Source organism: Conger conger, chromosome 3, assembly GCF_963514075.1.
Source record: "Conger conger chromosome 3, fConCon1.1, whole genome shotgun sequence".
Taxonomy (NCBI): Eukaryota; Metazoa; Chordata; class Actinopteri; order Anguilliformes; family Congridae; genus Conger; species Conger conger.
The window spans coordinates 21481616-21553704 of NC_083762.1; the positions used below are offsets into that span (position 1 = coordinate 21481616).

A 72089-nucleotide genomic window follows, 5' to 3' on the forward strand; every position below is an offset into this window, starting at 1 on the left:
AGGATGCCTCCCGGGCGCTTCCCTTTGGAGGTTTTCCGGGCTCGTCCAACTGGGCGGAGACCCCGAGGGAGACCCAGAGCCCGCTGGAGAGATTATATATCTCTCCTGGCCAGGGAACGCCTCGGGATCCCCCAGGAGGAGCTAGAATGCGTTGCTGGGGAGAGGGACGCCTGGAATACCCGGCTTTGCCTACAGCCACCGCGACCCGACTCCGGATAAGCGGGTGATGATGGATGGATGGATGGATGGAATAGCATGTTTAAGTTAAAAGCTGTAAAAGTTGTACAGAACATAATTTAGGCTCAAAGAAAATAATATTAAGACATTTGAGACTTATAATTTGAGACAATATAATAAACATAAAGGAAAACTCATAGCTTTGGAGTTCATCTTTGTACATACTTTTAATTAATCTGCCCTTGTTGCACATTGAATGGTGGCCACATATGTATATATGTAAATATTCACAAAGCCTTCAGTCAAATACTGTAAGACAAATTTACCCTTTTACCAGCATTGTACAGCATTATTATAAAAACAAACAACAAATAGAAGACATGGCATGTCTGTCTCTGGCAGTACTTAGGCCTTGACACAGTGATTGAATTTCACAAAAATAATGACTTTGAAAAGTCTTCCCTTTTGAAATATATATGACAGTGCTGTCACAGTGCATATTAGAACACCCTGATAAAGTAGTTAATATTATGTTTCAGACCAGTAACTACCTATCTTTCTATTTATAGCCCTCTTGTAAAAAAAAATCCCATATTTAATTTCAGGTGACATAATAGTAATAATAATAATAATAATAATAATACTACTACTAATAATAATAATAATAATAATAATAATAATAATATAATTTTAATAATCATCATCATCATCATCATCATCATCATCATCATCATCACCATCATAATCATAATAATTATAATAATCAGTGTCATCATCATAATAACATTACTCATAATACATTATTATTATTATTATTATTATTATTATTATTATTATTATTTCCCTTTGGCCAGCACTACATACTGATTTAGCACTTGCCGGGGGGATGAAGCACACACAACATTAAGGTCAAGGCAATAAAAAGGCAACAAATACATCAACATATTTGGTGTCAAGAGACTTGGTGCATCACAGTGCATTGAAATGGCTATAGAAAGCAGGCAACACTTAACTTAATTTGTGTTTGTGTCAGTGAAAGGGTAATTATATTAAGTGAACAAACATTTTATTTTGTTGTATTGCAAAACTGACATTTTGAGATGTCTGAGATAATTCCATGTGGTGAAATGAGTAATACACCATTCAGAAAGACATGTGGTGATTGGTGACTGACATTGACATACCTTCCCACTACATTACTGAATGTCCTATTGAAGCTGGAGGATTGTAACACTACATACACTGAAGTCAGTCAGCAGTTATAAACAAACATGTCCTCAGGTTGACACAGAACAATGGGCCTCATGCAAGAACATTTTCTTATTATCTTGACTTTCTCTTACTTTTTTTGTATGATGGACTCATATGAGATTGAACAAGTGTTCCTATCTTCAAAAACCACAGAATCCCCACTGCTCTTAAATAAGTGTGTGTTCACGAGAATTATGAAATAATATAATTCACTCAGGACATTTGTGTAAGAACAAATCTGTTTGTACAAGTACCAACAGATTTGCATGAGTCCCTGAGTGTGGGAGTTTATGATTACATTTATGAATAGATTATGATCATTTATGATATGGTTATTCCCAGATGACTCCCACATAGACCTCTTCCTAAAAAAACAAACCAGCTGCTGAATCTGTGACGCTATCCCTGTAAAATACAGTATGGGGCCTACAGAGAGGAGAAAGCGTCTGTAGCCATATGTAGTGGCTTTGATGAATGAGCAGTGCAGTGGTCAGTTGTAGGTGATTAGGTGGCTATCGCAAATGTGTGAATCTTTCTTTTGACCTAGTTTCAATCTGGCTGTTCATTAATAGGTATTATAATTAACTGCTGTAATTGTGTTTTTCATGAAAGTGTTTTTCATTAAATGACCACTGTTAGTTAACCAGTGTTAGCTACTAAGTCTTTCTATGAACAAGGAAGGAAATTGTTTGCCATCTTACAATATGCCTCTTTATTGTTTGTTTTCTCTGGTTTCTGTGGAAAGTATCTGTAGGCCTCTTTATATTCTCAAATTATATTTGCAACCAAGTCTTTAAAATCTTTAATGCAAATTGGAACTGGCAAGATTTTTGAAAGAGATTTGAACTGCAATCAAGCCACACCACAGGACCCCAAAATAAAATGTAAGTACCTCTCCATACAAAAGAATTCTCAGCGCAGGAAGTCCACAGAGCCCTCTTCACAGTGATAACTTCATAGTGTTAAAGTGGATTTTGGGTTTTCACAAAAGAAAAAAGCAAGATTAGAAACACCTGTTGTAACCATTGCACTCCTTAGGGAATCACCACCCAAAATAAACTACAGATTTGAAAAAAGGCCATATTTGTATACAACCTTGCCGATACATGACATGGACATAGCTACTAAAATAATAATTGTAAAAAATGAACAGAAGAGCCTATTTTAACACATGAAATATGTTTTTATCTGTTGGTACCACATGAAACCTATGAAACAAACTTTAAAATGGCAAAAGCTAAAGGACACATAACATTACTTGTAAACATGTCATGCTGTTTTTTTTTCTTATTATTTTTCAGTAAAGCCTTTGTTAAAAGCAAAGTACCATAGGCAACACTGATCTGAAATGTGCTTCAGCATACCCACCATATAAAAGTCTGTTATAGTTTCTGAAGGTTAACAGAGTGCTTTGCAATGTGAAATTACTTGCACTCATGTTGATTACGAACACTGCAATATCATTATCTGTATTAAAAAAAGTTGATGCATGGAGTCTTAACAAATAATGGCACCTCATTCAAGATGAAAAATCACAAATACAGGTCCTTAGGTTGTCATTTATAGCATTGGTGTGAATGGGGGGTGGGGAGGGTGTTGCTTTTTCATTTATTTATTTGTTTTTGTTTCTTTCATTCCTGCCTTCCCACCCTGCTTTACACTTTTGACTGACGGACATCCTTCCACTCCATCTTAGTGTTCTGCAGGGCCTGGGTCTTCTTCTCATCGACCTGTACGTAGTCTACTCGGTGCTCATCAGCAAGCAGAGCCTTCTGGAAAAAGGAAAAAGAAAATCTGCTGAACAGTTGCAGAAGGGCTGTAGCTCAGTTTATAACCACAATTACTTTGTGTTTAAGTCAGCAAAGGGGAGCCCACAGCTTGGGGGTGGGAGGGCTGGTGGGGAGTAAGGGTGATAAATGCCCCAAAAAGTTTCTCAGGTAAATGAAAAGGAATATTTAAAACAGGTAACTGAAAAATGTTACATTCTGCATCACAACAGATGTTAGTTCCGGACAAGGGTCCAGCATGTAGTGTTAGTGCTTCAGTGCTGAAAAATGATTTGTATTGCTGCCAGTCCATCTGTCCCCTGCGGAGCAGATGCAGGTAGTCACTCCCACGCAAAGCTGTCAGCAGCGCACAGCCTGTACCGCTGAACCTTTTGTTTAATACATATGATAACAGGTAATGACCACTCCCTGACTAACCTGACGTTCCTTATTCTCAGTCTGAAAATGAATTTTACATTTACATGCAAGAAAATTCATGGTTAAAGTTCATTCGGATTTTATCACACTAGTTTCCCAGAACAATAATTGCTAGCAAACAAATCGCATAATGTCATGACACGAAGCTCAAGACATGCTTATTCAACTGAGAAATCAGTTTACAATTGATGTGTAATTGCAGTTATTGTTGAAAACAAGCAGAGCCATGCATATACACTCAGTGATCAATTTATTAGATAGACCTGTACACCAGCTTATTCATGGGGAATTGGGAAGAAATGTGATCTAAGTGACTTTGACCACCTTGGAATTATTGTTGGAGGTTTGAGTATCTCAGTAACGGCAGGAACTGCTGATCACCTGGGATATTTATGCACAAAAATCTCTACAACAGTGGTGTGCAGAAAAGGATTTCAAGTCAAAACTTGAAGTGGATACGCTACAGCAGCAGAAGAATAAATACCCAATAAAGGGCTATCTGAGTGTATTTTGTAACTGGAAACAAATATGGTAAATAAATGTATATGTTAACAAGCACATCTGTAATTACTTTAAAGCAAGTTATGGTTAGTGCATTTCTTGCCCACATATTACTTGTTAATTGTATTGTATATTTGATTATATATTTGATGTATTTGTGCCTTGGTTGCCATAACCTGAGCAGATCTACACATGAAATATCTCCAAAATAATAATTAATGATAATGAATTAATAATGATAATTTCCATTACATGAATTCACATAATTTATCACCTTCCTTTTCATGTTTTTACAAGCAATACAAAAAAGGAAGCTGGTTTAAAAAATATAAGCACAAATGTCCATGTGAGTTACTGGGCATTGGGTCCATGCTTAAGTACCGAATGCAAGAATACTGCACATGTTTCTGAACTACTACATAATGTGTAAAACATATGATGGTTGCAGATGAGTTTTTATGGTTTAAAGGCAAGTTTGAGTTCTTCTAATGGATTCATACTGAAACCTCACAAGGATAAGGTTGAATACTATTGTGAGAGATGCACTGTAGAATGGTAAGATATTTTAAAAGTGCTTCCCAGGTAAGATGGCTTCAGAGCAGCCTCCCAGGGTATTGCATACAGGCTATGTGTGTGTAACACTCATGCATACTAGAGAGGCGACCGTGTAAGCACTCCTGCAGGATAAAGTCAGACAGGCAAGCTGCCTCGGCCCTCAAGGCGCAGTTGCCTGGATACAGCCGTGATGCTCACGAGAACAGGCTGATCCACAAATGTAAATGGAGTTGCAGATGGATATCTTCAGAGGAATATCACATACTGTACTCTGTGCTCTGACCTAACATGTAACATGGGGCCAAAGGTGAGATTCTGGAAGAGGGAGATATCCAGGGAGATGAAGGTAGTCCAGACAGAAGTTAATTCAGAGTACTTACAGATACGCAGTACTCTACTCTCTGCATTATATTTGCCCTATGTTAGGACTCCAGTGAGTATGAGTACTGGAGCTCATCTATGCCAATTAGAGGCAATGGAAGATTAATTCAGAAAAAATACTTATTGGGTGATAATTATGTGAAATTATGTTATTATTATTAATAATCATCATCATCATCATCATCATCATCATCATCATCATCATAATACACATGATTATTATTATTATTATTATTATTATTGTTTATTCTTCTTCTTCTTATTATTATTAGGCTGTTCTACTTTCATAAGTTTTGGATACTTGAAGTGCAGCAATATCCTAGGTAATGGCCCACAATATTGCATCTCACAGTGCTTATCACAAAAATAAATCTATGTGGTCTAATAGTCTGTTCCCCTCCAGGGGATGGGGGAATATTCTCTCCTGAAATAAATGCAGTACAGCTTGCAGGCTCCAGTAGAGCTATCAGGGAAAGTACATACACTCTCAAGTTTCTGTACGCATAAGAACATTTTTACCTCGGTTTCAAGTTTTATAAATCTCAATTTGTGCACTGATATTCATGAAAGATAAAATTCACCAATAAATACATATTAAATTGGCTTAAACCCTATCATTCTTACTTCTGTTGAACTTTTCCAAAACATGTCACGCCAACTATTTATTAAACACTTTTACGTTACATTATATTTTGCAGGCACTTTTGTCGAAAGAAACAACCGGACCACACCAGAAAAGGTACAACATTTGCAGGAAAACTTGCAGGTCTACTGTTTACTGCTCACCTTCTGTACTGGTGAAGGTGAGGCTGAATTGAAGTCCAGTGACAGGTAGTCCAGATTTGATTTCCTGGGAGTGCAGAGAGCTGTGCTGCCGTTAGCAGGTACCAAATTCCTGGATTCCTGTGATTAAGAGAAACGACAGACCGTATTAGCTTCTCCCATAGGCAAACCTAAGTAAAGCTCTGATGTGTCAGTCTGTGAATGGCTGGGTGAATCTGATTTCCCCAAGGCTGAACTTGCCCAGGCTCTGCATAGATCTATGAGGGACATGCTGTGCTCATTTCAGAGGAAGGTGACTGCCAGTATACTTAATCTTTCATAAGGGCCCTCAGGAAATCATTCCCAATCGGCTGTGCTTTTTATCTCGAGTTTTACTTTGGTGTCGTATTCAGTAATAGACTTTCCCTTCCTCTCCGTCCCCTGCTCTTCTTTGAAAATGACTTGGTTTGCAGAGTGGTGAAGGAAAAAAAAACATTGAGTAAATTTGGCAGGAGACAGGGTCCTACACACGTTTCTTAGAATCCAATTAAGATGTCAAATGAGAAGCAGCCCAGAGATGCAGAAAATAAGAATGAGAAATTAAATGTAGATTCAGGGCCACTGAAATCTGGAGCCTCTGAGGGAATTGGGCAGTGCCCTGGTTATGTAAAGCAGGGTTCTGCCGCGCATCGTCTTCACTCTGTACAGACATCTGTGCAGATGAGCAGCAATCATATTTGTCACATGTGCTCCACAGACTGGGATAACAGCTTCTGTCTCCCTTTCTGAAGTCAAACTTCTGTACATAACATTTTCTCCCCAGTTTTGACAGATGTGCTTCTTCAGTTGCTACACACTCTTTGCACTACAGCTGAAGCTTTTGCACTCACCTGCAAACCAGTTACCTTTTAAAATGCCACTTTAACATGTCTCATATCTGAGTTCTAGTATCATTGCTGTACTGTATGTTTGAAATATTGAAGCTGCCTTCCTAAAGAAGCTTCCCTGGAAATTCCCTGGTGCCAGCTCGACTTTCCAGGTGAGATTGGTAAATGTACACTTGTCTAATTTATTAATAGTAGCTATGAAAAAAAAAGGATGCTCATTGTCACTAGTGTACAGTAAACAGAATGCCTTCCTTCAGAAATTTGTCAGTGTTAACACGTTTGGTACTATTAAGACACAATAGCAGTGTTCATTGTCATGCCCATCATCGCATGTTGAGCGTCAGGCTGTTTTTGCTATTAAATGATTCTGACAGCATGACAGCTGTGTCTTTTGCTGATGTAATAGCTTTCCTTTCTTTTGTTTCCTTCTTTCTTTTTTTTTCTTCCTTTCAATGGAAACAGGCTATTTTGTGAATGACTTCTATGGCTAATTTTAGAGTCATTGAACTTCAGTTACCCCCAAAAGACAGCTGTCTTCTTGATCCCCCAAGGTCCCTGCTATGCCAGGTCTTCTATCCATTGGGAACCAATGAGCTGATTTTCTGTGACAGAAAAAACACTTAGAACTCTATTAACATGCCGGTTTAGCATTTTAAATGGTCTGTGATAAGAAAAGGTTGTTATAACATGTGATTACCATTCCCAAGATAGAATTTCAGGAATATCACATTTTAATGAAAATGCTAATTACTGTATGTATGATAGCTGTATGGACTCTTGAGAGAACAGGAATGTAATGTGCCGGTACATGTGGGAAAACATGGCAAAACTTAAATGTAAGGAGCAATAGTATTGCAGTTACAGAGTGAAATGCTTTGTAAGTACCCCTGTCTGAATAAAAATAGGTAGGTTATTTAATGCTAGTTGGAATCCAAACCCCAAACAGTCAGAATAGGCAATTCAAAGTTCAATTGTACTGTACTTGTGTAATGTTGTGTACTGTATTGAACCTATGTCTGTACAAGGCATGCTAATTATATACTTGCATCATCTTGTACAACATTAGAGTGTATAACATTAAAAGAAAGATTATAGTAGGTGTGATTAAGCATCATAATGTATACTCTGAGTTTTTGTCATCTGAACATACGTAGCTTTATGTCAGCTTCTGTCAACCATACCAATAAAACAGAAATGAGTCAGGAGGTTGATGAATTTGGCCGGACAGGGACACCCAACCCTGCTCATTTTCTTAGCCCATCGCTCACACAGATAGAGCAACCTGAACTGGATGGATTGGCTCTGCTACCCCTTCACTGAAGATCCGAAATGGACAGAGGACAACTCTGCATGTCTCTGGCTCACCCAGGCTCTGTCAGCGTCCGTGTCAGGGACAGATGGGCTGGACATTCATTGATGGTGGATAAGGCCCGTAAATCTAATGGTGGCGGTCTCGCTGCAAACCAGGAAAGAGACGGCAAGATTATGACACAGCTTGTGGTACAGTGAGTGAGCAGAATCTGTCCAGATCTTTCATTGCATTGGTGATCTATATCCAATTAGAGCATAGGAGAGAATAATGTTTTAATACTGCTGTGACATTATTTAACAGACACACACCATTTACATGTACCGTAATGTGCATTCAAAAGTGTTTAGGGGAGATGGGGGGCTGTTGTGACACGGGGTCGATTGTTATGCGATGTTTTCTGAGCACAAAATTGACAAAAAAACTGGTCTATTGAAAACATAAGTGAAAGAGGACATGTATGTGGGTATGCAGTGTGATTTACAACTGGCTACCTTGTGTCTGATCCGGGAAAAAACATTGGATAACAATGGACCCCGTGTCACAACAGACCCGGATCTCCCCTATATATTGCACAAGTACCCATGTTGATTGCAATAGAGCTATGAAGCATTTGCTATAAGTATTGCACACATATATCTGCTGTGGTGAAGCACAGTGGAAGGCCGCTGGCAGAGCGAAGGTATGCTTAAACGGGGAAATGCTCCATTGCTCCTCATTGCCAAGAGGGTTTTCATTTTCCCCACGGGGGTTCCTGCACTCTTTCATTTACCGCTGCACAGAATTAGCCTGAAGGACATGGCTCCCTGCATGGGATCTATAGCTCTGTGTCTCCGATACCCAGCTTCCCTGACACACAGTCTTGATGAGGAAATATTTGCAGGATCTTGCATTGGACACAGAAGTGTTTCCCAGCTCTTGTGCTATTTGTAGAGCTAAATGCTAGTTTTCCTTCCAGCTGAACTATATGCTTGGCTGAGCAGCTAATTGGATGTATTTTGTGATTTGATATAATGTTATCAAACTCTGCCTGAAAACATGATTGTTCCAACAGAGGAGTTTAATGAAACAATTCTGTAAGTTACTTTTGCAAAGTCTTACATATGAACAAGAACTGTACTGCATATCAATCTCATAGGAACTATACAACAATGAATAAAAACATAATGACACCTGGCTTAGAGTGGCAGCTACTACTGACTACTGTTTCTTTCTTGTGATAAATGACATTGGTTAAGTGAACTTGCCATGGTATGGAATAGTTCTTAATGCTGAGCTTATAAAAGCTATCATTAAGAGTAATACTCTGGCCAATCAAGCCAAAGACAAGTCATTGCAAAACTAATTAAAACAGGTTCTCTGACTATGCGGGTGGATGCTCTGTGAAGTTAACTGTTGAGATAAAATGTCAGGTAAACCCAACCAATTATGAACTGAATGGAAAATAGAACTTGCACATACTGTATAGTGTGCTCCAAAACCCATGGGCTCAAACACTATAATTGAGGGCTGTGCCATTCCTTATGACCGTTGTGGAAATGTTAGATACAAACATTGCTGAAAAAAACTGCTTAAGCTACAGTAGGTGGTAGCAGGTTAACCTGTTCAGACCAGCTCCCAGCTTGAAATTGTTTGACCAGCTCAACCAAGCAGGTAGCTAGCTGGTTGACCAGCTCATACCCAGCTAGACCAGCTTAAGGTCATAGCTGGAATTTACAGAATAGAAAATAAAATAGAGCAACAGGATTTATAACTGCATCTGCTGATAATGTTCTTGACAGGTTGTCACTGTTTTTAATGTTCTGGAACCTGAAGGTCTTTGTACTGCTTGTTTACCAGGTCAGTTTTTGGCAAGTTATTAAAAAAAAGCATCAGAAACCCCAACTTTTTTCAGCACTTAAGATTGAGATTCACCTGCAGTACTTGTAGACACAGCCGGCCAGCCAGCATACAAACAGGTCTGGTGCTGCTGTTCTGTGTATTTGCTTTAGCACTACCTCTGTCCCTGTGTATATGAGACCTTTCTGTGCAAATGCTAAGACATGAAAAAAATTAAATAATTGAAATATCATATTTGAAATGTTGAAATGTCATGTTTGCTTTGTAGAAGGAAAAGAAAAAACAGAACTATTTCTGGCTGAATGGGCTTAGCATCTGTGCGTGCCCTTACCTCTTCTCCTTGGCTTCAGATCACGGTTCACAGGAGGCGGTTCCAGATCACTAGGCAACCCTTGCAAGGGGGCAGCAGGGGGAGGGGTCTCGGGGTTTCCGTTGGAGATGAGGAACTGAGCGGATGTTGGACTCATGGGGACGTAGCCGTCTGTCTCAGTGTCTGAACCGGGCACTGGAGGGGAAGCTGCAGAGTTCATGGGGATGTAGGAGTCTTCATTACAGTCCACCGGACTTGGACTACATGCCGGGGTCAGTCGAGGCTAGAAGCAGGCAACAGTGACAACATATATGAATGGTAAATGGTTGGCATTTATATAGCGCCTTTATCCAAAGCGCTGTACAATTGATGCTTCTCATTTACCCATTCATAGACACACTCACACACCAACGATTGGCTGCCATGCAATACAGGTCATCAGGAGCTCGTCAGGAGCATTTTAGGGGTTAAGTGTCTTGCTCAGGGACACTTGAAACACCCAGGGCGGGATCGAACCGGCAGCCCTCCAACTGCCAGATGACTGCTCTTACCGCCTGAGCTCCACATGACATCTTGTGACAATTTCTTTGTTCATACAGTACTGTTTTTGAATGTCAATTAATGGCTCATCCATGAAGCAGACATGAAAAATAAGTCCTCAGTAATAGAGCTTGGAGCCTTTCTAGATCTTACCGTGAGAAAGTTGGAGTGCCACGAAGAAGGGTGCACCAATCTACTTATTGTAAAGCTTGGATTGGCTGAGGAGAAATGCATTTACTGTACGTCTCTAAGACATTTTAAGACAATCGTAGATTCTTTGTAATTTTGTAGTAATTGTGCTTTTGGCCATTTCTTTATATTTTCCACAAATCTTTTTTTGCAACAAGTTGAATAAATTAAATGTATTTGGATGAGCACAGAGATATGCATGGTTCCTTACCAAATTAAGACTGAGCCTTTTGTTCCAACTTCTTACAGAGCTGCTGTCAAACTCTCCTGAAAGTAAACAAGATTTGTATGTATTCCCTTTTCATCATGGAATGCCTAATTATATATTATATCTTAGCAGTCATTACTGCAACCTCCACAATGTATTTTGGTGAATGCAGACAAGCGCACAAAATTGAAACTTATTCAGACCTATATGACAAAACATGATGTGAACTAAAGAATACCCACTCAAAAATGTCAAAAATGAAAACATTTTGTGGTTGTGCTGTAAAAAAAAAAAAAGGGGTCAAAAAAGGTCAAATTATTTCTCCTGCTTGTGATTCTATTAGTAAGCCCATACAATATTAGCCATGATATCACTACATCACTTGTTGTCATCATTATTTATCTTTTTAGCATGACATCATTGCACAGTGAACTTCCAGTTATCCTAAAGCTCCTCCAGGGGAGAATAAGTTATATTCTTATCTATCTCTTGTCCAAAAAGATATCAGATACTACAGCATATTATGAAATCACATACTCTCTCAGATACTGTCCTTTCATACAAATATTTTTGTCACTATTTATGTCACACTGTACCTCTCCGAACGTGATCCAGTCCTGCCAAGGAGATTCTCCGGGGAATCGAGGCAGGCTGAAGTGCAAAGAGCCCCTCGCCACTCCGGAGGGTCATGTGATGAGGCCCATTATCCACACATCTCTCAGAGAAGCGAATGGGTTTAGGCGGGCGGGGTGGGGGTGTTTGACCATCCATGATGCCTTCTGGAGACAAGGATGTGACTGCTTTGTCGAACTGGAAAAAGTCTGGGGCTTGGTGACGTGTCTGGGTGGGGGAAGTGGAGGAGCAGGACGAGGAGAATTCAGACAGTCTCTCCAAAGGTGTGGAGGAAGAAGGGGTACTGAGGGGGGGCTCTGACAGCCCCACTGCCAGGAAAGGGGACATCGTCTGATTGGCGCAGAGCGGCGACAGGAAAACATCCTCGAAGGTGTTGTCGGACGAACTCTGCTCCAGAGACCTCTCCGAGTTTGAGCAGCTGAACACCGACGAAACAAAACAAAAAAATTCATTTCTTATTATATTATCACCGAAGTCTGACCTGTATCACTGCGAAAGCACAGAAAACCCCAGCTTACTTTAAAATCCATTTTCAGGCTCTTATATGAATTAAATCTAAAAGACCTGGGGCCTGTATCATGTACCAGGACTACTGATTTACGTAGGTAGATAAGTGCTCTGAGTAAAACCTTGCTAAAATCTATTATATCTGGAACATGGAATGAAGTAAAAAGAGCTGTACTTGTTATACACTTATACAACTAATTCAGTAAATCCTCCTTTGAGAGACAGGGCACTGATTGGATGAAATTCTGTCATCTGCTAGGAGGAAATGGGACAGTAAAAGCAAGGATATGGTTGCAAAGATGTGCCCCATGACCTATGACCCATGGCAGGTTTCCGTAGTGACTTGCCTGGTGATGCTGACCCTCCCCGTCTCACACTGCGATAGGATGAGGTAGTCAGGGGGCAGACTGGACTCTGACTCACTGCGGCTGCGATTGCCCTCAGTGGCGTTGGCATCTGTGCTGAGGTCATGGCTTGTAATGCGGGAAGTATGGGTAGAGCTGGCAGGTGAGGGCTGCTGGGAAAAGCTCTCTGAGTCTATCAGAGAGAGAGAGAGAGAGAGATAGGATGAGAGAGAGAGAGAGTTAACCACAAAGAAATATCTGAATTATTATTATTATTATTATTATTATTATTATTATTATTATTATTGTATAGCCTACAATTTGAGGTGATTACCACACTGTTTCTGTATGTCCACTTTGACAATATCTATAAATGTATTTCATGGCAATAACACATTTTGTATTTGCACACGCATGCACATATTATCATTATTGTAACCTTTCATCATACAAAATCCATGCAGACCAGGGTAGCTTTACATCAAGCATCTATTTTGTGTTCCAGCATCCAGCAGAGGGCGTAGAAATGATGGCTATAAATACATTCATTACGTGTCAGTGAAATATAAGGGCTGGATGTTGCTACAGTTTGGGTTTATGCACTGATTACTGATTTAGATTAAAAGAAAAACATTCAAGCCCTTCTTTTATCGCTGCTGATAACAGTGGAAGGCTCTACATTTCTTGTTCTCCTTTCAAGAACTTCTGTTGTGACTGCCTGTTCTGAGTGACAGACAGCATTTTGACACACGCAGAAGTAAACATCATCAGACTCTTTGGGAACAATACACTGAAACCCAGGGAGTGCTATTCCCCCAGCAGTGATCCACCCAGCCTCTGCGCTGATTAAAACTTGAGATCAGAAGCTGGAGGAAATCAAAACACTACCTTCCCTTTCAAGTACTTCACAGTGCATAACACTGAACAACACAGCTCACTTCTCTCTTTGGTCAAAATGTGTGGTGAGACAGACAGGAGGAGATGATGAAACAATGGTCCAATGCAGGAACATGGCTTCAAACAGTTAATGAAGTCAATTTGAATCAATGTTGGGAAATACAATTAACAACGAACAAACTGTCAAGTTTTCAATTTCACCTGACAACATGATATACAGAATGTACCAGATTAATCAGAAACACCGGTGAAGCCCAATTTATCCCAAACATTTTTGTGCCCTGTAAGGTATAAAAAGTAATTTCTGCTGTAATTTATAAATTGTGAAACTAAAGTGTATAAAAATAACCATAGATAAAAGCTGAGAATGTAACCTTTAACTACTTGTGAATTGTTTGATTACAAAAGTAAAATGGGGGGTAGTAATAATAATAATAATAATAATAATAATAATAATAATAATTTGGTTTGAGGACCCCAGGTTTGAGGACATAGGTGTTCTACAGTGTTCTACTGCGTTCTACAGACACAGACGATGACAGTAGAAACCCATTAGGAGAATAAACATGCTATGGACAGGTTTGATGTCTCTGACCAGTGACAGCTCATCCCTCGGTCAGCTGGGACCTGAACCGTGGTGTTATTTCACGTTTGCCGCTCGGGGTGTTTCTTATGGTGTTAGCCGTGTGCCGCACCGGGGTGGAAACTCAGATGTGATAGAGCGTAAGATCCCACGAGACGAGGTGGGGGCAGTGCAGACAGGAGGAGGGTAGTCCAAACTCATCCCTTCTACGGCGGCAGTCTGCTCCTCCTTCTGCCAATTTGGCTTTTGGGACTGGCCACCTTCACACAGCACGGTTAATCATGCGGCTTGGCGCTGTTCCCTACTGTAGTAGGATTTTATCATGCCAGTTTGTGCTAAATGTGCTTCATTTTCAATGCATTATTGCATTGCATGCAATGGGATTGCACTGCTGCTAATGCAAGAGCAAAATACATATGTAATTACAGAAATGAAAACAATTAGTAAAATAATTACTGATCTGCCAACTCTGATGTTTAGTTGCTTAACGCTGTGGTGGCCCAGCATGCCATTTCCACAGAGGCTATGTTTATGGAGAACTTTATTGCCCCCTAAAGGAAGACTTGTCCTTTGACAAGTACAAATACACTCATACACAAAATGTAAATAAAAATAGCAAATACTGAACAGAATTAAACAAGGTAAATGTAGTCATGCTGGAGGGAAACCTCAGTGCTCTGGTCAGCTGGATGGCTCAGACCGTGATAAAAAGCCACCTGAGTGTGGTGGATAAGAGGCAACCCAGGGCAGCTCTGTTATTTAAAAAAAAATATATATATATAATACATATAATATTTACACATGTGTAGGACTAAAAGGACCCTACTTTTAATATAAAGCAGCTTGTCATTTAAAGTGAAAATGATAGACATACGAATGCTTGTCAGAGAATAACACGGCTGGAGGGGGGTAGATGGTAAAATCTGTTCCTACTGAGAAGGAGAATAACAGCACCAGCATGCTGACATAAAATCTCAGAGAGTGAGAGAGAGAGGGGGGGGGGGTTGCTCATCAATGTTTCATAGCTCACTCGCGGAGCTGCTGTTAATGCACACTGGCTGGGTTACAGTTTGTTCTTTCGCTGCAGTGAGAGGGGCCTGTGGGGCCCTCTCAAATGCAGGTTAGTAAAAGGTTCATGGAGGCTGGGCTCGTCTCTCCTAATGGCCAGTACCAGTCTTCAGCTACTTCCTGTTCTCATTCGGCCTGTCACACAACTGTCTAGCGGGGCAGCCACATTATTTAAACATGCAAAATACAGCGTAGTTAGTTTCAGTGTGTAGTGACAAAATGGTGGGCTGCCTGCTCCTTATTGGATTGATTCAGCTCGCATACGTAAATGGGTGGAAGGTTCTAGGTGAGGTCGTTGACGGCGAGGGAGGCGATGACTGGGTTCTGAGTCTCTCTCTCAGGGCTTCCCACACAGATCAGGTGACTCATACCGCTGCCGCCTACTCTTCATGGGCAGTGGTATTGTAAAACCTCGATTTATCTTCTTAGCAGAACTGCTACTTTTACAACGCCTGAGTGACAGGAATACTGCTGAGACTCAGACTAAGCTTAGATTCCATTTTTAGCTTTAAAACTTAGGTTTAATTCAAAACAAAGCTTTTTAACATTTACAGTTAATATTTCCAGAGATATGGCCAGGTCCAGAAGTATTAGCACCCTTGATGAATGTGGAAAACAAGATCAGGCGAGCCTGGTTTAGCCAGACCCTGATGTATTATAAAAAATAAAAAAAAATGTATTTACCCTTCATTTTTACCAGGAAGTCCCATTGTGATTAAAAGGCTCTTTTCCCAGGGAGATCTGGCTAAAATGGTGGCCAGGTTACACAGTAAACATATAAAGCATACACAACACAGTAGACATATAAAACTAGTCAAATTAAGTACAGTAAAGGTTATAGGTCGCCATCTATGTACATCAGTAACAGGAGCACACATCTTGCATAAGTGTGTAAATATTTAGTTTGAACTGATTTAAAAGTGGTCAAGCTGGAGCTTTGACTGGAAATGATTCCAGGACCAGGGTGAAAAAGGCGGAGTTTGTGTGTCAGAAACAACATGGACTGACCCATGCCTGTCAGCGCAGAAATGGAACTGGACTCTCTCTCAATTTCTTTATTAATAATAAAATATATGACATTAGAGTGGCATTAAACAGCTCTCCCATGAAACCAGAAGTGATGTTAAATATAACTCTAGATTTACTTCCTCCATTGGGCATTTCCATCTCAACAGACTATTTGTATGACAACCATGATTACTACAGAATGTTAGAAAATGTGTTTTGTGGCTTAAGAGAATTGCATTGTGGTATTAGATGCCGGAGCTTTGAAATTGCCGTGGCAGAGAATTGCTTCCCGCTACACATCGTTTTGAATGCATTTATTCTATTAGCTATTGGGAATACTGCTGAAACAAATGAGCCGCCAAATATCATCTACATCATGGCTTTCGCAGTCTCGTATGATTTGATTAAATCACAACCTACATCTCCGTTAGATGATGATCACAGGTAACTAGGTAATTTGCCTAAATTAGGTGGTTGGTAGCCAATTAAGATAACCCCGTGTAACTCAGAGAGCTGAAACTACCCAGCTAACATGGAATACCATCTAGCAAACTATAGAAGATAATGATTAGCTAATACTATATGAAATTATTTATCTGATAAAACCGAATAAGCAAGCAAGCTAGCTAAGGTTTGCAACAGCAAATTCAATAGCTAGCAAATATTTTAACGTAATCTGTTAACCAAGCTAATTTACTCGTGGGCTACCGGAAAAACTGTGATACTATTAATAAACAGAATAATTGCATAGTACTTGTGTTATTATATCATTATTAAATATAATTTTATATCATTTGTGTTAAGGTTAGAGAAAACATTTGGATGGATTTTTGACCATTCCTCCATGCAGAACTTTTCTAGATCATTAATATCCATGAGTTTTCTCTGTCATGGACTGCCGTCCATCGTTCAGTGGCTAACTCCAGACAATTGATTTTGTTTATTGTGCTCAGTAAGGGCTTTATTTGTGCCACCCTTCCAAAGAGTTTGTTGGTATGGAGATTACATATATATATATATTTTTTTTTTGACTTCATCACCCCAAGATGCTACCAATTCATTGGGTTCTTTATGGCCTCACCTCACCATATCTGACTTTGTTTTATTTATTTTTTGCAATAATTGTTTGGGATGCCAATAATTTTGGCATGTGTGGTTTTAAGAAAAAATAAATAAATTACTTAATAAAATAAAAGAAAAACACTGAAATAGCCTTTTTTCTTCATTTTTATCAAGGGTGCCAATAATTCTGGAGCTGACTGTACAACAGGCTATACCCCATAATTTAGACAGGGGTGGTTCAAAAATGCTTGGACCCTGGTGGCTATTTTCAAATATCAGTTGGGCTTCCTATTCAAATGTAATGAGCACACTTCATGCATCAAAATTAATTTCAGCATTGTTAGAAGTAGTGCTGAGCCTGAATCAGATCCATATGCAAAAGCCAAGCTCCAATAGTCCTAGTCATAGTAAGATGGAAAAATGAAATAAATGAAACAGTAGAAGCAGAAAAGAAAACTGCAATACAATCAACAATGAATGTCCCAGAATAATAATGGAAGCGACTGATAGTACTCCTACCAGCACACAACCAGACGTGGTGTCTGGTGAGCTGTGAGAACTGGCAAGTTGTACGTTTTATGGGGTATTTATAGAGCGGACTCAGGCGAGGCACCTTGGTCGTTTCTAGCCTATCACATTCCTTTCAACACTGTACACATTCAGTGAATTTAATTCAGATGAAATATGCAATGTGTTTCTCTGCAATATTGGTCTGCAGTAGTTGGACAGCAGTCATATCCAGAAAAACCTGTTATCCATACCGGATAGACTGAATATCAACGTATCCTGCTCAAACCTAGTTGTAAGCAGACAACAAAATAACTGAAAAAGTTTGGAAGTAACCTAGCTAGGTAACAAGTATTGCTATAGCACAACTGCTCCATACTAGATAGCTAATAACCTATTTACATTAAAACAAAAGCCACCTTTACCACCTTGATACTCTTCAAACTCTCAGAAGCTATAGAGGGCGATACGCAGTAAATTCAGTATATCCCCCAAACACAAAGATGATGAAAAACAATAATTCCAAAATTGCTTGTGTATCTTCACTGAAGAATCCCCTGGGAGTCTCACATTCCTCCAAGGAGCATGTCATTAAAGATGGTAGACCTTGATCAATTTTGGGGGCTCATTCCAATCGCTTATTTTCACTCCTTGCATCCTTTCCTCACTTTCCTGATTTATACATCACACATTCAGAAAAATACTTCTGCAAAGGATACCTCCTCGCTCTTCCAAACAATGTAATGGATTGGAAAGATGGCGGTCTTTCTGGCACAGGTGAGGACAGAAGAGATGAGGATGGATAAATTAAGCAATTGGAATAAGCCCCTTAAGTAATTTATCGCTAGTGCCCCCTGTTCACGATGATCATTCCGTGATTGGTTGGGCAAGATGGAGAATAGTGTGGGGAATTCCCAAACCTGCCCACTCGTGTCTCTGTCCCTGGTTTGGCAGAAGCAATGCAGGATCTTAATGCTTGAAAACAATAGAAAACCCTGAGAAGTTTTCTATCAATAATTACAATATAAATTCTTACTTATGGTTAGCATCAATATCATTTAGGCTGGGATTCTGCTCAATTTTCCTTCTGTTTCTCAGTAAAAGGCACTATACAAAATAATTGAATTGAAATACTGAATTGAATGTCATTCAAAATTCAGTTTGTTTCACATTTCATTTTAATAATTCACAATTCACTGTAGTGTGCTCAGATTAATTCTGATATTTGTCATGGCTCCAGAACTCAGCTGCAATCTGTCAGTGTCAGTGCTGGCTACTCCAGGGAAGAGATCCTCGCAAAAGCCAAGACTTGAAAAAGAAACCTTCCCTGCCGACATAAAGCAAATCTGTGAGATGCTGGGTTTTGCTGCTAAGCTCTGAAAATTGCCATTTTTACTCACGAGGCCTCTAACCCTACAGTGAATCAATATGTTAAGAACTAAAATAAAAATGTGCATAGGCAATGTGGGTTGCCTCTTATGTGTATCCATCAAAGAGCTCACTCATTTCCAATAGCAGCGCATGCATGAACCTCTATTAGTTTTAGTCATCAGTCAAAGACAGAAAGACATGGTATAGTATGCAGTTAGGGGTCTTTCATATTTGTTACTATTGTGTTTCTACTGAAATATGTTTCTACTGAAATATGTTCTTTGGATTCTAATATAATGATGGACAGGTAAAAAGGATTCCCAGTTAGCAGTTTCACTCTTTATGGCAGCTATTTCTACTTTTGACAGTGGTACTGTCCAACCCTCACTGTATGCATTCAGACAACACTTTTATTACATTATAATACACCCAGTGAGCACTTTATTAGGTAATTATTCGATTTTTTTTTAGTTCTTAGTTTTCTGCTGCTGTAGTCTGTCCACTCTTCTGCATACCAAATTCGTAATGTCGTTATTTTTGTGTTAATGTCACCTTCCTGTCAGCTTTGACCATTCTCATCAGACCTCTCAGGCATTTTTGCCCACAGAACTGCCGCTCACTAGATGTTTTTTGTTTTTCACACCATTCTCTGCAAACTCGAGAGACTGCTGAGTGTGAAAATTCCAGGAGATCAGCGTTTTCTGAGATATTCAAACCACCCTGTCTGGCACCAACAATCATTCCACGATCAAAGTAGATCACTTAGATAACATTTCTTCCCCATTCTGACATTTGGTCTGAAAAACAGCTGAACCTCTTGCCTATGTCTGCTTGCATTTATGCCTTTAGTTGCTGGCATATGATGGGCTGATTAAATATTTGTATTAACAAGCTGGTGTACAGGTCTACCTAATAAAGTGCTCAGTGAGTGTATATTATAGTGAAGATATTTATAAAAAATGTGTTTAGCAGCTTGGAGAGAATTGTGAAAATTGAATGTGTAATGTAACCATTAAAGAGATGCACCATTATAGCCATCATAACCTTGTAGCAGTTATAAACATGCTTAACTCTATTTATAGGCATATAAAATGTAAAAAACTCTTTCAATGTGTCCCCTCTCAGAAATCAGACAGCCAATCAGGCACAAAGAACTGCATCGCGTGTCGGCTTACCTGCCGCCTCTTCATCCAGTGGGCCAAAGTGGCAGATTTGGCTAATATTGTGCACCCAGCTGTTCATCTCCTCCTCGGTCTTGGCGACCAAGTAGAATATGCGTGAGGATGTCTTGACTAGGAACAGGTGCTGATTCTGTAACTCCCTCTTGAGTAGTCGCATCTCAGTGTGCATCTGGACTTGGCACTCCCTCAGGTCTATGGTGCGGATGGGCTTTTTGGAGCTCTTGCCCCTGTAGTATTCCAGCACATCTGGGTTGCCACTCATCCGACCCCGGCGGAGCACAAACCAGCGTTTTCTCCAGGCCTGGGGAACATAGGTAAATCGACCAAATTCAGTCTACGTTCACACTTCTGCAGTAAGGGAACATTTATCATGTGGATTTCTCCATCCATCCATCCATCCATCCATCATCACCCGCTTATCCGGAGTCGGGTCGCGGGGGCTGTAGGCAAAGCCGGGTATTCCAGGCGTCCCTCTCCCCAGCAACGCATTCTAGCTCCTCCTGGGGGATCCCGAGGCGTTCCCTGGCCAGGAGAGATATATAATCTCTCCAGAGGGCTCTGGGTCTCCCTCGGGGTCTCCGCCCAGTTGGACGAGCCCGGAAAACCTCCAAAGGGAGGCGCCCGGGAGGCATCCTGATCAGATGCCCGAACCACCTCAATTGGCTCCTTTCGACGCGAAGGAGCAGCGGCTCTACTCCGAGCTCCCTCCGGATGTCCGAGCTCCTCACCCTATCTCTAAGGCTGAGCCCGGCCACCCTACGGAGGAAGCTCATTTCGGCCGCTTGTATACGCGATCTTGTTCTTTCGGTCACTACCCAAAGCTCGTGACCATAGGTGAGGGTTGGGACGTAGATCGACCAGTAAATCGAGAGCTTCGCCTTCCGGCTCAGCTCCTTCTTCACCACAACGGTCCGGTGCAACGCCTGCATTACTGCTGATGCTGCACCGATCCGCCTGTCGATCTCACGCTCCCTTCTACCCTCACTCGTGAACAAGACCCCGAGATACTTGAACTCCTTCACTTGGGGCAAAGACTCGTTCCCAACCCGGAGGGAGCAATCCACCGTTTTCCGGCAGAGAACCATGGCCTCGGACTTAGAGGTGCTGACTCTCATCCCGGCCGCTTCACACTCGGCTGCAAACCGCTCCAGTGCGTGCTGAAGGTCACGGTCCGATGAAGCCAGCAGAACCACATCATCCGCAAAAAGCAGAGATGCAATTCTGAGGTCACCAAACCGGACACTCTCCTCACCTTGGCTGCGCCTTGAGATCCTGTCCATGAATACCACAAACAGGACCGGTGACAAGGGGCAACCTTGGCGGAGTCCAACACCCACCGGAAACGTGCTTGACTTTGTGCCGAGAATGCAGACACAGCTCTCACTTTGGTTATACAGGGACCTGATGGCTCGTAACAATGGCCTCGGTACCCCATACTCCCGCAGTACACCCCACAGGGTTCCCCGGGGGACACGGTCGAAAGCCTTTTCCAAGTCCACAAAGCACATGTGGACTGGATGGGCAAACTCCCATGACCCCGCCAGCAACCCTGCCAAGGTAAAGAGCTGGTCCACTGTTCCACGGCCAGGACGGAAGCCACATTGCTCCTCCTGAATCCGAGGTTCGACCGTCGGTCGGAGCCTCCTTTCCAGTACCCTAGAGTAAGCTTTCCCAGGGAGGCTGAGGAGTGTGATACCCCGGTAATTGGAGCACACCCTCCGGTCCCCCTTCTTGAAAATGGGGACCACCACCCCGGTCTGCCACTCTACAGGTACTGTCCCCGACCTCCACGCGACACTGAAGAGGCGTGTCAGCCAAGACAGCCCAACAATGTCCAGAGCCTTCAGCATCTCAGGGCGAATCTCATCTACACCCGGCGACTTGCCACTGAGGAGCTTTTTGACTACCTCAGCAACTTCCGCCAGGGATATAGGTGCAGATTCCCCCGAGTCTTCAGGCTCTGCCTCTTCCACAGAGGACGTGTTGTTCGGGTTCAGGAGCTCCTCGAAGTGCTCTTTCCACCGCCCGACAAAATCCCCAGTCTGGGTCAGCAGTTCTCCTCCCCTGCTGAAAACAGCCTGAGACAAGCCCTGCTTTCCCTTTCTGAGTCGTCGGATGGTTTGCCAGAACTTCCTCGAGGCCAACCGAAAGTCCTTCTCTATAGCCTCCCCGAACTCCTCCCATACCCGGGTTTTTGCTTCAGCGACTGCCGAAGCCGCAGCCCTTCTGGCCACCCGGTACCTGTCTGCTGCTTCAGGGGACCCCCGGGCCAGCCAAGCCCGAAAGGCCTCCTTCTTCAGCTTGACGGCCTCCCTCACCGCTGGTGTCCACCAGCGGGTTCTTGAGTTACCGCCCCGACAGGCACCGATGACCTTCTGGCCACAGCTCCTGCTTGCCGCCTCTGCAATGGAGGCTTTGAACATGGCCCACTCGGACTCCATGTCCCCAGCTTCCCCCGGGATGCGTGAGAAGTTCTTCCGGAGGTGGGAGTTGAAGACCTCGCGAACAGGGGCCTCCGCCAGACGTTCCCAGTTCACCCTCACTACACGTTTGGGTTTACCGGGTCTGTCCGGCAGCCTCCCCGGCCACTTGATCCAACTCACCACCAGGTGGTGATCAGTTGACAGCTCTGCTCCTCTCTTCACCCGAGTGTCCAAGACATACGCCCGCAGGTCTGATGATACGACCACAAAGTCGATCATCGATCTTTGGCCTAAGGTGCTCTGGTACCAAGTACACTTATGAGCTACCCTATGCTCGAACATAGTGTTTGTTATCGACAATCCATGACCAGCACAGAAGTCCAATAACAAAACACCGCTTGGGTTCAGATCAGGCAGGCCGTTCCTCCCAATCACCCCCCTCCAGGTTTCTCCGTCATTGCCCACGTGGGCGTTGAAGTCGCCCAGCAGAACTATGGAGTCTCCGGGTGGCACCCTTTCCAGGATGCCGCCCAGTGACTCCAAGAAGGCCGGATACTCTGAACTGCCATTTGGTGCATAAGCACAAATGACAGTCAGAGCTTTCCCCCCAGCGACACGTAGTCGCAGAGAGGCGACCCTCTCGTTCCCCGGGTGGAACTCCAACACAGTGGCGCTCAGCCGGTGGCTTGTGAGTATCCCCACACCCGCCCGGCGCCTCTCACCTTGAGCAACTCCAGAAAAGAACAGAGTCCAGCCCCTCTCCAGGAGTTTGGTTCCGGAACCAGTACTGTGCGTGGAGGTGAGCCCAACTATATCTAGTTGGTACCGCTCCGCCTCCCGCACTAGCTCCGGTTCCTTCCCCACCAGAGAGGTGACGTTCCACGTCCCCAGAACCAGTCTGCGACGCCGAGGATCAGCACGCCCGGATCCCCGCCTTTGCCTACTGCCCGTTGGACAAAGCACCCGACTCCGATGCTGACCCCTGCAGGTGGTGAGCCCACAGGGCGGCGACCCCACGTGACCAGTTCGGGCTGTGCCCGGCCGGGCCCCATGGGATAAGGCCCGGCCACCAGACGCTCGCCGACGAGCTCCCCTCCCGGGTCTGGCTCCAGCAGGGGGCCCCGGTTTCCCTTTTCCGGGCGAGGTAACTGGGTCTTTGTGTGGCCGTATCATGGAGTCTTTGAATCGCTCTTAGTCCGGCCCCTCCCCCGGGACCAATTTGCCTTGGGAGACCCTACTGGGGGCTAACAGTGCCCCCGACAACCTAGCTCCCAGGATCACCGGGACACACAAACCCCTCCACCGCGTTAAGGTGGCGATTCCTCCATAATTAAAACAGTCTCTTGCATGTTTCTCATTCAGACTAGGTTAATGAAAGGTTGATACCGTGGGTGAAGGGTGTAGCAAGGCAACGATTGTATTTTGCATTTTGCCAAATAGTGGGGACAGTTTTTTTAACACTAGAAGGCATAATGGGGGCCTTTTATGTCCCAGTTTTTAAATTGTCAGTGCAATTTGCCAGTTTATATTTCATCAATTCTTCTTGTTCTTAACAATCATCGTTTTGAATTTTATTATTATCATCTTATTTATTTATTATTATTATTATTTTTTAAAAGCTTTTAGTATTTCTACCCCAAGTTTCCATAATGGGGGCCTGAAACATTCATTCATTTTCCTTTGATTTCTGCTCTGTCATTATACGGAACTTACTAATTCTGATACAAAAGCAAACACAAACTGCAACTTGGCCTTTATTACTTCATGTAGAGGTAGAGTACGGTTTATTATTTTGCTATTGTCTTCAGAATTATTTATTTATTTATTTAATTATTGGTTATTTATTTGTTAATGATTGTGGTGATGATGATGATGATGAGCATCATCTATTTATTAAATGTTCAGCCCGAAATAGTTATGTTGTTTGCTATGAAGTATGAGCTAGCCACCTAGTCAATAGAACAATATTAGCTCGCTAATGACATGAACATTTTTTTATATTATATAATTAAATTATAACTACCGCATATAACTTGTTACATTATGTATTATGAAAAGTAGTATAATTGTACCCGCAAACCTGTCCCAAAGTCTACTATAGTCATAACCGCTACTCCTAACTGTAATCCTCTAACCCTAACCCCCTATTAATATATCCACTTAATCCCCACACTGACACTGTACTTACTGGTTACATTAACGACATTTGGCAGACGCTCTTATCCAGAGCGACATACAGTTGATTAGACTAAGCAGGAGACAATCCTCCCCTGGAGTAATGCAGGGTTAAGGGCCTTGCTCAAGGGCCCCATGGCTGTGCGGATCTTATTGTGGCTACACCGGGGATAGAACCACTGACCTCGTGGGTGCCCTTAACCACTACGCTACAGGCTGCCCTGTATGAGTGTATCAGTGATTTGTCCATTCTATTGTGTCTTCATTTTCATAATGCATGGCACAGAACAGCAAATATGCTGCTAGATATACAGTAGAGATTGTGGTGGAGTAACAGGATGAGGATAAATCTGGTCAAAAACATACATACAAAAGCAACTGATTCTCAAAGCGTAGGTCACAATTTATTTATTTAAAGTGCACATACAGTACATATTATAAGCAGAATGTACCTAAAACTATGTCTGCCTGATGAACATTTATTTCTTCCCTCAATCTAATATCCCTAATGATGTATTCCATTATAAAACACAAATTTATTCCGAAGCTAGTTATCTGTAGAATTTTTGCTTTTAACATGGTGCTTTTAATTGTAAAAAAAAAAAAAAAAATGTATTTAATATTTAATTATAATTTGATTACATATATATATTCTTTTAAAAGTATGCGTAAAATATGTCATATTAATAATTTAATATGACATATCACATTATATACCTTCCCAAGGGAGTAATGCATGTATTCTACTTTTTAGGCCGCCATTATGGAAGGGTGTATATTTTTTCAGTTATGTTTTTAAGGGTAAAAACATATGGTCAGTTAACACTCCATTTACCTCAGGTTCAAATTCCAATGTATTTTCTTAAGTTTTGCTAGCCTTCTTGTGGGGAACTATGTCACATTTCCCAGAAATGTCTAAAAGAGGAAGTACTGGGGCTTTGCCAGAAACTACAGTAACAACAAATGTGGCAGTTTTGAAAAAAGGCATTGAAAATGTTCAAAATAATATAAAGGCATGTGGAATGTCCGGAATAGCACGAGCAAATAAAATCAATGCTGCACTTCAGTTTTGCAACTGAATAATCACGCAATTAATGTATCTGAAAAAGTATCTTCCCATAGAAAATACAATACAACTGTTATACATTAATACATGTTACTTAAAGTTTGACTTTTCTCTTGTTAATACTCTAATTATTCTTCTCCCCCACATAGGAAAGACATCATTACATTGCGACTAAAGGCATCATTACATTGTCTTTAGTCACTTTAGGAGAGTACAGCCCCAAGGCCGATACTGCCAGCCAGTGTTCTGTTCACTCTGCAGCTGGCTCAGACATACTGTACTGCAGGCCCCCAATCAATCACAAGGATAACACATGTACAGTGACATGGGGAATATCACACTTATCTGAAACACTTTCTGGGTGTTACTACAGGAAGGGAGGCCTGTTGGCAGAGGTGGCAAGTCCAGGGGTCGGAAAGTAAAAGTCCTGCCATGTGTTTTTTCCACCCATGAACTGAAATTCAGCTGATTTCACTAATTCTACCTCCTGGCTGAACAATTGTGCAATGGGAAAATCCAGTAGATTGAAACTTTTACTTTCTGAATCTGGATTTCTCTGGAAGCATGATTTCCTCTTGAAAGTTTTATCTTGAGCAGTGGAGCAGTGGTTTTATCTTCAGCAGTGGTTCTATAGAATGAACTGGATATGATGATTACATTTACATTTACATTTTAGTAATTTGGCAGACGCTTTTAATCCAAAGCGATTACTAATAACATTGTATTGTTTTCCAATTTATTTAAAGCTACCTTCACAAAGTTGTCTGATAAATGTAAATGTCTTTTTGAATTGTCTTCAACAGCACAAGGATCTCTGATCATGTTACCACCACACTGTCAGTAGTCATGCAGTCTTTGAATTGTGCAACATATCGGGAGTGCAGATAAAGGTTCCTCTTTTAATTTTCCAGGCTAAATGGTCCTGCTTTATCTGAAGTATTTTTCTCCACAAAGTTTTTCTAAATTAGTTTGAATGGCATGCTATGCAATAGTAAGATGACAGTATGAGCCATGTTGTAATTTAATAATAAAAGTCAGTCTAATGTTATTCTGTTAACCTCCCTAATACAAGAGTAAGTGTCTTTGTATAAAGGGAACTAACACATTATGAAAGTAATTCAGGTTAATCTCATGCCTTACTCAAGGGTACAGCCAGGATTGGATCTCATAACACCCCCACGTATGGTGATTACAGGAGAACAGGCAACACAAAATAAGACGCATGACTATGGAGGGGACAGCATGAAGGTAGCTCCCCCTCCCTTTAGTGTCACTAGCCTCCAGTAAAGCATATGGTCTTTGTTCTCTATCATTTCTCTACACTAATGTAACCACCTTCTGTCCCATATGACCTCGCACAGATTTTGGGGTCACATGTTAGCACATGACCCAAGGGGAACCATCTGCCACAGAACAACTGCTGATGCTGTAATACTTCAGCAGTCAAAAAGCATTATCCGCACTACCTTTTCCCCAATTGCTTTAGTGCTGTAGGAGTCAAGTAGCAGAGTCTGTAGTATCTCTTCTTCTATTATAAATATGTTTTTTTCCATAGAACGGTTTGATCAAAACACACTACTTTCCAAAAATCCAGAGACACTACATGAATTATAAAATGGGTTAAACTATAATTTACAGCATAATTTATTAATATCACTTCTGAGAATGTATTTCTTTCTTTTGGTTAGTCTTTTTTTATTATTTCTGTGTTTATCCTTAACAGCTGGATGGCAGGTCACTGCTGACGTAAATAACTCCAAAGAAGTGTCTTTATGTTATTGTGACATTTCATTCATGTATGATTATTACCTCGTTTGGAGTCATTTCTAGCTTGACCCGCCAATGTACAACCTAGCACAGTCCTCAGTTCAAATCAGTTGCATCGTTATCAAACAAGCAAATCTGCTTTGTCTTTCATGCTGCCATAGTGAATATGGAGGTTTAGCTATGCAAGAAATGCAGTGTTCCACTTAATTTACAAAGCCTGAAGTCACATGAACTGTATGTAACCCACACTATAAAGCTTTTGAGAAAGTCTGTGAACCTAAATGTGAGACAAAGAGTTCTCTCCAGAGGGAAAAAAAAGTTTCATCCACAAAAAACGTCTTTCACATCAGATGGTACAACAGAGTTTCACTGTTCCAATCACAGAGCACATTCTGGGAAAAATACAGCTAAGTTTGTGGAATATGAAAGGCAGGTGTGAACAACTCATTAGCTGAACCACAAAGAACCAAATGTTCCCTACATAATTAAATGGGTTTCATGTTATTCACAAATAGCAGCATTTTATTATTTTGTTTTGTGATTAAGCCTTCATAAGCATTAAACACCACAGCTATAATGCAACCAACATCAACTTCTCCTTTATGCATTTAAACCACATTTACTTTTGGTGGTTGTTGGCCTTCTTTCTGAGGTGAATTTGAAAAAAACCCTAAAAACTAAATACAGAGTCAAAGTTGCAAGAAAATGTTTTAATTGAATCCCACCCAGAAATGTGTATCTCTGTTAGATGAAAAGTTGCACTGCAGCAGCTACAAGACTATATGCCCTGCGTAGTACATTTATTCATTGTTTTTAGCCTGTCTGTGTTTGGGAATAGCTATTTCCAACTTCCTGTTTCAAGACAGGTGTTGAATATCTTGACAACAGGAAGAAAGAAACTAGTTCCTCTGATACTTAAACACCAGTTAGAGGAGTTCCCATTAATTTCACCGCATACTGTACAATAACATTTTGTATTATCATATGGCGAGTTCAATACTAATGAGTGGTCGCAAGGAAGGACACACGCATGCACGGACGCACGCACACACACAAACACACCCTCCTGTACATGTATACTTGTATTTCAGTGTTTATATGCATGCATAGGACAATAGTTTATTTCTCAAGGACCACATGACTTTCTCAAGTTGTATTTCGGGTTTATTAGGCAATAAGGTTGAAAAAAGATTGTTTGCACTTGAGGGGTTTGTTCAAATGGCTGTTCCCTCAAAAGATTGTTTTCTTGTTTCTGATTCTAGCAAATGATAAGTGGCTTTACACAGCAGGAAATTGCAGTGTAAGACCTTTCAGATAAACTAACTAAATCTAAATAGCAATATCTTACTCCTCAACACAAGTGCAAAAAACAGTCAAATGTGCCAGACAAACCCTTGAGACTGAGACTGTGCAACTTGAACGGCAGACCATTTTGTGTGGAGTGAAATGCCTATGGAATGATTTGTTTGGCAAGCATAACTCAGGGTACAGTATGTCAGTTTAACATGGTAAATACTATACACTAAATTAAAAAGGGAAAGTAAAAAAATGAAATGTAATGTCCATTTTTACTTTTAGTGACCAAGTGGGTTGCACTGTACCATTCCAAAATTATGAATCCTGAGGTGATGATTCTTGCTAGACCTCCCTGACATACAGTGGGCTCCAGAATTATTGGCACCCTTGAAGAATATGCACATAAAATGCTGTTAGCTAAAAAAAATAATAATAATAGTTATTGACATTAAGCTTTTTTTCCAACATGTGTAAAGCAATGTGCTTTATTAATGGAATCAACCACCTTTTTAAAATAAAACAATATTTCCCCAAAACCAGCTTCCACAATTATTGGCACTCTGGTTTAATACTTTGTGCAAACACTCTTGGCGAAGATTTCAGAAGTTGGACTTTTCTGATATCTTTGAGATACCCCCCTCTTCAGTTCAGACCACAGCTGTTTGATGGGATTTAAGTCTGGAGATTGAGACGTCCACTGCAGAACATGGTTGTTGTTTTTACTTAACCATTTCTGTTTGGATTTTGATGTATGTTTGGAGTCATTGTCCTGCGGGACAATCTACCTATGACCCACTGGCACCTGTGGTTTTCAGCAATAATGAGATTAGTGAATAAAAACATTGAATCATGAGAATAAATGTATTGAAAGACAAGTACGTTTATAGATCATTATCCATGCTGTTTCTGCTGTTTATTATATAATATTTATTATATCCTTTTTTTCTAAATTTTTTAAAGGTGGCAATAATTCTGGAGCCCACAGTACATAGTGTACATGCAGTTAAATTCAAAGGTATTGGAACAGTGACACCATTATTGTTGTTTTGGCTTTGTACTTCAGCACATTGGATTAAATGTGTAGACTGTCAGCATTCATCTGTGTTAGAATTACCGCCTTACTTATACATATTCCCCTAATTTATGGGAGCAAAAGTAATTGGACTCATTAACATAATCTTAATATTTATTACTTGGATGCCAATCCTTTGCCTTTGATGGCCTTTGAACCCATAGACATCACAATACACTGGCCATTTTCCCTGGGGATGCCCTCCCAGGCCTGAACTGCAGCCATCTTTAGTTCCTATTTGTAATGCAGTACCGTCCAATGAGTTTCTAGGCATTTTGTCGGACCTGAGTAGATGTTTCTGCACACTTCAGAATCCATCCTGCTGCTGTCGGTAGTCATATCATCCATGATGACAAGTGAGCCGGCTCCAGTGGCAGCCCTACAGTACATGCTCAAGCCATAACAGTACCTCTACCATGTTTCACAGAGAGGGGTGGGGTGCTTTGGATCATGAGCAGTTCCTTTGTTTCTTCACACTTTCCTCGTTCCATCAGTTCGGTAAAGGTTAATACTGATGGTCTGATATGTCCAGACTTTGTTCCAGAACCATCTTTTCAATGTACTTTTTTGCTAACTCTAACCTGGTCCTTCTGTTCTTGAGGCTTACTGTAGCAGTGGTGTGCATCTTGTGGTGAACCTAATTATTTTGCTCCCCTAAAATGGGGGGACTATGGATAAAAATGGCTGTAATCCCTACCTGATATGGATGTATATACCCATAAATGAAAACTTACAGCCTGTAATTTAACCGCATATTCATTGTTTAAAATCCAATGTGCTAGAGTACAGAACCAAAGCAAAAATAATTGTGTCACTGTCCCAATACTTTTGCATTGAACTATTCAGTACATACAGACACACGTGTCCTCCAAATGAACATACAGTATATACTGTGTGTGTGTGTGTGTGTTTGTGTATGTATGCGTTTTACAACAAAATGTGCAAAATGTTGATGTCACTGTGTTGGAATTTAAGCATTTATTAGGAAAGTGAGGCCTAAGTGATGGGCCAAATCATGTCTCAATGGTGTTGACAGGCATGGAAATCCTGTTATACAGGTGAATACACTATTTTACTGAGCCTAAAAATAATGCTTAAGATGTTTCTGTCAAAGTATTGCTTTTGAGCTAAACTGTGTAACTAGTTCCAGTTCTTGCTGCATATGTGTACCAGGGGTGGCCATCAATAATACATACATACAATATGCAGTAATGGAATAGAAGGAGCTGAGGATGGGAAAGGTGATATTTTGCTTGGGGTGGAAGGGGATAAAAAGAAAATTTAAGAAAAAAGATTTACAGCAAGATGCATACAGTGTATCACAAATGTGAAAAGGTGTGTAATAATAATAATAATAATAATAATAATAATAAGATTATAAATTTAAATTATAAATATCATATACGATTATTATAATCATAATATACTAATCTTGCATGTGCTGAAACACTGACTCAGTGGTCCATTATTATTAAACAGTACACAAGATGTACAGAAATAGCCATCCATGTCGAATGGCCCTGGCTTTCATGGAGAGCTGAGAAAAACATGTAGCCGCCTTAATCAGCTCATTCCACAGAATTCACCAATAACTGCCAATTTGCCTCAGTTCAAGATACTGTTCTAAAGTATTTAGGTCACATGGCCAGTGTTGATAAACAGCGTCTCAATACCAAGAAACTTCAGATAACAAATTAAATAGTTACATTTTTTTTATAGCTTGTAAAACAGTCATTCATGCTCATAATGCTATTTATTTCTTGGGAAGATGTACATAGTTTGCATTCTTCACATTACTCATTTGTACATGTCGATTTTCTGAAGATCAGGTTCAGTACAGAGTTCAATGGGACAAGAGCTGTGTCACACCTGGGATTCAAACCCACAACCTGCCCAGTCTCCTATCTAGCATGCCACTCTGCCAGCAAAAACACTGTGCTGCTGACCTACGTAAGAAGAGAAAGCATCCATGGATACAAGAAATTACTGGAACGGCAAACATTTGAGAAGCTCATGACATAACACGTCCAGCACCTGCAAACTTTAATGTACTTCCTGGCAAATCTAGTGGCCTTCACTGAGTCATACAGATGGGCTGCTTGGTTTGTTCATGAATGGTCCTATCCTTGTTTATTAGATGTTTACAGAAATCTTATAAATTCTTACAAATTCATACATCACACCATGGGTTTGTCCCAAGTCCCGTGTACTCAGACTCCTTCAAGGGAAAATCAAACTCTCTATATGGCTCCAGCTGCACGAAAGACCTCTGACACATGGGCCAAACCCAAATCCAAACAGTCATTTGAACAAATACATTCACTCTGAGTGGCTTCTCTTTCACAAGGCTCTAGTGCACTGAGATTGTTGTAAAAAATAAATAGTAACATGGATGGATCATATTCAAAACACACCAATGTAACCAATATATTGTTTATCTCTCTCTCTCTCTCTCTCTCTCTCTCTCTCTCTCTCTCTCTCTCTCTCTCTCTCTCTCTCTCTCTCTCTCTCTCTCTCTCTCTCTCTTTGACAGGCGTATTAGTATCTTAGGCTTTGGCCTGTGGGCATTTGACCTCTCGTCTGTGTGGCTGATGACTAGTGAGCTGGGGACTGAGCCGGCCAGTGTCTCCTTGCAGGAGAAAGTGCCCCCTGCCTTGGGGTCGGACACGGTGTCCGACAACTGCCCGCAGGGAAAACCCCGTCCTTCCTGTTGTCTGGGACATCCTCCATCCTTCATACCACAAAGGGAACTTGAACTGCGAGCCCCAACACACCCCCTTCCCGCCCTTGCTCCACCAAAAATAATTCCAAATGGAATTTCCCAAGCAACCATCAAGTACACAATCGTCAAATATGCCAACCCCTCCACCCCCACACACCCACAGAACCCCCCCCTCCTCACCCACCCTGTCACATTCAGTGGTTTTCCTCTCTCTACTCTCACTATCTAGAGACAATACCAACGGTCATGGACGCATACGATCGTTTGCAGCAGTTTGGCTGTGATAGGGCTTCCTATGTTTTGCAACACGCCCAAATTTCACGGAATAACAGGCAGTTACAGAGCAGAAGGGGCACCCTCCCTCTCCTTCAGCACAATACAGCCCGTCTGCACACATGCAGTTACGCCCGCCAATCTCTTCTGAACGTGCTGCTCTTTACAACGCACACTGAGCTGGCTAACGTGGAAAAAACAAGCATGCCCCTCTGCATTTCAGCACATTTCTAGATGATATATCCTGTAAAAGAAAAGTGTATATAATTTTTTATACTGCTGACAGCTACATGCTTTGAATGCAGGGCATACTCAATACAAATGTACACAAATGCTACAAATTTGATGGCATTCAAACAGCGCAGTTCAAACCAGGTCCACCCAGGCATGATAGACATGTTGCAGGGTAGTGCTGTTGTATTCTGCATCGGGTAATCGTAGCACTGTGCTAGCAGCATGCCCAGGAATACAGTACGTTACAACAACATCCCCATCTGCCACAAGAAGACAGGCTGCCCGCATACCACAGTGTGCACAGAAAGCGCAAATACATAAACGTCAGATCCAGCGCAACCCTGCTTATTTTATTCAAATACAGAAATGATTTCCTCTCTGTAAGGAGCGAGCAGCTCAGTAAGCTGTGTTTACTTGCAGTGTAGGAACTACAACCTCGTCTGTAGTAGCCTGGTCAGAATGCAACACAAGCACACATTACTGACCGTCATGCCCCCACCCCCCACCGCCGCCAGCAGCCCTTCTTACCCGCTATGACTAAGGTACTCACGTATCTCTTTAATTTCTTCTCAGGCGGAGATTTTACCAGCCAGCCGGTGCAGACCACATCTCCTGCACTCATCCTGACAGCTGAATGCTGGGACAGCACAGCCGCCAGTGTGCGCGTGTGTGCCTGCGTGTGTGTGTGTGCGCGCGTGAGTGAGCGTGTGTGAATGTGTAAGCGCGTGTTTTGCTGTATTGTTTGTGATGCTGCCGCCGCCTCTCCCGCTTAGCTGGGCAGCAGTCAATCTCGACTGCGAGCTGCTGCAAAGCCGTACCGAAGGAGGAAGTCAAGCCATTGATCAGAATGACAGAAAAACAGGGAGGGAGGGAGGGAGGGAAGCAGGCAGGGAGTGAGAGAGGGAGGGGGCCTGAGAGAAGGATGTACCCGCCCACTAATCAAGAGACAATGCACTTGCTCAGCAAGCACATGACTGGGATGTTTTCATAAACAGAGTGGCCAGCGTGCTGGCGAACCGCCGATTGAAAAAGTGCAGCTGAAGGGGCTTTCTCGAAACCATCTGCCATTTAGGCTGCTGCGTGCATGACGTCCGACAAACCGCACACTGACTGAGAGCACTGAGGGGAGAGTTCAGAGACTGGAAGTAACTTTTTTTTTTCACGCGAAAAGGAAAGAGAAATGGCCGGCCGCAGAGCCCGCCTGGGCCGACACCGTAAAAAGGTCAGGAGGCAGAGACGGGGAGAGAAGGAAAAGAACATGAAGGCTTGGAAGAAGATGTGACTGCAGGTCAATTGCTTTAGGGGGAACAGGGAGTGAAATCACAAGATACATTACATGAGGAAGGACCTTTTTACATTTCATGAAAATGTCACTTAAAACTGTTTTTCTCTAGTTTCAACAGACAGTACATTTGGAAAGTGCTAGAGCAGAGCATATACAGTGATGTCTAAACTAAAATTTTAAAAAGTGTTTTCACCGAGCTCAACATAAATACAAATGTGTTCATATTAATAACTATGGCTTCTTCATTGTCCCCTGGCTAATGGAGAACTAAAAATAAAAATATATGTAACTGAAAGCCAGATACCAATTCCAGATACATTTAAAGTTTCATTGATTATACAGTTTAAAAAAGCTTGGGTAAACTTATGGGCTCTCGCTGGGCTTGAGCACTCGTCTTCTGAATCTGTAAGCTCAGTGAAGATAATTTGGCTGATAAAAAAGGAAATAGACTAAGCAATAACTGAGTTATTTTTTAATATTTAGTTAAATTTTTACTTGTATTATCATTAAGATGAGATGTTTATATATGCTGTGATTTACATGTGTGCAAAGATTTGTGCCTGTATTCCAAACAGCTTGTATAACTTAGTGGCAACACTCAGCAGGATATATGTAGTTTCAGGGGGATATGAGTGCCATCCAGACAAAAGTATCAAAACTTACAAAAAATGTGAGAAAGTACTTGTGTTAAACACATAATATACATAAAATGCAAATAAATACATCAATACAACAAACCACCTTATAATCTATATGTTCCATTGTTTCTTTCACAAAATCCACATCAGCTAGTAAATAATCATTGTACACAGTTCATCCTCAACATTCTTTCCACCAAGATTGTAGATATGTAAAATTGCCAAGGAAAGATCCAGTTTGTCAATAATTTGCCACAGTGATTTTTTTTTTTTTACACAGACACACATTTTTTATTGATTAGGATCTCAACTCAACAATTTTAGATTTGTAATAAAATAATTCACATGTGATTAAATAGCATTTCCTATGATGCTAGCTAGTAAAGTAGTTTGCAGTGTTTGCAGTAGGTAGCATTACTTGCTGATTAACCTGCAAGGCATATGCCCAGTTCAGACAACAAACAGGCCTGTGTGAACAGACACAATAACAATAGTGTATTTTCTGAAAATCGGTTGGAATTTGAAAATACCTCCATATTTGCATGTTGGTTGTAATAATAATTCAGTAGGCTTAAAATATAAATCAGGTGGAACATGACTCAGATGGGGCTATTCTTTGTGGCGTGTTATGCATTGCATAACAGTGCCAAAGGTCATGAATGTCTTGGAAATAAATGACGACACATTACAGGACTTTAGAAGGCAAGATGATGAACTGTATGCCAATTAATGAACCAAAATACTGGCAGAAGAGCTGCTTCATCAATTGCCTTGAAATCAGATGTTTATTTTATTGAATAATGTCCAAATCTCTGTCCAGCGAACATTGCTTCGGACATTTAAGTCACCTTAATGCAATATTTCTAAAAAGGCTATGCTCTATGGTCCAGGCAATTCACTGTGCATAGTATTTTATTTTCTTATTATTATTATTTTTTTGGATGCGATGCTAAAAGCAGGATTCATTCAATTTTAATAGACTCATGCAGGAGCCAGTCTTTACCCTTAAATCTGTCTGTTCGATGTCTCGCTAAATCCGCCATCATATTAGCTTCCTGCCAAAGGGCAAATGCAGTTGGCTTTAAGAGGAATGGAAGATGACATTCTGATTGCTTTATCCTATGTCACACCCAAGACACACCTATTAATGAATTAAATCCATCCTTTTCGAACCTTGCGCCTTACTTTGCTCTTGTGCAAAAGTGCATCTGACCACACCCTAAATGGACTATGCGCTAAGACTATGATGATGTAGCCCTCAGAAACAATTTTAGGGGGCCCAAGATTACATGCCAGGGGCATAAAAAAAGGATGGCAGCTGACATAGAAATGCGATATGATCCACATGTCTGTGACGCTGGGATCTAATTGGGGACATTGCGCAGATGGCACTGAGGGACATGGGACATATGCTCAACCTCACACGGGCCCCCCTGGCACCTGCTCAGACGTGTGGCACAGACTCACTCAAATCCGAGAGGCATCTCTGGCATGGAAGTCTGGTCTCCAGAGAAAACCTGTGCACAGATGAATAAAAGGTTACTATGGGAACTGTGACTTCATCGGCGTCGCAGCTGCCGAAACGTGTTTGGAAATGTTCATTCCTGGAGTGAGCTGTGCGCTTCACTGGGTTTGTTTATTGACGACTTGGTCCAACTGTGTTTATGACATATCTAATCCCTTCTTTAAATTTATCATTCCTTTAAAAACCATAGTCTGTTCATGTACACAACTGTTTATGCAGGAATTGAACATTTTAAACATTTATAGAGTAGGCAAACTAAATTAATCTCCTTGTGAGGTCAGTTTTTGGCAAGTAATAATTAGCAGCATTAGCCTCTTGCTTTATCTTCAGATATACAGAAACATGGATAGATTGCCATATAAATTAAACATTTGTGCCATACAGTATGTTTTCAATTCATAATTATATACACTCATTGAGAACTTTATTAGCTATTTATTACTTATTTTTTTATACTTATTAAGTCTTCTGCTGCTGTAGCGTATCCACTTAGAGGTTTGATGCGTTGTGTGTTCATTGATGCTCTTCTGCATACCACTGTTATTTGCGTTACTGTCACCTTCCTGTCAGCTTCAACCAGTCTGTCCCTTCTCCTCTGACCGCTGTCATTAACTGCTGCTCACTGGATGTTTTTAGTTTTTTTGCACCATTCTCTGCTAACTCTAGAGACTAAAATCTATTTTTTTCACAATTCTGATGTGAAAATTAAAGGAAGTTCCTGAGGCATATCTGCCTGATTTTGTGCATTGCACTGCTGCCACATGATTGGCTGATTAGATGATCGCATTAATGAGTAGGTGTACAGGTATTCCTAAAGTGCTCAGTGAGTGTATATGCACTGTTCAATCCCACTCCTCTACTTACAGCTGAATACATGGTCCAATACCCATCCAGAAATAGGGAAGATATTTTGTCACTGGCACAATTTAATAAACCTGGACTATCACGAAATTTACTAAAGCATTCTTTTTTGTCAAATGAGAGACATAGGGAAAAATGACCATTTAATTTGTCATTCTTTTAACACATGCATTAATAAACCATTTTAGCTGATTCTCAGTATTGGAAAACATAGTCTAATCAGATTTTATGACAAACATGTTTGCAATCCAATTTATTGAGCCAGGGCCTAGACTGCGTGCATATAGTATGGATACCCATGAACTTTTTTCAAATCTTTAACCACAAAACACTACACTTTAAGAAGTTATGTACTTTCTCAATCAGCATATAGCAGTAGGGAAATATACTTTAATGTTTTATGTCATGAGCTAACTGAAGATGACCACCTTATGTTGTTAATATAATGTTGTCTGTGGTAATGTTGTTTGTAGCTTTGTGCTTATGTTTTTGGTTGGAATGATTGATGTACTATCACAGATATAAGGCTAATACAATATCCAAATGTATATAGCAGCACTCATAAATGCCTCATGTTACAAACGCATTTACAGTGAAGCAATCTCTTACACAAGGCTGCCATCTTGTGACCAAGCTTATGTACATGTGACTTTTTATTTTATTTTAATATTTCAAATATGGAACATAAGAATACGTATATCACAGAAACAGTGATACTTTACATTAACATATTTCAACATACATTTGTAATACATTTGTTACACAACACGAACTTACCTTCTCTGCAGATATTGAAACTTTCAACATACTTTCAACTTGCATTCTTCATAAAAACAGCTTCTTGTTAATTTATTAATTATTTTGCATTGCTAAATATTTTGGCACTGACTGTTAGCACCTAAAATTAGTTCCACTATCTTATGCAAATTGCAGTGTGATTTAGTATAGAGGACTATGGGTCACTCTCCATCAGTTTGTTAATTCCTTCATTTGCTCATTTGCCACACTGTAGTATCATGTATCCAGCACAAGGAGCCTTCACAACTTGGCTCCTCTTGGTATCCTCTTGATATGCCCTACAACTCTAGCATGGACAGTCATTGTTTTATCTCATGCTTAAATATGTATTTATTTATTTATTTAGTTTAGCCATCATTAAATGGCTGGACTATGTGCTAGTCCAGAAGAGACGTATGCTTACCTTCATCGCTAGCTTATGAAGCATAATGTTTGTACAGTAACTTAGCTAACAAACAAACTTACTTCTTGTATTCATTAGATAGCTAACAAAGTAGTTATATCAGAAATACACTGCCTTACAATACTAAGGTGTAGGATACTGTGCGCAGCCAAAATTTAACCAGGTAACATAAATAAATGTATCAGTTTCTGACTTAACGTTATAGTAATTCATAATGCAGAACATCCTTGGATGTTTCTGGGGGAAAAACCCAAACACAAGCCTCAACTAAATCAGCAGCTCAGACTGTTAATTTTATCAGGCTTCAGAAAAATTGCTGAAATTGGCGAAAACATTAAATGGCCCTATCCAGAGCAGAGTGTCGCTGACATTGTAAAATTTCATCATCCACAATTTAGTAATCGGGCATGCTTAAAATTCTTACAAAATTAGTCGGCATATAGTAGGCTAGACAATTGCAAATACAGTAGGCTATATTTAATGTTGACAGTTTATCATCCAAAACTGTGGGAATTTGGGAAATTGTGCACTTCCATATTTAGTGAGCCCATGATACTTTTCTTTCCTCAGTCACGCCTGGAAGGCAGATGCTGCCCCTAAGACTGCAAACAGCAGGTCAGCCAGCGGGTTCAGCTCCGCCAACAACAGATTATGTGTGCACACTTCTTCACAGGCAGTTTTTCTTTTACCCTTGTGTAGTCTTAACATTCTGTATACTCCATTTGTCCTAAGGGCCAAAAATGAGCCGCCTTTAATTTAATTTTAAACCCCAAATCTATTTTGCATGAAGAAACAACCTGTCACTCATCACAAACTTTGTTATCAAATTTGAAAAAAGATCATTCAGGGGATTTCTTGTGCTGTTAAACATAGTGGCAACACAAGGGTTAATATATTTTTTTTTATCAAATCTATCTAGCTAGTTTCCTAATCGGCGGCACGGATGGTGCAGTGGGTAGCACTGCCGCCTCACAGCAAGGAGGTCCTGGGTTCGAATCCCCGTCGGCCAGGGCCTCTCTGCGGAGTTTGCATGTTCTCCCCGTGTCTGCGTGGGTTTCCTCCGGGTACTCCGGTTTCCTCCCACAGTCCAAAGACATGCACGTTAGGCTGATTGGAGAGTCTAAATTGCCCGTAGGTATGAGTGTATGAGTGTGTGAGTGAATGGTGTGTGTGCCCTGCGATGGACTGGCGACCTGTCCAGGGTGTATTCCTGCCTTTCGCCCAATGTATGCTGGGATAGGCTCCAGCCCCCCTGCGACCCTGATCAGGATAAGTGGGTTCAGATAATGGATGGATGGATGGATAGTTTCCTAATCTGCTGCTATTAATTCTATAGTTCAGCCATCTTCAAATCCAAATCTGGGCCTGGTTTTCTTTTCTCCCAGATAATTAACAGAAAAAAAAAAAAAATTTAGCAGCTAGTGTTTGTTTATCATTTTCCTACAAGTAGAAGCCTGGTTAAGGTTGGCAAAATAAAATTAAAAAAATTAATGGAAAATTGTTTTCTGTTTTTAGACTTGTTTCATAGAGTCAGTACACCAACACAAAAGCTGAACAGTGTATTTCTTCCATTCAGCAGAACACATAATCAAATGGCTGTGGGGAAATTATGTGAATTTGCCCAAGAGTGTAGTAACATGTGCGAGAAGAAGTAAGCAAGCTTCTTGCACAGATTATTCTCGAAGATATATTAAACAACAACAATTCCTTTCCTTTCATGAATTGCATGGCAGAGATGGCAAGGGAGGGATTTACTTACCAACTGGGGAATGATTTAGTGAGCAAAATTGGAAATCTGGCCCAGAAACTAGACTAGGATACAGCAAACCCATAGACCAAACATGTTTTCATTGTTTTGCATTTAGGTTTTAATTACTTTCCCCAGAATAAGATCTTATTTATGAAGCTCAGAGGATTTCAGTGATAATTTCATTCCTGTATTTTATTAAAGCAATTCCAATCGACCATCAGGTCCCTGTTGACTGAAGCTACTTTGCATACTGCAGAAGTGAGCTTGACCACAGGTGTATCTCCTCTGGAAAGAAGTAATAACCCATAGATGGCATTTTTTGGATGGAACAAATACAGTAACAACCTAAGAAACTCTAGCTGACAAGCTCACCATACATCTAGATGTAGGTGTGACATTACAGGGCTCAGCCTGCACTATTAGTGAGTGCTTTCACTAAATGAGACATATATGTGTCATACAATGCAAGTTCAAAACCTGTTAAAACCGTGCTACTACCTCAACTGCTGTCAGTTGTTTCATTATGACATTAGACCAAAGTTATTCCTAAAATGTATCACTTTTGACTTGACAAAAGTTATTCCCCTTGGCAAAAAGATCAGTAGTCCTTTGAAAATTCATTTAAACCCCCCACCCCCTGCCCCAGTCTTGCTTTGACGGAATTTCTGTTGTTGCTCTTTCCCTGTGTGGTAATAATTTGTGGTCTTAAGTTTCGTTATTATTTAAATGCCAGCCTAAATGTGACTACTCCCTCTCTGGTACATCTCTCTCTCTCTCTCTCTCTCTCTCTCTCTCTCTCTCTCTCTCTCTCTCTCTCTCTCTCTCTCTCTCTCTCTCTCTCTCTCTCTCTCTCTCTCCTTATTTTGTGTTTGGATTCATCTTCAGAAGAAAGACAAATGGATCTCCCTCTCCGAGGACCAGTGGTGATCACAACAGACGCACATCAGCCTCTTTGCTCTGAAACGCTCGCGCTAACTTTTCGGCTGTGACAGCATCCTCACTCAGAAAGCAGCACAGGGGTTTGACTAACCTCCTCACAAATCACTGCATTTAAAAAGCGCGCAGAGACAAGAGAAGAGTCGCTCATTAAATATACATGATGTTTTGTTTCTCTCTTAGGATGCTGAGGCACGGTTTGACACAAACAACAATCCTGGGAATCAGGATCCGGTGGTGTGAATGCTTGGGAATATTTACCAGACATTCAATGGGCTCCTCCGGACCGTTCCCATGTTAATTAAGCGTATGATACATTAAGCGTATGAAACACTGGCTGCAACAAAACGTGCAAACTTTCATATCGCAAAGGTAACAAAAAAGAGTTGGATATCCGTATGCAGATTGAAAAAGGACTGGAACCACCTTGTACTGTGCGGCAGCAATCATCGTTATATTATGTTCATTATCGAGCTTGAAAGGGTTATGCTATTGGAGTTGACCTCCTCAGCCCGAGGAAAGGTAGCAATCAAATACATAAATATTCCCAGGCACTAATTTGGCTGGGAATTTCATATCACTGGACTGTGCCTTGTTTCGTATACAGTACAATGTATGCTAGGAGAATGTGACTGTCTCTTGCTGTCTTTGTGCAGGTCTGTAATGACATCAAATTGTTTTATGATGAAGACAGGTCATTCAACTGATCTTGGCTTGCCATTATGAACCCTGCTGATATTATGCTATGAAATAGCTTCTCATACACACTTAAATAATCATTTTTAATAATTATTATTATTTAAAATGCAGGGGGCTGTGGGGTAATGGATCAATGTCCACACAGATGGTCTTACTTAATTATACAATTGGCCTCTTGATGAAGATATTTGCAGCAGCATATTGCATATTTAAAAGAATTGACAGGCATACAGTAATAACTGTCTACAGTGCCATAAAAAAGTATTTGCCCCATTCCTGGTTTCCTTATTGAATCATTAGACAGAATGTAATGTTAGACAAAGGAGACAAAATGCACTATTCTTTTAAAGTTATTATTTCATATCCTTGAAAGATCCTTCACATTCCTGGGTTTGCGCTTATCAATTTCCCTCTTCAGGTCAGCCCACTGGTTTTTGATTGGATTGAGGTTCGGTGCCTGAGATGGCTATTGCAGAACATTGCTTTTGTTGTGCCCGAACTATTTGTGTGTGGATTTTGAGGTATGCTTTGTGTCATTGTCTTGCTGGAAAGTCCAGCTATATCCAAGTCTCAGCCTTCTGGTAGGGTAGATTGACAGCCAAATTTGCCTGATACGTGGCGGAATTCATTATACCATTGATTTTAACCAGTGCCCCTGGACCTCTGGAATTAGAACAGCCCCAAAACATTACTGACCCTCCTACAAATTTCACCATGGGTATGACGTGCATCTCCTTCTATGCATCTCACTGGTGAGCTCAATAATTGCAAAAGTTGATGACCAAAGACTCACCGTAATGGAGAAAAGAACCCCAGACACCTGTCCATCAGATCAGAAACACACTTCTGGAGGCCGACATGGATGTGTCAGTGTCCTCCGTCCATACAAGAATTCATAAAATTACGGAGGCTACACTGCTATAAGATAGAAATCACTGCAAAGACAGGATGGCCAGGTTACAGTTTGCTAAGTACCCAAAAGAGCCTGACAGTGTAATGATCAATCTTCAAGAAAAAGGTATATTGTTTGCAGTGACCTTCAACAATGTCCTCATGTTTGTTTGTTACATGAGGACCCATTTAGGTACATAAACAAATCTCATGAAATGAGAGTGCCATCTAAACATCAGGGCAGGAAGTACACTACTTAGTTGCACCATGTCCTCTGAAAAATCAAATCTTCTTGGATTTCATCTGTACAACCAAATCAAATGCATTATTGAATAATTTATTTCACCAATATAAAGCTTATATCTTGAAGCTTGCAGTTTCCTTAATTTCAACTATCAATGTTTTTTCTTCGCATTTTAAATGTATTCAAATTATTACTTTCGAATTACCAACCATCAGTCAAAACAACACGATTTTAAGCAAAAATGTGCTGTTGGATTATTTATCTATTGACTGGACATCAAGCTCTGACTGACAGATAACTGTTTTACTACAGTCAGCATTCATTCATGGCATTGGTTTTCATCGTTTTTTATAATTACGTATCACAGTCTTCAGCCGATCCTTGCTATTGTTTGATTCTGTATCTCTGCTTCACGCCTGTTTTTCAGCAAACAAAACAAGACACTTGCTTGTTATTTTAGAGTACCGGCGATTTGCATCGCTATATTCGGAAAAGTGTGCTGTCTGAGTCTTGTTCAGTTTCTCAACGGTAATCTCCTTTTCCAGTACATTAATGTAGTGCTGTGCAGTGTCCGCATGGCGACGTTGTAACTCTGCAATAAAGTAGCGTTGTATCACTGTGGCTCATGATGTACATTTTTTAAAGTCTCCAAACAGCTGTACTGACGCTTTCAACACAAAATCTGTGAAAAGACACAACATGCTCGCGTGCATGCTTGCCAGTGCATGGGAACAACGAGGAGTTAGACTGAATATGCCCTTAGGGTGACTTCCCTATACTGTTGGGAATTACTATGGAATGAATTAGTCTATTTCCCATGTAAACAAAAAAGAAAGAAATTACGAGTCTTTTGTAGACTGTACAGTAAACTGTACTGTATATACGGCATGTTTATACATTCATACATTTGTGTGTTGCAGTATTACGATTTAAAAAATAAATAAATACATACATTTTAAAAATCCGATGATCAAATAGACCCTGGTCCTTATCTTTGTTGTGCAGGTAGCAGTTGAAATTGTACTTCCCTCTGCGGTCTTTCAGTGCACTTGTCCCTGGTTATGGGTATGCACTTTGCACTTTGTTGTACGTCGCTCAGGATAAGAGCGTCTGCCAAAGCCCATTAATGTAATGTGTAACAGTCATGTGTTGCAGACACATTTGCAGGGCCTATGGAAAAAGATGAGCTCCTCATGTTTGGCCATAGGTTTTTATTCCCCTACCGATATAGCCATTTAATTTGTAATTCTCTTAAACTCAAGTAAAGATAAGTTCGTGCCGAAAATATGTTAAATTACTATTTAAAACGCAACAAACCGTACCCGTAGCTACTCAGCGAATTAAATAAAACTATAATCTGCATTCTCATCTCGTCTCATTCAATTTTATTTACAGAATCTCCGATTTGTGATATTCTTCTTTTTCCCTAAATGCCTAGCTTTTCGCTCATGTGCTTAAGCGTGCGCTTAAAATTAAATCACCGTATGCACTGATAAGAAAACAAATTAAAGTGGGCTGATGAGAACTGTGTGTGGCAGAGCCCTGTGTCTCTCATCATCACCTATCAGGTGCTGAGCAGAAGATTAGGCTACTCGGTCAGAACGGTAAACAAAGCATTCGGAAACTAGGCCACTGGAAACTTTATAAAGGCACGATGACTCTAGTTTCCGACCAAATGCGGTTGTTCTGGCAGGAGGGGCTTCTTCTTCGTGTCCATTTTCAATTGAAACATGAGCTACAGTAGCCCTCGGTTGCATTGATACAGTCTCCTCATTAAAAACCAACGTACTCATGACGTGATGGAAGAACGACCCATAAATGCAATGCAGCCTAATAGTTTATGTGTTTTCAAAATGTTTTTTTTCCAAAATATTTACTTCTATTGTCCAGATTGAGAGCAGAGAGGAGAATGAATATAGTTATATTTATAAATGATTTCGTTATTTATGGAAAGCCTTGATGGCCTGTTGTCATCTTTATGTAGTATTTTTGAAATGGTGCATTAACAAAGATGTGAAGTAAACTTACCTTCAGCAATCAGTTGGCCTACAGACGCAAAAAGCCAGGGCCCAAAATTGATCATTACTGTGCGCACTCTGAATCATTGTAGAGGCACTCACATGAGTTTTAATGTAAAAAAACCCCCCTTTATTTAGATGGGCAGTTTGATGCATTAAGGATTAATGTATTAAAAATGACATATGGATTGTGGCTTACACGATCTTACTTTATTGATTTTTGCAGACCCTTTTTAATAATAATCAATCCCTCAAACACCAGGTTGTATCAATCATGTCAAGCCAATTTTACCCTTCTTGTATGAATGCCTATATAGTATCAGTGCAGAACATCCACTCAATAATATATGTTTCTTAACTTGTGTAAAGATTATTTTTCTTTATTATAAATTGTAAATCCTCCTCATTATACGCACGGCTGATTGCTATATATAAACTGTAGATTAAACCAGCAGCATTGTGCTAATTTCCTGAATACTTTCCCTTTCTCAAGTGTTTGAAAATGTAACAGCTTGGTGGGCTAGCCCTACATGAGACCAGCTGTAACTCGCAGAAGAACTTGTCTGTGTGCTTAGAATTAGCTGTGAGCAAGTCTGGCCCTCTGTGTAGAGAACCAACCTTGGCAGAATTTACTGTTTAAACCTCCTGTTCTCTGGGGTTTTAAAGACCCAATTACTTCTACAGTGGTTCAGTGGTATGGCCACACTTAAGATGTTTGGCAAATGAACCATGAATCTCATTTTCCAGCGTTGTTTTTCCAACCAAATCGAGGCAGAGGCAAACAGAGCTGCACTCAGTGCATCGGTGATGCTTGTGGGAAGTAGAGCTACACATTACAACAGAAACGAACCAGACAAAGATGGCCGCCTGCCATGGGTGGACAGAGAGATAATTATTATTATTGCTGAGAGCCACTGAGGGAGGACACGTTTATGGCAAGTGCAGTCACAAAATGGTCCCACATGAAAATGAAGGTCAGGGTTTCAATCCACTCAACTCCATTCAGAGCAGAGAGTAGCTGTGGAGGCTTTGTGTGGGCATAGAACAAAGGCAAGAATGACAAAGGAACATAAGAACTATATACAGTTACTGCATACAGAATCAATTTAACGACTTTATAGTTACAATGCTATATACCCTATTCACTCGTGCTCACATATATAGGGGTTTTATGTGTATTTGTTGAACTAAATTTGAATATTTTCCTGCATCATTCCAAGGTAGCTGGGAGTGAGGGTGAGTACCCATGAACCCATGGACATCATTACCTGTTAAATCAACAATTCTTAATTGTAGGTCTTCTTATGAGTGAAAGTAGCTCTAACTCACACTTCAAATCTTGTTTCATTGATTGGATTTCCGGTTTGTTAACTCCTGACTCCAATCAGCTTTTGTTGAAGTCATTAGCCTAAAGGTCCATATGTTTCCCAACCTATACTGTGAACGTTTGAATGATGTATTCAATATGGGAAAGCACAATACAATCAATTATATGTTATCAGTTCAAATTATGTTTGTTGATTATTGTAACATAGAATATGATTAGACCATATTTTAAGACAAATTCATACATAAATGCAGGTAATTCTAAAGGGTTCACTTACTTTTTCTTGCTACTGTAGAAGGAGGCTCAGCCATCCTGGGGGTTATGTGACCATTTCAGTACCTGCCATGATGATGCAAATCAAAGTAATGGCTTGGTTCCCAGACACTGCTGATGTTTTTGTGTGGCTATTGTTTTCTTTTAATGACCTCTACGCTCTTATCCTTCTAAAGAGGCAAGCTGTTACTCAAATTGTAACTTAAATAATTCTATCTTGTCATATCAAGCATACTCTTTAGAGAGTAGCTATAATGAATGATATTCAGTTAGTGATTAAAAACAGAACTTGCTGTACAGTCTATAGTCTGTCAAATAATTAGTTGAAATTTTTGGTTTCTGCAAGGAATCTGCAGGGAATATTTAATATTTCACTCATTAATGTTTTATTTTGTTTTTATTCACATGCGAGATAAAATCCTATTGCAATAATTGAGTTTGTAATTAGGATGTACAACAGTACAGTTGGTTTACAAATCAGGAAAGCATAAACACATTCATATCCTGCTGTTTGCAATGCTAATACTAATATTCAGTGATTCAATCTCTTATTTTATCATGTTAATTATTTTTCTCTATTTGCTGTCACTATAGAAATGATCTAAAATGATAAAATACCTATAATTACCTGTGCCTGTGTACAGTATATAAAATGCATCAATGTACATTGTGCAGGTTGTATGACTGAGAGTGTATTACTTGCATCAGCTTACAGATTTTTTAAAACACTGTTCTGGCAATGATCTACTCCTTGTTTCTTTGTGTACCTTCTGAATACCTCACAATCTGCTAGCTTGAGGAAACATAAGCTAGTGGTTTTAAATAAACACAATTCTTTAGATTCCAGCGGTAAGTATTTCCAAGAAACCACCTTATGTTAAATGTGTCTCTTTAGCACAAGAGCATGGACACTTTTTAACCGAATTTTGCTCCCAATGTTCTATTTAAGGATGCCCAAAGCCTTTTGCTAGCAAAAACAGCTGGAACATAGGCCACATTTATATTGTGAAACAGCACAGAGCTGTATGAGGATGCTTGCACAAAAGTTAGAAGTGCTGTTATTTTGCACTTGTCCAGGGAGGGAGGAAAGAGATCGGGATCAGTCTTGGGTGTGTGATCTGGTGCAGGAACAACCATGTGAAGTAGCAGTAGCAGCCATGCAATGGAAAGTCATGAACCCTTTCCAGATGATTTGGAAAAAATGAATTTGTTTAGATTATTCTGCAGACGCCCACATATAGTATCTACTGCAGTAACATAGACAAACAATTAGTCATGATATACTCTATTTATTACAAAAACATTTTTATTATATTTGTAAAGAAATAATTATATGTGTAAACAACCAATTTAGAATATTCAAACAGCATTGAACCATGCATATACGAGGGGCCATCGAGGCATAATTAAATCTTTGTTTGCACATGCAAATGTCAAACACTATTTCTACATTAATTTAAAGTATACATATACTGTATGCGCAGTAGTAGAACATAAGATCACTATCCAAAATTGCTAATGTCTGAAAAACTGTTCTGGCAGGCTAGCAGAAATAGTTTTGATAAGTTAACTTTTTAGGTAACCTCATTGTATTAGGCCAAGTAATTTGCCCTCTACCTGTAGAAAAGGGTTTAACATGGTTTAAAATGGAAATTTTACGTATTACTTCAGTAAGGACATGTTCAATTGAACCTCCCTGTTCTGTATGGGCACGCTAGAGCAAACAAATTGTTATGGTTGTTTTTGATCGGTCCTATGCTTGTCGTAGGGTATGCCAAATTATATGACATCCTCACACTAGAGCCAAGAGACTTCGTTTTTAGGAAAATTAGATGTGACCGTCATATAATGTAATATTATTTATGCTTCAAGGATATGTATTGGCGCCAAGCATCTTCCATTTGCTAAATTAATTAACAAAAGGAATGCAACAAAATGTCCGAGTGCCTCCAAAGAAGTTAATGATATTCCACTGAAACTTTGTATCTTAGCAACATAAAATATTATTAGGATAAGCATACTGCCTGGAAATAACATTTGATCTTTGCTGGAGGCTAAACCAGAAAAAAACAATTTGGCCGTGATGGCAATACTATTTTATGCTCATGTGGACTGACCACCAATTTATAACTAGGACATGCAATGGGCAGCATGATGTTAGTTCTAGTGAAAACTACATTACCATGCATGTTTGACTGATTTACACAATCCACCCAGTCTGTTTGATACATATGCTTGATATATATATATATATATATATATATATATATATATATATATACATACATATATATATATTTATACAGTGGTGTGAAAAAGTGTTTGCCCCCTTCCTGATTTCTTATTTTTAGTACTTCTTAGTTTGTCACACTTAAATGTTTCAGATCATCAAACAAATTTAAATATTATTCAAAGTCAACACAAGTAAACACAAAATGCTGTTTTTAAATGAAGGTTTTTATTATTAAGGGAGAAAAAAAATCCAAACCTACATGGCCCTGTGTGAAAAAGTGATTGCCCCCTAAACCTAATAATTGGTTGGGCCACCCTTAGCAGCAATAACTGCAATCAAGCGTTTGCGATAACTTGCAATGAGTCTCTTACAGTGCTGTGGAGGAATTTTGGCCCACTCATCTTTGCAGAATTGTTGTAATTCAATTTTTCGAGCATAAAGGCATGAAAGGCACCGCCTTTTTAAGGTCATGCCACAGCATCTCAATAGGATTCAGGTCAGGACTTTGACTAGGCCACTCCAAAGTCTTCATTTTGTTTTTCTTCAGCCATTCAGACGTGGACTTGCTGGTGTGTTTTGGATCATTGTCCTGCTGCAGAACCCAAGTTTGTTTCAGCTTGAGGTCACGAACAGATGGCTGGACATTCTCCTTCAGGATTTTTTGGTAGACAGCAGAATTCATGGTTCCATTTATCACAGCAAGTCTTCCAGGTCCTGAAGCAGCAAAACAGCCCCAGACCATCACACTACCACCACCATATTTTACTGTTGGTATGATGTTCTTTTTCTGAAATGCGGTGTTACTTTTACGCCAGATGTAATGGGACACACACCTTCCAAAAAGTTCAACTTTTGTCTCGTCAGACCACAGAGTATTTTCCCAAAAGTCTTGGGGATCATCAAGATGTTTTCTGGCAGAATTGAGACGAGCCTTAATGTTCTTTTTGCTCAGCAGTGGTTTTCGTCTTGGAACTCTGCCATGCAGGCCATTTTTGCCCAGTCTCTTTCTTATGGTGGAGTCATGAACACTGACCTTAACTGAGGCAAGTGAGGCCTGCAGTTCTTTGGATGTTGTTGTGGGGTCTTTTGTGACCTCTTGGATGAGTCGTCGCTGCGCTCTTGGGGTAATTTTGGTCGGCCGGCCACTCCTGGGAAGGTTCACCACTGTTCCATGTTTTCGCCATTTGTGGATAATGGCTCTCACTGTGGTTCGCTGGAGTCCCAAAGCTTTAGAAATGGCTTTATAACCTATTCCAGACTGATAGATCTCCATTACTTTCTTTCTCATTTGTTCCTGAATTTCTTTAGATCTCGGCATGATGTCTAGCTTTTGAGGATCATTTGGTGTACTTCACTTTGTCAGGCAGGTCCTATTTAAGTGATTTCTTGATTGAGAACAGGTGTGGCAGTAATCAAGCCTGGGTGTGGCTAGAGAAATTGAACTCAGGTTTGATAAACCACAGTTAAGTTGTGTTTTAACAGGGGGGGCAACCACTTTTTCACACAGGGCCATGTAGGTTTGGATTTTCTTTCTCCCTTAATAATAAAAACCTTCATTTAAAAACTGCATTTTGTGTTTACTTGTGTTGTCTTTGAATAATATTTAAATTTGTTTGATGATCTGAAACATTTAAGTGTGACAAACATGCAAAAAAATAAGGAATTAGGAAGGGGGCAAACACTTTTTCACACCACTGTATATATATATATATATATATATATATATATATATATATATACACACGCACACACACACACACAAATACATGATTAAATAAATAAATAAAATGTTGGGCCAATCACAATCAGTATGGTCAGATCATCAGATCAGAGCAAAATTGAACTATTTGCCTATGCACAGCAATGGTCAGTTTGGTGTCAGAAGGACGTATGTTGAAAAGAAGAGAATGGCGTGGATCTTTGATGTGATTGGTTTGTTTTGCTTCTGCTGGTCAACGATTAGTAAATGGTAAATTAACTACATCCATACTCAGGTACGCTTTGATACACTGCAATAAAAAACTTTCCCTCCGCTAGGAAGTTGAATCTTGACCATGAATGGCAAGCCAATGGTTCCATATTCCCAAGAATTGCATATTCGCGGCAGCAAAAGTCGCTCTGAGGCCCTGCCCTTGAAAAGGGCAGACTGGTATTTTACCTTTAATGTCAGAGCAACTCTCATGTCGCTGTCATGAGAAAACACAGGATTGAAGAACTCATCTAAAAATAATGAGTTGATATTGTTTCCTAAATCTGTTGTTTTGACTCCAGGCGAGCTGGCAAAAGCCATCAAATTCTGTCTTGTGCTGAATTTAGCAGTCATGTGAGAATACTAACTTTTCATTCATTTGTGTCAGACATGATGGTACAACACCATTACTCAGCACCTACTTACCATAAGTCTGGCTTTTAGCCCTGGTTAGTAATGAGAGAGGGTCACCTGGAAAGCAGTTTACACAACTGCAAGAGTAATATTTTTTGCCATCACTGCAACTCCAGCTCAATATGTACAGTAGTTAAACAGCTGGGTGTTTCGCACTGTTGAAAAATGGATAAATACGAAGCTATATTTGAATATGTGCATCTTAAATATGTTCAATGGCCCCCATTGTGCTCAGACAGAAAAATCTAAAGGAAGCTCAACAAGTGGGGACACTGTGAATTGGGTGTGCATGACAGCATGTATGAGTAAATAATTTATATCAAATCAGCAAATCTTCTCATGGAGGTTCTTTGGACATAATTTCAGTAAATATGCAAATATGAAATTCATGGGTCATGGAACATTGGGTTATCTATGCAATCATGTAGAGAATTAAAGAATTATACTTTGTTTCTGGGGATCACACCTAGCTCCAAGCAAAGTGAACAGAACATAACACGTGTTTCCTGACTAAGAGTTTTAAGAGTCCATATGCCCATATGGGACTAGGGACTTGGGGGCAGGGAGAGATTGAAATGGGCAGGGAGACACAGACTGCCTAGACGGAAATGGCAAAGGCAGCATATAATGTTTTTTGTGAGTGTAGGTCATGCCTCACAAACATTTTGGCATTTTTTGAGGAAGTTTTGTTGTTAGCAGGGATTATGATATTGTATATTTAGATAAAAAAAAAGCATTTGATAAGGTACTGCATGACAACCTCATTATCAAAATGAGGACAGAAGAAATTACAGGGGCCATTTCAGAGTTGGTTTGAAACTGGCTACAGGATAGAGCACAAAGAGTAGTGTAGGAGGGACCTTATCTGAGCAGGGTATTGTGGGAAATGGAGTTCCATAGGGTTCGGTGATGGGGCCACTGCTCTTCCTCATTTATATAAATTACCTTGGCAGAGGCATTGAAAGTATTGTAGTTACATTTTCAGGAACTAGGAGGTTTAGCTGACATTTTTGAATCTACTAAACTAATCCCGGAAGATATAAAACAGAATCCAGAAGTGGGCGGAAACCAGGCAAATGAAATTCAAAAACTAAATGCAATTCTACATGTGGGAAATAAAAACACGAGGCAGGATTACTTTATGGGTGGCACAAAATTGGAAAGTGCTGAAGTTGAAAAAGACTTGAGTACAGATCTTAGGAAGTATGTTTTCACATAGCAAGTGGTCATTGTGTGGAGTAGCTTGCCAGGACATGGAGGTGGATGTGGAGGCAAAACACTGGGGGTTTTCAATACCAGGCTTGATATGGTGCTAGACACTATTTAGGTACACTTAGGCATATGAAAAGGCATATATTGCTGGGCTGAATGGCCTGTTCTCATCATTGCATTATGTTATGTTATGTTATGTTATATTTTAGGATTCCCAAGGAAAGATGTGGACAGTGACTCCGCAACCTGTGGACAGTAACCTCCACACATTTCCCTCCAGTCGCTCCTCTGATTTGGTGTGTGGAGTTTCCTTTTATTGTGATAGCTTTTCACTTATCTAACTATACTTATCTCACTTACATCAGACTATTCTGTGCATGTACAGTATGTGCATGGGTATGTCTGTTACTAATGTGGGGAGGGAGGTGATCACGGAAGGGCCCTGACACTGTTGCACTGTAATACATAGGGCTCAAATTTCCATTTGCAAAAGTGAAGAGAATTCCTGCAGTTTTATAAAATCATTCCTTCTGCCAATATCTTTCCATTACCCACGCCTCACTGCTGCCAATGCCTCCACAAGCTATCGGGCCCTGCAGCTGTCTTCCATTACTCTGCAGCTAAATATCTTCAGAGGCACTGGTAATATACCACGCTTTACACTCATTTTACTATTGCTGCCTCGACTTGGCAGTTGTTCATTATGCTCGGCTGTGCATTCCCCCCTGTCTGAGAACTGCCAACAGGCACTGTGTAATAATAACAGAACAAATGAAATAGCATTCATTTTCTTATACCCTACACTACTCAGAATCTAATTAACGATAATGGCGCCATGAGTTTGAATTAGTTTTTCTTTAAGATACATTAGATAGGTCATTATATACATAAGATGAGACAAAGATCTGATGCACTTGAATTATTTAAAAAAAACATGCAAGTTCTGAAGGACTGTCCCCACAGTGGTGGAAAGAAATTCCCAAAGTTATTATGACAGCAAAATACATTTTTGTGGTACAATGTCAACCTTTTCTGGCATAAAAATTTAAGAACTGTTTTTGCCGAAGCACAACAGTCTCCACGTGCGTATTGAAAATGCTACGGTCTCATAACATAGGCAAAAAAATGTTGTCTTGTTTCATGCAAGCTTAACAAACTACACCCTGTTGGAAAGCTAAAATGCTTTTCAGTCATCACTTCAATAACATGCACATAGTTGGTTCTTTGCAGCACAAAAGTTATACTGTCATTGGATGTGCAGGGATGGGTATGAAGCCTATACTTAGCAACTGCATTACGGTTAGTGTTCAGAGCAGCTTGTCTGTTAGCTCACGCCATTCCCGAGAGCCTATACAAAACATAGATAATAGCATTTCTATGTCCAAGTACTTTTTGTGGAAGTATGCAACAGTGAAACGGACAACAACGATAATTCCTCTTGAGAAATTCAAAGTAAATTCTATCAATGTCTCTCCGATGTCTCTCTGAGTTAGCACGTTTTTAGAATTAGAAACTATTACGCATTTGGTTCGCTGGACCTGAGCTGTGAAAAGGACAATGACACGACTATTTCTTGTAGGAATTCCGTTCAGAGAAGGCGAGGAGCCACCCACATGTTACAAAATAAGGTACTGTTGTCGCTAAAGCAATGGCATCTTAAAATAGGTTACAAAGGTGGAACCCTATATGCTATTAGCATAGTGATTGAAAATTGCACTGTGAAAAAAGGAATGAGCGCAAAGAAACCCTCTTAATGTATTAAACTTAATCCATATTTGCACACTGTTTCAGTAATTTCTAAGAAGTAGTTTTCCCTGATAAATTTGTAATGCAATTTAGGGAAAGAGGGAGGTTGAAAAATTATAGGCTTACAAAAATATAGGCTTACATCTCCCTGCACACCTTGAGTGCACAAAGATCACCCTTACCACCCAGTGAGCGCTATTCATGGGGCTGGATCTTCTATACACCTCTTAGGTGTATACTGTACTTAGACTTGCTCCAACTACGTCATGTAACTCTATTCAGTGCATATTAAATTACGTTTTATTTGTTTGTTCTATTAAATTGTATTTTTAGGTTCATTTGCATGGTTGTATGCTTTATTTATTAACGTAATGGCTCTTTTTGTTCTCTATGGGCTTAGGGATGAATAAGGCTTATATTTCACAAAAGCGTTGATAACCTGCTGGATGTTGTTGACCTGATAAATATTGACTCCAGGAAGTCACCCACTAAAAGACACTCATCTCTGTGCCAGCCACTGTATCCAGGACCTTCAAGTTGGCAGATAATGAATTGTGGTCTATGTCCACAAAATGGGGCTTAACATGAAGCGAACAAAATTGATAGGAAAATCCTTCGCAAATGCATTTGCACAAATAACGTGGGATTTATCAAAATTTTCAGATGTCATTTTTTTCGTAGGAGACAAACAAACTTCACGAGTGGTCTCAGCTGTTCGTAATGTAGGCGAAAATGGAAGTGCATGGTTGTAAAGCTTGTTTTGTGTTTTTATTATTACATTAATTCATATTGTATTTTGAAAAACAGGATTCAACATGAAAATGGGCGATGTTTCATTCCGGTAATCCTGATTAAGCTTAAGTGGAGTTTAATATAAGTTTTATAAAACAAGTTTGCTATAAATAGGGCATACAAGTCATAGCTTAGACATCCATTGCTATGGTGGAGCTCTCTTTACATTACATTTACATTTATTGCTTTAATAGAAGATTAAAGCATGGCTTACTTAGTTTTCCTACGGCCCAGACACCTCCTTCTCAGTCTGTGCAACACACTAGAGCCAGAACTCATAAGATCCACACGGGCTGTTCCTGTCCACTTCCAAAAAATGGTCAGGTGTCTTCCATCCTCAGCTGCTTGTGGACTGGCACAGGACAGTGAAAATATATTGCGGTCACCCTCCTTGGTTATTCCAGACAGCGACGTCTCTCCTATAATTTTATAACTTTGCCTCCAGTTTTATGTCAAACCATTTTTGTTTTACCTGTTCCACAGTACGTGGAACTCGAAATAGAGATGACAAAAACATCAATATCTCCAGTGTGTAGGCCTATACAGCAGGTAGGACGCTGCACCACATTTTACACCGACTGTTAGTTTTTATTCCAGTCCTATGTGGCGCATACGTAGATTATGTAGCTTATATAAACAGAAGTAGGCTAATTAGCAACAAACCATGTTTAGATATTAGTTTGAATGAAAAGAAGGAAGCCCGCTCTCGGATATGCTCTTTACACACCTGTATTGCAGACAACATTCTGATCCCAGTGTATCTTTGTCAGGTTTGGCACATCGCTTCATGTTTCTCCACGAGGACAATCAGCTTAATTCCCTCATCCGTTTTTAAACAGAATAAACAACATACAATCATGGCGAGTTCAAGTTTTCTGTAAGAAAGCAACAGGGCATAGAATATATTCAGTCCTAAATACATTTTAATATACATTTTAATGTTCGCAAAGACAAGTTACAAAGCAACTGTAGCACACACAGTCATATAATGCAAAAATGAATTGTGTGTAGGTGACAAAGCATTTTAAAGCAAAGTTTTTTCATCTTTTCTTGCCATCTCTTTAAATTGCTTACGATTGATTGGTATTTATCTACATCTCACTTTCTGCTAAAATGCTAATACTGATGATAGTCAGAAGAATAACTATGTATACCCAGATTTCAGGTCAATGAAATTATGGGTACACTACTGGCACACAACTGTGCACTCATAACATACATTTACTGTTTCTCTTATATTCACGCTCCTGCTGTTGCAGAGTCTTTGAATAAAAAAACCCCAAAACATTATTTATGAGGTGGTTGCCATTTGCAGGCTTAAAAGGGACAAAAGTGCATCTCTGCATAAGAAAAGGTTCAGAGACATCAGTAAACATGAGCCCTTCAATTCCAATCCTCTTCCCCTGGCCTCATTAAAATAAAAACATACAGTACATGGGCATAAAAAAAGATTACATGCACCAATTCAGCAGCTGAAGAAGAAAATGCAAACAGAAACGAGAACAGAACAGACAGAATAAAACTCCAGTTTGGAAGGAAGAGGAAGAGTCAATACCCTGCTGTGAGGCGGTGATGAGCCATATCCTGTATCACAGTCAAGGTAAAACATCTCCAGCTGCGCAGACGCTTTGTGATCAAAGACAATCAGAGAGGAATCACCATAGAAATGATTACTGCTTAGTCCCCTGAGAGCCATTAAAGGGCCTGTAGACACAGTGCAGAGGAGTGAGCTGGCTTCCACTGCGAACTCTGCCCTTTCCACGACTGCCGGGTCACATACACTTGTGGCGCTGCCCGGTCCGTATTCATTTTCTGAATCCAATTTTTAAAAATGTTCTGTGCTACAGTATATTCACACTATGTGTGCATTTACAAAACTGTGGCAAAATGGTGGTAACCCTTCTATGGAGAAGCTGAGAGGATCATCTTCGGGCCCTGTTGAGGACCTGCTGTTTCACAGGTTGCAAGGAGTTATGGGAGAATTATTCTCCATAATTTGCATTTGAGCGCAGGGCTTATTTTCATTGGTTCACATGAGTTGGTAATGAGAAAGTAATTGTTTGCCCCACATACACTCGGTGAGCACTTTATTAGGTATTTATTAAACTTATTTTTTATACTTGGTCTACTGTTACTGTAGCCTATCCACTTAGAGGTTTGAGACATTGTGTGTTCATCGATGCTGTTCTGTGTACCACTGTTGTAATGTGTGGTTATTTGCATTACTGTCAGCTTTGACCAGTCTGGCCCTCTCATTAACAATGTATTTTTGCCTGCCCGCAGAACTGCTGCTCACTGGATGTTTTTTATTTTTCACATCATTCTCTCCAAACTCTAGAGACTGTTGTGCGTGAAAATCCCAGGAGATCAGAAGTTTCTGAGATACTCAAACCACCCTGTCTGGCACCAACATTCATTCCACAGTCACTTAAATCATATTATTTTTCCCCCATTCTGATAGTTGATGTGAACATTAACTGAAGCTCCTGACCCGTATATGCATGATTTTATGCATTGCTCTGCTGCTACATGATTGGCTGATTAGATAATCACAAGAATAAGTAGGTGCACAGATGTTCCTAATAAAGTGATAAATGAGTGTATGTTTATGAATCCTTATGCCTCATCGTGTTTATGAGCCTTCACCATACGCAGGTGTTGGAAAGAACATACATGCTCCTGGAAATGTCACATTGTTCTTTATGCTTAGAATCCATACAAAGACAGATTAAGCTCTCACAACCTAATTGTGTGTTGGGGTGTAAAAAACATAATTCCAAATTCTGAATATCAAAATGACAGACAATTTCTTTAGAGAACAGTGTGGCTTCTGCTTTAATAGGCATATTTTTACAGGATTAATATTCAAGCAGGAATCATAATAGAATCATATTGAAAATAATGTTTATTTATTTAAGCATTTCAAATAAAATAGCTTTGAACAACTCCCAACTGTTATTGAAAACTTGCATTATTTCTCTATAGATCTGAAGGGGAAAAAATGCTGGATTAATTTGGAAATGAAAACAAATTAATAATTTAAATTCAATATCCTTTTTGTCACTACCAATGCATATTTTTAAAAATGATGTTGAGTTATGGCATTTCTGTGTGGTGCACCACAACTTCTTCCTTTTTTTTTGTTCTAGAGATTTTTGCACCCAACAGCAGACGTAGCAACACATTTTCCTGATGTTTTGCCTTGTGATGATCTCTCACTGGGGGTGTTGACATCTTAGACCACAGGATGAATACTGGTGACCACTTGTAGCAAGTCTGTTTCAGTTCAATATTACGTACTTACGCACATAATATTACGAGATTTCCATCATTCATAAGACTCCGTAATCCACTGAACTGTTTAAAAAGTTTGGATTAAAATCTGATTATCAGATCATGAGGTCAAGGTTGTTGACCCCACGGTTGGACACTTACTGTATAACTCAGTGAGCAATTTATTAGGTAGACCTGTACACCAGCTTGTTAATGCAAATATTCAATCAGCCAATCCTGTGGCAGCAAACCTGCTGATCTAATTAATCTAATAAATACCTAATAAAGTGCTCACTGAGTGTACTATACTGTATATATAAGTATTCAATGAATTCAACTGAATAATTCTCAGTGCCACAACTGAACCCCAAATCAAACCTGTAAACCACTCCCATCCAGATCCCTGAGCACTGATCAGCATTTTTCAAATGAACCTTATTTCTAGGAACATACATGAAATATTTAATTCATTACACAGTATATTAATAGTATCTGCACTTGAAAATGAAAAATAATGTCCATTTCAATTACTTTCAGATAAAGCTCTTTAATTTGACTGCGTTTTCACCATAAGCATTGACAACTGACTACATTGTACACCTGAATAATTTCAACTCTGTACTTTTGCGTATGGGGCTGCTGTCTTGCAATTCATATGACTATACAAAATAATTTCTAATTTTCAATAAACCTCAGATATTATCTAGCAGAAAGAGATCTTTTAAAGGTGTGAAATTATGTCAATGTAAGGGATTTTGTAATATATGAATGTTTTGCAGTGATGTGTAATACGATTACTCGGCTGTCCCGTGCTTTATCTTATGTGAAATATTTAATTTTCTCTGAATTCATATTCCTCGGTTCATATGTATATTTTAATATAGATTATGCTCGACTCTACTCTCCCAGGTATGCTGTCTCACCTTGATTGTCCCTTTCAGGGTAAAAAGCACCATCTGTTTGTTTTCTGAAAATAATGGATCATTGACTTTCAACACTTCTGAAAGAGGCATCCATCACTTTCACTGGGTGAGCTGACAAGGTGTCCCTATTTCCATTTTCTAGATAGTTCTGAGACAGCACAGCATCTTGTCTGAAGAATACCTTCCACAGATCTCAATGGGTCTCACCTCAGGTGTCCACAACTGCCCTCAGGGAGCTTATTTCCTGTGGGTCAGTTGCAAATGGTGTGATATGAATGATCAACATTGTTTGTGCTGTTAGGGCTGAAAATCCATAGATGCATTTGCTTCGATTTAATAGACCTGATCCGAAATGCTCTTGCAATGTTGTCGGAGATAATTACTGTTATTTGCCACAGCCGTACTGTAAATGGTGACTTTTTAGCCCATTTGAAATCCCATTAAAGTAAACAGTACTGGGGCATGTCTGTAGGTTACTTCATATGGCAGTTGATGTGACAGAAACAGATCCCATAGCAGCCAAATGGTAACAGGAAAGGTGGTCTAATTGAGGTCTAATGTACCATTGATTATAATGGAAAGCCACTTTCTTTAAACAAATCAACACACTCATAGGTGGTTTTAATACCCTCATCTGGCCCAAAAAACTCAAAGTTATGAAATCTATATCATGAATATGCCTGTATATCTATAGTTGGGTACTGGTTCAGAGGCCAAATTTATCTCATTGTATCCATATATTTACAGATTGCATCTGTTATTCATAGAAAGCTAGTTATCGCTTACACCTTCTTGTCATCACTCATTAGCCTTTGATACGTACTCCTCTGATATATTACAGTATCAGGCCTTGTAAGCTGATTCATCAGCCCAATAACACACAACAGTGACAACAATAATCAGTTGGCATTGAGTCAGTGTTATGGCCTGCCCCTGGTGAGCTGCAACATAAAGCACTGTAAAAAAGGTAATTGCACAGCTACGTGTTTATTAACAAAAATAGATTGATCTATTAACAAAAAAAACATGCAAAACAGAAACATGGACAATGTAGAACCCAGATGGTTGCCACAGAGCGAGGTCCCCCTCAGCCATCATGGATCTTCTGATGAAGGATTTCCCAGCGATGCTGTCAATCCTACAATCAAAGAAAAAGAGCAAACCGTGACAGGGAGAACAAGACACCAGCCACGTGCCACTAGGGGCATGAGTGAGAGGCCTGGGGACATAACAGTCAGCCTATTATAGCTCCACAGGGTGTACATTACTAAGCTGAATATGCAATGCTCATCCTTTGACGCCGTTCCATCTGGTGCTGTTACCTGAACATTATTATGGATGATACATGATTTATGTGTCATCTTCATGAACACATTTATTGGATAGGTCATCAAGATCAATAGGCTGATTCCAAGATTGGGGTGCCATTTGTGTCCCACAGATATCAAACAGCTTAAATCATTCATTAAATCTATTGCAGTACTTACTTACCTTGATATATAATCATTAAAATCCTTCAAAAATCTTACTACTTTTGCTGTGTGAGTCCATTGCATATCTCATACTTATTACAACAAATACAACATATTTATTCATGAGTAATTCATTATAGGTAATGAATGAATATGCATTTACATTTTAGCTGTGCCCCAGAGTATTCGCTCATCCCTGTTACCATTCACCCCACATATTCTGCATATGTTCTGAAGTCACATGTTAAGTTGCCTCATCGGAATCTCCTGAAGGTCATGGGAAAATGAGTTCTCTCATTATTTTTTTCTGTATTTTCACTGATACTGTGATCACTCTTCAAGTACAACAAATATATGGTCACCCTAGCATAACCGCTATGTTTAAAGATATTTTTAGGGCTCTATGTTCTTTCCAAGTTGAAAGATTTAGGAGCACACTAATGCATTCCAATGAATATGTACTCCTAAATTATTTTCCAGTTAGCACACAAAATCGGTTTTCTGGAGAAAATGCTAAAATGGAGGAAATCTAGAGCCCTGATACTGGTAATAATTTCTATGAATGGGGCTTTGTAAGATAACTCATTCATTAGCACTATATAGCTGATGGAGCAACACAACATGGACGGTCATAAATGCAAATGTTAATAGCTGGCAATTAGGCAAGGCATATGGTGAGTATCACTTGATATGTCAGGGTAAATGTCACTTGCTGTAACATAACACACTATTGGTCTACTTGTTCTTGATATAAGCATTTATGAAGGGTTATTCAGTGCTTATGAGGTTATGCACTGCTTATGAATGAGTGATATACTATAGCTCTTATGAAAGACCATTGAAAGACCACCCTGCACCTTTAACAGACAGGGTGAAGGCAAAGGAGAGAAACCATCTTTTTCCTGTCCAGTTACTTGGCATGATTGCCAAACCCCACTCTCTATGCTCATGTTAATTTTAAGTCAGCTCCATAGCTTCAGGACTTTGAAATTAGATGAATTTGTCTTCGAGCCAAATTTCCACAGGCTGACTTTCATTACAGGTTATATTCGTCAGTGAGTCTACTCCAGAAGAAACCTAATAAATTAAGCAACAAAGCATTTTCAAATAAATTCTTTATTAGGTGCCTCCGTCTTAGTTTTGTAAAATAGCATTGAATACTTCATGGAGTATTCTGAACATTGGTATGGTTGGGAGTTATTTTCAAACCATTTGTGAGCATAAACACGGAGGCATTCATCCTTTCACCACGTTGTCATTAATAGAATAGCAGTATGCTTGATTTTCAGGCATAATTTCCCATATTCCTGAATCTTCACTGATCCATGACCAGCTAGGTTTATAGCAGTATATCATTATGCCATAAAATCTCACCGTTGTCTCCAACATTTATTTATTTCAGTCAGTTAGAACAGGAGGATAAAAACAGAATTCCTGACAATTGGAACATGTAATTTGCTCTTCATATTGGAGTCTTTCCCATCTGTACTAGATACTTTGTATTTAACCCCAAGTTGCACAGGTTTATTTGCATTAATTCCTTTTTTTATGCTAAAATTCTGAATCAATATGGTCACATGATATACCAATTGAACGCATTAAAACTCATGGTTCTAAATGTATAAACTATTCTATGATTCCTTTACTTTAGCAACTTATTTTGTACCATGTGGGTACAAAAACAAGCGCGTGGGGATTCTCTGCATTTTGTAAATCCACAGACAACACAAATCAGGCCACTTAAATTATGCAAATAATAATAATTAACATGAGTGCATATGCTGACAAGGGAATTTATCAAGTGAGATTTCTCAGTATCCTGTCATTAAGGGAAGTAGAGTTTGCACATGCTCAGTCACAGTGCAGTCCATAAGTATTTGAACAGTGCTACAATTTCTGTTCTTTTGGCTTTGTGTTCCAGCAGAGTACATTCTCTGAATGTTTTTTTTTCTTTTTTTCTCAGCCTCATAATGGCTTTCTTTTACACAACTCTGGTCTGCATGTTAGACGAATATCAATAACAAACTCCAACCTCTCTTCTGTATACCACTGTTGTAATGTATGGTTATTTGCGTTACTGTCACTTTTCTGTCAGCTTTGACCAGTCTCGCCATTCTCCTCTGACGTCTCCAATTAACAAGGCGTTTCTGTCTGCAGAACTGCTGCTCACCGAATTTTTTTCATTCTTTGCAAACTCTAGAAACTAGTGTGCATGGAAATCCCAGGAGATCAGCAGTTTTAATAGTAACAAGACATCTCGTCTGGCGCCAACAATCATTCCACGATTACTTAGATTGGATTTTTTCTCCATTCTGACACTGTCTGAACAACAGCTAAACCTCTGCATGCTTTTATGCATTTAGTTGCTGCCACATGATTGGCTGATTAAATATTTGCATTAACAAGCTGGTGTACAGGTCTGCTTAATAAATTGCTCACTGAGTGTATACTATCCCACGACAGTATATGTTTCACTGCCCCCACCAAATGTGCACATGAGAAATTGAGCAAATATTCTGAACTGTGAAAATGCTGTTCATTGCAATGCTGAATAACTAATGTTTCTGAAATAAATAAAAAATCCTTTCTTCTTTCTGAAAATACAGTTAATCAAAGAGGTATCTGTGCTTCAGGAGGCATCAAAAATGTAAATCCTTCTCAAACCACAAACTAGCAGGTGGGAAGTCAACTACAAAGGGAGCTGCACAGCTTGAACTAATTATTAGACAGTTAGATAGAAGAGGGTGTAAGGAAAGTATAATTCTCCATAGGAATGTATACTGTACGTAAGCCCAGCCAATGTTGCATACTCTTCATACTGAAGGTAACCCAATGTTGCATGATCTTAATTTCACTATAGTAACCAGTAGGGGGCACATGACACTACCTCAACCAACATCTAATTATTTGAAAAAATCTGTTATATACTGTATACTGTAGGGTTGCATTTCATGAAATTGTCTACCTGGTAACATTTGTTCAATACCAAAAAAGACATGTTTCGAAAAGAGGTTCAAATTGTCCCTTCAGCTCTATGTGCTATCCTGATGATTAGGTACCCAGGATATCTATGTGTATTGGGTAATGTTATATAATCTTGGTTTGAATGAATTGTCTTTGTTTGTTACTGATTGTATGTCTACTGTATCTGTATATTGTAATATTGTCTTGGACCCTTGGAAGACTAGCTGGTCGTCAACGCATCAGCTAATGGGGATAGATAAAGAAATAAATCTCAAAGGGTTTTTCTGGGAAAACTGCATAAAATGCATATTTTCTGAAATCATATACAGAACTGTGGCCACTATGAGGAAACATCCTTTGCTTATAACCACAAATGTTGATATAAATGACGTTTTATTGTTTAAAGTTAAAGTACAGCTGGACACTCCCTCTCCACTGTACTTAGTGTGTACCTAGTCTGGAATAAAAAAAATTCAAAAGATTTTTCAGCCTGTTATTGATGATAATTTTTTTATGTGCATGGTCCAATACAGCATATGCCTGTTTTATACTGTTTCTGCATTTGATGAAAACGTACAATGCTGCAATTATTTCTTGGTGAAATTTCGACAACAGATATCTCCTCTCATTTAATTAATCTCATGAAATGAATGGGAAAAAAAATGGTCACAGATGTATGAAAACTCGCTGACAAACAAACCAATTGTCAAACTAATTATCAAAGTGTTGCCTAGAAACAAGACTAGTTTGTGTCTTCTTGCACATTGCATAAATGCCTGTCTGAAGAGAACAAAATAAGCGATTCCGGACAACATACCAATGACAATGGAAACTTTTGCTTTGTTGTGGAGAGAAAAGAATCACACAATCACAATCATAGTAATGATAAGTAATACGATTAACAATATTTTTTGTTGTTTATCTTGTTGTTATTGTTGTCATCTTCAACTTCTTCTTTGTCTTTTTCTACTGTATATGGGCAATTTGGCATTTAATATGAGAGCAGCCAGTCAATGCTGTAAACAATTGCATGCACACATGAAAAAATAGATGGCTAATATATACCTATGTGATATTTCAAAAAGTTTATTTTGGTAAGCCTATTGTTTGGCCTATGTCTGTGACTGTTTCTGATTTCCCAGCCTTATAATGGCGTCCTTCACTTCCACGAGCACAACACTTGAAGCGACTGAACACATCTGACTAATCAGAAATATCTGTGAAGCAATTTGTTCCAAATATTATGGTGCCCTGAAATGAAGGGGCAATGTATGTATACAAAGTGCTGTATCTAAATTTCTGCATGGCGATACCAAAATGCATAAAAATAATATTTAATAAAAGCGGAAGAACAGCACTTTAACCATGTGTAAATTGTTATATTACAAATATAAAATTGTGGAATACCAACCTGGTCGATCCAAATAAAGAAAACATATGCCCCAAGACTTATAGAGCCCATGGCGTATATATGTATCTTTGCTTCATTAAAACCCTCTGTATTCTGACTCTTTCCCGCAGTCTTCCTTCGGTCCAAAGTCAGGAGGCAGCAGTACCTTCTTGCTGTGGTGGTCACTGTTTGTATGGAAGGGCACAATCAACATAATATACATTCTAGCATTTTAAATTAGAGCATCCTCATGTGAGTTACAGTACTGTCGATCCAACACAAACAACTTTTAAAATCTTATCAGATCCAGGCAGCAGAACAGAACACTCACCCTCACACTCCCTGAACCCATAATTACCAAATATAATACTAATAATTGCCTGTTTTACTGGATTATATATAAATATATAAAATAAAAAAAACAGCAACAATGTTTTAAGTGAAATGCTTGCATTTTCCGAAAGCCTCAAAAGACAGGAAATTAAATTGATCAGCCATAAATACAATACAAATACATCAGCCTGCACTCCATCAAGGTGTATCAGCACAGATCTCTGACAAATGTTACAGCCATGTATAGTGTCTACTGTACGTCAAACGTTACACACCACTGTGCAGACTGTTTGAAGTTCAAGCCTCTCAAAGAATTCATAACCTTAGAGTAGTGCACTGTAAAGTGTATTGGCGATTTGATGAAATAACATTGGAGGCAGTATACTTATTTTGCACTTGCACTTATTTTGCATGCTTTATTTCCAACATGCCCATGTGTCCTACATGGGACCACATACAGTGAGCTCCAGAATTATTGGCACAAGGGATGTGACAAATCATCAGTTTTTGTAACCGTGTAACCCGTACTGCTTATCACAGCGAGGGGTCATATCTTTTCTCTTTGCATATTATGCTAATTCACAGTTCTTATGAACACATTCTCATTTACATATCGATGAGATTCCATTATTATTAAGAGTTTTTTGAAGTTAAGAGCATTTGCTGAATCTGACATGGCACACTCGTACAAGTGAAACAAAGTAAGAGACATGTGCAATAAGAATATGACAATGTTCTTGCATGTGGCCCATTGTTTGAGAAGGGGCTTCATGAAAATGCTATTATAACCATCTGCTGGTGGAGAAGTGTGTATGAAGTATGGAGACATCAAAGGGGAACAATCTCAGGGTCCTACTTACAGCACGAGATCCAGTTCATCATTTCTTTGGTTCTAACTTATAAAATGATTTATAGCTAAACGCGTATTATTCTTCAAAATCCAACATCAATTGTGACCAAAGTTATTTATTTATTTATTTATTTATATTATTTATTCATGTAAATGTGTACAATAAGTCAAGGCATTGAAACATAGTCATGTTCACTTTTGATAAACCAATTCTCTGCCACATTCAATATGCAATGGAGTTTTTTCTTTTGATGTAAGATACAGTAGTCAGGTAGAATCCTGAACTGATAATTTTACACAGTGCTTCCTGACAGTAGCTTCACTCCATAACACAATAATATTGCAGGTTTAATTTTAATATTATACTTTCCCTTGAACCTTTTGATTTGTTAAATTGGACTAAAAATCTTGGTTGAACATTTTATGTTGGTAGAGATTTGACAAAGCTGCTTACTCTCACTGAATCTTTAATGTCTGGTCTGGCTAGCACAAGCAAGCAAAAGTGCTCAGACAGAGTCTATTATCAAATGTACCTGTAGAAAATTGCTAGTTATTTAAAGCATCGAGAGATCTGTCAATATACCCCATAATTAATGATTTGTCAGTGTTATATCACAAGTTTGGTGCTTTGAAAGCACAACATTTGTAATGCTATAGTGTATATTCAACTATAAGAGGGCATTTTCTCATGTTTTTGCCTCATCCACTTCTATCCAAATACAGAATATTTTGTTGTTTTAACAGATAGGTAGTATTATCTCTGCCTACCCTATAATGCACACCATGTATACACACACAATAATAATAGCATCTTAACAGGTATTGCTGATATGTTGGCATTTTTACATACATTCTGAAAACTACTGGCATAAAAACCTACCGGTAGAAAACTAAGTGCAGCTGCATCTAGGTTTACCATCAGTTTGCCAACGTTATTTGGCACCCTGGGGAGAACATATTTTATGTAGTGATATTAAAATATCACCAGGATAAAATTCTTGAAGCCAAAGGCAGGTTTACATCCACATCTTATTCCATGCCAGCAGGAATAGGAGTATTTCATACTGACCTATCAAGACAAACCAGCTGAAATGATGTGTAGTTAAAAGATTTGATATAAATACAGGCCATGTACACTGAGGTACACAAATATACTCACACACACACACAGTCAAACACTGAAATGCATACAGACCCTCTCAAACACACAGATCAAGAAAACATACATCTTTGTCCCAGAAGTTATGGGGCTCACTGTATATAATATCAGAAGATAGCACATTTGGATATAAACATGTGAAATGGTAATGGTCTACAATTCAAGCAATGTTTGTTGTGTTGATAATATTCCTTCTGGCTGTTTTAATTATTTTTAAAATTGAGGAGCAGTTTTAAAATGAGTGTTTTTTTATAGCACTTAATCTAAGCGGAGTTATTTAAATCAATTAATTATGCATATTCAAGATGACTACTCTAAATTTCTTAGTAAAAGCAAAACATTGGATTCAAAACTTTGGATCTATTTTTTATTGATTTTTGTCTGGCAATATAATTTAATTGCTATTTGCACATTACAGTACATTTGAAGGACATTTCTTTTTGTGTATGCGTTTCTTAATATACAGTCAGCACATTATTAAAATCTGTTAACACATAGTTTTTTTTTATATAAAACTCTCACCTAAGAAAAACTTCACATTATATAACAAGATCTCATTCATTCAATAATGAAATTAAACATAGCACCAAAACAATATCCCTCAAACACTATATTCTACTGTAAGAAACATGGTATAATGGCAAAAAAGATTTTTAGTAGATGTTCATCGAACAGAAATAGAAATGTATTGATCAAGGCAATTAAACAGTATGTTCCATTAAAATATGAAATTACTATTTCGACCCCATAATTTTCATTTTTGGCTTTTCGTATACATTTTTGTTGACGTCACAAATAATGCTTTACCCAGAAAGAAAAATCCCTGTGTGTGAGCCCAGCTGTAAGCAGTAATATCATCACGTGATAATTCCATGGCTTCCAGCAGGGAAGCTTGTTGTTATGGGCAATGATCATAAACCTTTCACCTCCAGAAACACCATTAATAAGGTCAAGGACTGGGGAGTATGGTGGCAAATATAAATATTTAAATTGCTGGTGCCCAGCAAGCTCTCTTATACCATTGTAGCCTAGTGGAATCAGAAATTGTGACAGTGAAATATACTATATTTTCACCAGCTTGGCCAAGTCAAATCCAATTTTTACTGAAATTGAAATGAAATATGACATTAAAGAATTTGTCAGCATATGCTTCCCAGTGTACTGTATCCTGCTCTAAACCCATCAGTCTCTGATTAAACTGATCCAGGAATTGTAGACGCTGGGCTGAGATGTAGTAATACCCCACAGTCCCATGATCAGAAATCAGGCATTGGGCACAGGGGGACAGCTCTGGATGCCCAAACACCTGTTTTCATTTTAATTTATTCAATTTGCTAAAATATTTTCGAAATTGGTGTTGTAAAACCTGGAAGACTAAGAAAAATTTCAGATGGCCCAAGACTTGGTGAGAAATGCTCAGAAGAACTCACACATCACTGCAAAAGAGCAGCACAAAAGAGCAGCAATCTCAGATGTAGCTGTTCACAGGACAACAACACAACATACTTTAAAAAACAAAGACCTACGTTGCCAAAAAGAACTACCTCCCAAGAACCATTCCCAAGCTTTTTGCCAGGGCCTTTTTTGTTTTTTTTATTTTGAAACTGTAAAAACAAATTGACTACATTTGCACACTACTGTACAGTACTGCACTGATTCAATGAAATGTGCCAAAAACTGCAGGGTCACAATCAGAGCCAGTCAACCCATTAGGCTGTATAGGTAGCTGCCTTGGGCCCCGGCATGGCTAACGCACCCCCCTTGTGTGGTGTTTTTTAATTTATCGTTTTTTTATTTATTATTTTGGGACCCATTTTTAGGATCTTGCCTTGTGGCCACCGATTCTCACAGGCAGGCTTGGGTCACAACTGAAGAAGGCGACATTTTAAGAGGACTATGGATGCCTCTGAAGTTGGCAGTGATGCATTGATTTTCACAGGATAGAAGCCTTCTTGTTCTTTGTTCTGGCATGGAAATAAAATGCAGGAATGCGGTAAACCCTTATGCTAACCTAACAAATGTCAAGCTATTTACCAGCATCGGACACTGATATGAAAATGATTCACTGAACATTGGGTAGCGACATTTCTATTCCTGTATTTTAGTGAGAACCATTGATATGGGTTATTGGTGGAATCCAGCTGATATCTGTGTGCGAGCCAATCAAAATTCTTCTTGGAGCCAGACTGAACAATAGGCCTACTATATGATGCATGGCACAAGGAAGTGGAGGGTGCTTCTGTTTGTTTGAAAACAAATGAATTCTGTTCTCCTGCTGGTTGTTTGGTAGACAGAGGCAGGGGAGCATTTACTTATTGTTTGTGTGCTAGCTTTGCTGCGCTCCCTTTAGGATAACTGTCATCCCTCAGCACGGCAGATATGGCCGTTTTCCTGGCTGCTGGTTGGCCCATTGATGCATTCCAAGGTGAAAATGGGGCAGACTCCATTTGGAGAGCTTAATGCTCTGTCTCTGTGTTCCACGTGAGGACACTGGTGAAAAGGAAATCAGAGGCTAATTTGCATTATGCCAAGAAGGGAAAACCCATTTAGGGTGCAGTGACTACTAATGCTGAGGTATTGTAGTACCAGTGATGAATTATAGTTTTTTTTTAATGTCTAAAATCGTATTCTCATCTCTCAGCGAGAGCCAGCTTTTATCTTGATGCTCCTGTAAAAGGGGATGATAAGCTACATCTGATGCCATAATTGATATTGTGATACTGATACCACACAGTAACTTCCCATGTGCTATTAATATAGAGAAATAGAAGCAGTTATATTACCAATTAATGAAGCCAGAGAAAGCATTTCCTTTTAAAAATATAATTTTGCCGTTTTATGACAAAACAGTGTAAGATGAAACCATGTGCATATGGATAATATGGTAATTTAGGTAGGAATTAAGGGCCTGTGACTAATTTTTAATTTTACAGAAATTAGTGAACATCTTAAATGCAAATTAAAACCATGCCATATAAACAAAATGTATAGCATTGTAATAATGCAGTCACTGAAGATTAGTGGGATTTAAATGAATGACTGCATGGACAAGCGAGGATGTGCTGCACAGCCAAAAGGAAAAGAGCCTCCATCTCTGTGGGTCGATTATGCACCAATAGGTACAGCGTGATGCTGAAAAATTGCATGTTTCTTTTGCTGGTGATCACAATTTAACCACCAACTATGATGTTCTAAATAAGAGGCAGTGGGTCAAATAGAATCTCCAGGAAATAGCAGATTGTGTATGACCTGATTCTGAATGACCTTTTTTCGAGGAGCTGTACACCTTATGTGTCTATTTGAAAAATCCAGGGCTCAAGTTTTCAGTTACAATAGAGGAATGGATGGAGAATGAGAGATCAGATTGTCATCACTACAGAAAGCAAAGGACTCTTATCAATAATCCCTTTAATTGAGGCCTCGACTCCTGTAGAGTGTGTGTCGGGTTGAGCGGCTCTTGAAGGTGACTCTGAAAGGGGGGTAATGAAAAGTAAGGTGGTCATTCTCTGCAGAAGATGATGGGGAGTAATGACCAAGAGCCCTTGAGGAGTGGAGGCACTGCCTTACCTTGTAAAGTCAATAACGCTATAGCCAGTACGACTGCTCGACTGTAGAACCGAGCAAATCAATTTCATTTCACCGTTACAGTAAAGAAATGATTTAGAACTACGTGACTAGAACTACCCTAATAAATTGTATTGGACATTCATCACTTTACTCTTCCTGATAATTACATGATTTTCAATCAATTATGTTTATCATCCTTTCCCACTTTTCAAAAAACCCACGCAAACAAGCTGATACATGCTAGACAATTTAGTTCCTTATGCAAATAAGAATAACAATGCTAAGTTATAATGCAAATGTATTTGCACACACGCAGTGTCAAACACATTTACATTTACAGTTGCATGGCTCATGTATAAATTTCACCAACAGGGCTGTCACAAAGGCAGAACCAGTATGACCTTCAAGAACATCTGTCACTCTGCACGGGGCCATGCGTCCTCTCTGGGGCCATTTTGGCAGCGTGTTCCTTCCCCTCAGGCACTCTCTAATGTTCTCCTGAGAGCAGCTGTCGGAGCAGAAGTTTTCCTGTGTTTCCCACCCGCAACAGTTGGCCCTGTCTGTGAAGCCGCTGATGGTAAGAGGTGTTTAATGATGAGGGGGTGTTGAGGTTTTGAGCGCTGAAGAGTTTCATCTGTGCCACATGGCGTTGCGCTAGTAGTATTGTTTCTCTGTGTGAAGACGTGTTCTGTGTACAAAGTCACCCACACTGGCCATGGGACTTCTCTGTGTGTGGTTGGGGGTGGGGGGGTTGGGGGTCTGGGGTGCAGGGCGGGGGGGTAATTGGCACGGAATCCACTGACTCTGAAGAACAACATGCATGGTGAACATTCACATTTCAT

At 39.6% G+C, this 72089-nt stretch overlaps 1 protein-coding gene across 1 annotated transcript; it reads right to left on the reverse strand.

Annotated features, from left to right (window-relative positions):
* Positions 1–385: 385 nt before the first annotated feature.
* LOC133123972 (GRB2-associated-binding protein 3-like) lies at positions 386–34144 on the reverse strand. Its single transcript, XM_061234725.1, has 10 exons — positions 33853–34144; positions 20269–20575; positions 12601–12790; positions 11710–12164; positions 11117–11172; positions 10198–10459; positions 8084–8174; positions 7236–7320; positions 5856–5972; positions 386–3200 (listed from the first exon to the last, which is right to left on the reverse strand). Exons 1-10 carry the CDS (start codon positions 33922–33924, stop codon positions 3084–3086), a joined length of 1752 nt encoding a protein of 583 aa, XP_061090709.1. The 5' UTR covers positions 33925–34144; the 3' UTR covers positions 386–3083.
* Between the last annotated feature and the right edge of the window lie 37945 nt (positions 34145–72089).

Bases quoted from the DNA above. Each gene is read 5' to 3' on its own strand.
- LOC133123972 (XM_061234725.1), bottom strand. From the start codon at position 33,924: ATGAGTGCAGGAGATGTGGTCTGCACCGGCTGGCTGGTAAAATCTCCG. The intron at 8,175-10,197 runs GTAAGGGCACGC...CCTGGTTTGCAG, and splicing joins TCTGAAGCCAAGGAGAAGAG to CGAGACCGCCACCATTAGAT. The intron at 5,973-7,235 runs GTAACTGAAGTT...TCTTAATCACAG, and splicing joins AAGACAGCTGTCTTTTGGGG to GAATCCAGGAATTTGGTACC.